At 36.6% G+C, this 72,089-nt stretch overlaps 2 protein-coding genes and 2 non-coding genes across 4 annotated transcripts; 2 read left to right on the forward strand and 2 right to left on the reverse strand.

Annotated features, from left to right (window-relative positions):
* The first annotated feature begins 4,045 nt into the window (after positions 1-4,045).
* Positions 4,046-4,717, forward strand: LOC145588772 (uncharacterized). The gene is made up of 2 exons (XM_081645378.1): positions 4,046-4,275; positions 4,390-4,717. Exons 1-2 carry the CDS (start codon positions 4,046-4,048, stop codon positions 4,715-4,717), a joined length of 558 nt encoding a protein of 185 aa, XP_081501504.1.
* A 6,952-nt stretch (positions 4,718-11,669) lies between these two features.
* On the forward strand, positions 11,670-15,355 carry LOC145587721 (zinc finger protein MAGPIE-like). Its single transcript, XM_081644415.1, has 3 exons — positions 11,670-12,022; positions 12,255-12,651; positions 14,056-15,355. Exons 1-3 carry the CDS (start codon positions 11,914-11,916, stop codon positions 15,113-15,115), a joined length of 1,566 nt encoding a protein of 521 aa, XP_081500541.1. The 5' UTR covers positions 11,670-11,913; the 3' UTR covers positions 15,116-15,355.
* An 18,385-nt stretch (positions 15,356-33,740) lies between these two features.
* LOC145590236 (small nucleolar RNA R71) lies at positions 33,741-33,846 on the reverse strand. The gene has a single exon (XR_014101875.1). It is a non-coding gene; the product is annotated as a small nucleolar RNA R71 (small nucleolar RNA).
* A 17,877-nt stretch (positions 33,847-51,723) lies between these two features.
* On the reverse strand, positions 51,724-51,829 carry LOC145590248 (small nucleolar RNA R71). The gene has a single exon (XR_014101886.1). It is a non-coding gene; the product is annotated as a small nucleolar RNA R71 (small nucleolar RNA).
* Between the last annotated feature and the right edge of the window lie 20,260 nt (positions 51,830-72,089).

The raw sequence follows: 72,089 nt of genomic DNA on the forward strand, positions 1-72,089 counted from the left end.
CTTTTTTCAATAACCCCTCCTCCACCGTCTTCCTCATCAAACTCATCATAAAACTTTTTCATTTGCTCATTATTTGGTGCTATTGAGCTTTCTTGACCATTAACATTCATACTAGAATGATTAAAATCATGAACAACATTCTTGAGAGAAGAGGCAAGAATTGCATCATAATAGTCAAACAACTTTCTAAGAATGTCATACAAATCGTCACACATAACATCCACCTTAACAAAGTCACGAGGAAAAAGCTTTTTAAAAGAGTACTTCACAAACCTAAGCTTATATCGAGGATCTAAAACAACCGCAACTAACATCATGACATTTGTCTTAGTAAGATCTCCATAATACTTATCAAACTTGTCCCTCATTAGCTTACCCATAACACGAATATCTATATTTGAAGAGTTTTCCCATTCTAACAAAGAATTCAATACACCCAAAATCTCATGAAAATGCATGTTTAAAGTGACATACAAACTTCCCGACATCTTCTTTGTAGACTCATAAAATTGCTTTAAACACAAAGCCAAAACTTTAGCATTTCCCCAATCCTCTTTTGTTGGAACTCCATCCTTAAGTTCCTTACTAAAATCCGGGTCATCTTCCTTAAATCTATTAAAAGCTTTTTCAAATTTCAAAGCGGTTTCAAGCATGAGATATGTAGAATTCCATCTAGTTGACACATCAAGACATACCGAGCTTTTACAAGAAACTTTCACAAGCATAGCAGAGTGTGCAAACAATTTTGCTCTAGAAGGAGAGCTCCTCACATATCTAACAGCACTACGAATATTAGCAATCGAGTTTTTTACCGAAGATAAACCATCTTTCACAATCAAATTCAACACATGACAAGCACATCTCATATGAAAAAATGAACCCTCCAAAACAAGTTTATCAAGAAAATTAGCTTTCAAATAACCAATTGCCACATCATTTGAACTTGCATTATCAACCGTTAAAGACAACAATCGATCCTCAATTCCCCATTTAAGAATGCATGCTTCAACAACTTTTCTAATCTCCTTACCTTTATGACTATCCATTAATTGAAAATTCAAAATCCTTTTTTGCAACTTCCAATTATCATCTATGAAGTGAACAGTCAAACAAAGATAGTTAAAATTTTGAATAGAAGTCCAGCAATCAGTTGTTAAAGAACTCTTGATTTTAAACATTTAAGTGTATTCTTCAACTTCTCACTTTCACAAACAAATAGATTTTTTACATCTCTTGCAACAGTGAACCGTGAAGGTATATGAAATTGAGGAACAACAACATGACAAAAATATCTAAATCCTTCACGCTCAACTATAGAAAATGGTTGTTCATCAACAATAACCATTTTTGCTAAAGCAAGTCTACATGCATCTTGATCAAACTCCCAATTAGACATCACAGTAGAATCAGATGGAGAAGCTTTAAACATAGAAATGAGTTTTTGCTTATTGTCAATATTTGTAGGGTACTTTGGACATGACTTAAGATGCTTCTTTAATGATGAAGTTCCATTATTAGTGTTACCTGTTAAAATTTTGTCACAATATTTGCATCTAATCTTGATTATTTTTTTGGTTTTCGAATCTCTAATGTCCCAAAAATGGCTCCAAAACTCAGACTTCCTCTTATCGCCAACTGTGGTTGGTTCGCTTGTTGCATTCCCAACACCGGCATCACTTTCATCATCCATAGGTTCATGACGTTCATGATCCATCACTAATCTGAAATAAAATTAAAATTATACATTGATATATAAATAAATAGGAGAGTAATAATGTGTACATTCTAGCAAGTAGGTTCGGCCATTACTAGTTTACTACTAGCTTCTTAAGTAGAGTATACATTATTAATCAAATTCATTTTCATAATTAAATTCTATTTTGCTCCTTACTGCAATGCACTCACCACCACCTCCGACCACTGTCCTGACTTACAGCAGACGACAGAAGGTCAGAAGCAGCAGCAACATCAGAACAACAACAATAACAAGCCATGTTTACAAGGGACTAAAGCAGCAACATAATTAAAGTAGTACCGATAGTAATTAAGGCCTTATTGCCATTTCTATGTTGTATTGGTACTTTGGTAGTATATATAGAAGTAGTTTAGCAAATGGGACTAAAGCAGCAACATAATTAAAGTAGTTTATCGTTTACAAGTTGGTAACCTAATCAAACATCAAACTTTCTGCCTTAGATCACTGTCATTTACTCATTTACACGCTTATTCGTTGCACTTACTCAAACTAGCAAGTAGAAAACTAACTACAAATTGACAAATTTACGGTATACATATTTACAAAAAAAAAAAACACAAATTTTTAATCTAAAAAAATAGTACAATTAATCAATTATCATAAACATGCGAAACTCAAATAATTTGCGAGTAAAATAACAAAAAGAGCTTGAGAGGAGAAGAACCTTTAACAATATGAGCAAAAGCTGTGAGATCTGAGAGCTTCAATCCGAGTGGTGAGAGTGTGAGACCGTGAGAGCAAGAACGGAGCCGTCGTGATGGAGGGGTGACCAGTGAAGGGGTGTTTTCTCTGTTGAGGTGAGAGAGTATGTGATTCAAAGTGGAGGCTGTGAGATTTTAGGGTTAGTGAAGTGAGAAAGAATATGAGTACATTAGTATGTTGGGCTTATTTTGATTTGGGCTCTAAAAAAAGATACAAGTATTTGAACTATTCAGCAAATTAGCTCTAAAATGTCCAGTTCCAAGACCGGGTACCCGGTTATATTGGTTCCAAGACCGGGTACCCGGTATTGGAACTGGTATAACCGGGTACCCGGTGGGTACCGGGTCCAAAATTTTAGGACCCGGAATTGGAACCGGATCTAACCGGGTCCTATATTTTGGACCCGGAATTGAAACCGGTACAACCGGGTCTGGGTCCGGACCCGCCGGGTCCTAACCGGTTCCAGTTCCAATACCGGGTACCCACAGTTTTTGCTCACCCCTAATTTATAGCGTACTGATGGCAAACTTGTACATTGAAACACAAGAAACATATTGCAAAATTATAGAAGAAACACACATTTACATTTGAATTCCCTAAAATTGGTCGAAGTAACTTTACAATACATAAGAATGAGAGAAAGGATGACCTATTCACCTTCTTCTATGAAACATAAAAGCACAAGTCCATGCAAAAATAAAGACGTTTCCTAAAAAGTTGTACAATCACCTCAATCTTTGAATTGAAGCTAAGTCAAAATTAAGTAGGAGCAAATGAGTATTTAGTTTAAATTTTTATTTTACTACTATTAGCTTATAGCACCTGCTTAAATAAAAAAGTAAGAAATGTTACATCATGTGTTTCTCTAAATTCTTTAAAGTTTACAGTTGATCTTTTTTCACTAACTACTAATGGAAAATTTTAACTATAATTATATATTTGTACGTATTATAAAATTTTAATATTACAATATGAAACAATTCTAGCAAGACTCGTTTGTATCATTATTCGAAATATCCCTACCTTTTAAAAAGTATGAGATAACTCTTATGAATAATGCTTGGACAATTATACCCTTTAAAATGTTAATTTACGTAATTATACCCACTAATGTTAATTAGCTTTGTTTTTTTTTTCTTTTAAGAATAATGTGCGGGCGCTTATACCCCTAAAAATATTTGTTTACATATTTACCATCATTAACGCTACTAACCACTAAAGTTGTGATGTAAGGCCAACCTGAAAGAGCTTCCCGGATATTGCTAGTTATGGCGCGCGCATCACGCATGTTAGCCACCCTAGTGACTATAAAAACTAATCATCCTTTTTACTTTATAAGCTAAGTGTAAGATAGAAGTAAAAATGTTAGGCCATATCATATGTATAGCTGATGGGCCGTTGTTATGTTACGACCCCTAATCTCTTAGGTTGTATATATATACTTGTGTATACGCTAATACAAAATACAACTCTCTATTCTCTCTATTTTGACATGGTATCAGAGCCACTATACGCTACTCTCTAAAACACTAACCCTAAACCCTAAAATTCTGCAATTTTTTTTTCTCTACTGCTTGATTAATCGACATGGGTGACGAAGGCAAACTCGATCCATCCTCTCCTTTCTACCTTGGTGCCGGTGACCAACCAGGGAATCTCATCACTCACGTCGTATTGAAATCAGATAACTACCTTGCTTGGTCTTGGGAGATCACTCTTTTTCTAAAATCTCGCCGCAAATTTGGCTTCATCGATGGCACAATATCTAAACCACCGGAGAAGAAGAAGCTCCTCGACTGGGAGACTGTTAATTCCATGTTAATTTCATGACTCTTGCGTGCTATTGATCCTAAACTTGCGGCCTCTGTACCCTATTTCGAGGAGGTGAAGAAACTGTGGGACTATTTGGAGACCCGTTTTTGTGAAGCTAGTGGCCTTCGCCTTCAGCAATTGCGGGCTTCCATCTCCTCTTGCAGACAATCGTCAACCATGTCGGTTGAGGACTACTACACTACTTTGATGAACTTCTTTGATGATCTTATGCATCTTAAAACCCCTCATGGCTGTGAATGTGGGAATTGCTCTTGTAATATTGCTGCCAAATACGAATTGGATAGGGAAGAGGAGAAATTACACCAATTTTTAATTGGCATTGATGATAAGAAATATGTGGTTGTTCAAACTAATCATCTATCGCAACAACCTCTGGTGACTCTTGACCGTGCATACCAGGCCTTTCTACAGGAAGAGCGTTCTTGATCAATTTCTCAAGGGCACGCTCAATCTGAAAAGGGCGAGGCTCATGTTTTCGCACTACCCCCTGATCGTAGGCCTTCCAAATCCAATTTTTGTGTGGATAAATCAAAGCTCTACTGCACCCACTATAAACGCGCGAGTCATGACAACTCGGGGTGTTTTATCCTTCATGGTTACCTCGAGTGGTGGCTCGAGAAATTTGGTAAAAAGGGGGGGAGGGGTAGGTACGGGACATCAGGGGTTCTCTGCTTCTAGCAGACCTGCTGCTGCTGCTGCCTCGCCTGATCAAGGCAAGCCCACGGCTCGAGCCCATGTCGTGGGCGCCCCTCTTGCTGCTGCTGCATCTCTTCCATCACAGGACACGCTCTCGACCTTGGCAGAACTCCAACTTGAGCATGTTCATCTTCTCTTAACTATGGCTAATAATCGTCAACAAGATAAGATGACGGCTGAGTATCCTTCATTATCTTGGATCATCGACACTGGCGCTTCTCATCATGTTACCGGTGCTGAATCATGTTTACTGGATGTGACCCTACATTCATATCTCCTTGCCCTGTCAGTCTTCCGGATGGTATTCAAGCCATGGCAACGAAGGAGGGCCGAGTTTATTTAGATGACAGAATAATTCTTGAAAACGTTTTATACGTTCCAAAATTAAATTGCAATTTAATTTCTGTCTCTAAAATGATTGATGATTCTATATGTTATGTACAATTCACTGACTCTTTATGTGCTATACAGGCCCGACTCTCGGGGAGCCTAATTGGAGGCAGTGAACGGATAGATGGACTCTTTTATTTTCGGCGACTTCCTAAAGTATGTGCGATGTCAAATTCGGCGGTTTTGACATTCGAGTTATGGCATCGACGTATGGGGCATCCGTCGGATAAGATTGTCAAGTTAGTATGTGCTGTTAGTTCTAGTTCTAGTAGCAAATCTTTGAATAAAGCATGTGAAGTTTGTCCTCAAGCTAAACAATCTAGAGATAACTTTCCTAATAGTGATAGTAGAGCTAGTCGTATTTTTGAAATGATACATTGTGATTTATGGGGGTCATATAAGACACCTTCTACTTTTGGTGCTCACTATTTTTTAACTATTGTTGATGATTTTTCGAGAGGTGTTTGGGTTTATTTATTAAATGACAAAACTGAAGTTTTATTCTTCTTTTTGTTCCTTCTTTGCTATGATTAAATGTCAATTTGATGTTACTGTTAAATGTGTATGGAGTGATAATGGAACTGAATTCAAACACAAGCTTCCGTATTTTAATGACAATGGCATTCTTTTCCAAACCTCTTGTGTTGGCACCCTCAACAAAATGAGCGGGTAGAGCGTAAACATCAACATATTTTAAATGTGAGTCGTGCATTAATGTTTCAAGGCAATTTGCCGATTGATCTTTAGGGTGAATGTGTTCTTGGACAATTTATTTAATTAATCGCACTCCCTCTAGTTTACTAGCCAATAAAACTTCATATGAAATTCTATTTGGCAAAGAACCTAATTTTGATGAATTGCGTGTGTTTGGGTGTCTTTGCTTTGCTCATAACCAAAAAGCAAAGGCTGAAAAATTTGCTCCTAGAAGTAGAAAGTGTGTGTTTGTGGGGTATCCTCATGGAAAGAAGGGTTGGAAGTTGTATGATTTAGACACCGGTGATATATTAAACTCTCGTGATGTTAAATTTTTTGAGAATGAATTCCCATTTGTGAAAGGGGTTGAGTTGGTTTCTGCTCATGTACATGCCAAGGATACATCTCATGACAATGTTGGGGTTGATCACGATTTTTTGGATGACTTGGAGTATATTTTGGAAGTGAGTGAGGGGTCTCTTGTGCCCGAAAATCCACCCCCACCCCTGCTACTGCTGCTACACTTACGGTTGCCTAAGAAGACAGCCAACATCGCAAGCCACCTGCGATTTCTACCCAGGACAGCAGCCCACACCGCAGGCCACTTGCGGCTGCTGCCTCCCCCCGCACAGCCCCCTTGCGGAGTCCTCTGCCGAGGCTGCTCTGGCTACCCCCAACTCGGACATCAGCACTTCAAGCTCTTCCATGGCTGCTCCGGGCACTTCTACCTCTACCTCTACCTCTACAGAACTAGGCCGTGGTCAACGGCCCCGACAAGCTCCAGGTTGGCATCGAGACTACGTCGCACATACTATATCTCTTCAAAGTCCATCTATCTCTCTATGTTTATCGTCTACTCCAAGCTCCTCAGGTACTCCTTATCCTTAGCACATTTTGTGAATTGTAATAACTTTTCTTTGTGACACCGTGTATTTATTGCAGCTGTGGATACAGTGGTTGAGCCGCGTAATTTTCATGAGGCAATGCAGCATGAGGGTTGGAGAGAGGCCATGCAAAAAGAGATTACTGCTCTTGAAAATAATGAAACATGGGTGATGGAAAAGTTGCCTCCAGGAAAGAAAGCCTTGGGATGCTGATGGGTGTACAAGGTCAAGCTTAATTCCGATGGCACACTTGAACGATTGAAGGCTCGTCTCGTTATATTTGGTAATCATCAGGTTGAGGGTATCGATTATAACAAGACTTTTTCTCCTGTGGAAAAAATGGTCACTAGTCGCGCTTTTCTTGCAGTGGCCTCTGCGAAAAATTGGGAATTGCACCAAATGCATGTTCATAATGCTTTTCTACATGGTGATCTTGATGAGGAGGTTTATATGAAGCCTCCACCTGGTTTTCATGGTTCTCAATCTGGGTTAGTATGTCATCTTGAAAAGTCATTGTATGGGCTACGGCAAGCACCTCGTTGTTGGTTCTCTAAGTTGGCCTCTTCTCTGAAAAGATACGATTTTTCACAATCGTAATCCGATTACTCTCTTTTTACTCTACAATCTGGGGCTATTCAACTTAGTGTTCTGGTGTATGTTGATGATTTAATAATATCTGGTAATGACTCCTTTGCAATTTCAACATTAAAATCATATTTGAGTGATTGTTTTCATATGAAAGATTTGGGTGTATTGAAATACTTTCTTGGTATTGAGGTTTCACGGAGTCCGGAGAGCATATTTTTATGTCAACGGAAATATACACTTGATATTATTGTAGAGTCTGGTTTGCTAGGGGCACGTCCTGCAGGTACTCCTATTGAGCAGAATCATACTCTGGCTAAATCAGAGTCTCCTCTTATTTCTGATCCAGAAATGTATTGTCGTCTTGTGGATCGTTTGATCTATTTATCTTTCACGAGACCTAATTTGGCTTATGCGGTTCATATCTTGTCTCAGTTTATACAACAACCGTGTCAGGATCATTGGGAGGCTGCTCTTTGTACGGTGCGTTACTTGAAAGGATGTCCGAGTCAGGGAATCCTTTTGAGCTCAGATTGTGATCTACATATTACAGGTTGGTGTGACTCGGATTGGGCTAGTTGTCCTCTCATGAGGCGATCGATTTCTGGTTGGTTGGTGTTTCTTGGTGCTTCTCTTATCTCTTGGAAAACAAAGAAGCAACATACTGTTGCTAAGTCTTCGTTGAAATGGTTGAAGGCTCTACTCCTCAGTTTAGGAGTCTCTCATCCCCGTGCGAAGAGCTTGTTTTGTGATAGTCAATCTGCGTTATATATTGTGCAGAATCCGGTCTTCCACGAACGTACTAAGCATATTGAGGTTAATTGTCATTATGTTAGGGATGCTATTCAGGAAGGGGTTATTAGTCCGTCGTATGTGAAAACAACGGATCAACTCGCGGATGTTTTCACTAAGGCATTGAAAAAACAATAATTCTTGTATTTACTTGGCAAGTTGGGCATTTGTGATTTGCATGCTCCAACTTGAGGGTGGATGTTAGGCCATATCATATGTATAGCTAATGGACCGTTGTTATGTTACGAGCCCTAATCTCTTAGGTTATATATATATACTTGTGTATACGCTAATACAAAATACAACTCTCTATTCTCTCTATTTTGACACAAGAAAAGAGAAGTCAACAGTTATATATGATCTGATCAATCCCCGATGGAGTTGACTAAGGATCTTGTACAACATTGACTACCACTAGACTACCCTCCCGATCAACATCGTATGATCTTTGATATCTTGTTCCAGTGCATCGTATGATCTTTGATATCTTGTTCCAGTGCATGTATAATGACTTAATATGAAAGTTTTGATATGAAAATTGATACTTTTAATATGAAAGTTTTAGCAGTGTAACTATGTTTCATCTTTGATGAGGTTGTCGATACGTCTTCAGTAATGACACACGTTGTTGAGTGGTCACAAACCAATTCTTCTTCTTCTTCAAAAAAAAAAAAAAAAAAAAAAGCTATACTAATTGCTCATAGTTTCCAAATATTACTCACATTCTTTTTTGGGTAACAATAGAATGATCGATCTAGTGGAATTAAAAATTAACATTTGAGTTAAAAAAATAATAAAATTAAATATTTGTGTATAAAAAGTAACAATAATTGTAAAGTAAGGACTGAATTGCAATCATCAAGCATTTGTTAAGATAGTGATGCAAAGGTATGATACTCAAAGGATAAGAAAAGACTTTGAAGTGCTATTGCACTTTTGACTAGCTAGCTAGTTAAAGACTTTGATCAAAGCTTGCTAGTTGCTAGTTTGTTGCCGCACTCAATTAGTGTTTTAAATTTTTTGCCAATTGTAATAACATGCTTCTTCCATTCTCTTATACTTGCAACACATCCTTTAGTCGTGCAGTTTTAGGAAATAATTAGTGAAAGTAAACGAAGGATTTTTTCAATATAATTTTAATACTAAGACTAAAGAAGGATTATGTACCATGTATAATTTTACATTATATAATCTAAATTTCAAAATTTGTGCCACAAGTCTTTGTTTTAAGCATATAATAAAAAGGAAGAAAGTACTTACATTTCTCTACATTATGATATTACATATAAATTTACTTCGTATATGTGTTTGACAATTTTCTTTTAAAAATAATAGCAATTATTTCTTTAAAAAAAAAAAAAAAAAAAACACAAGCTTACAATTTATAATTTATTTCTATTTGGAAACTAATGAAGCTCTCCAACCCTAGCTAGCTTCCACCTTATCATTGATTGGCATCAAGAAGTGACAAAATTTCTTTCCCAAGGCTTACACCTTATATATAGAATATTTTCTTTTATCAAATTGGTGAAAGGATATATAGCTCGACAACCATATGATACCGATCATACCATCAACCATCCGACTTAACGATCCTCTATTGATTATTGTTTAGAGAGAAGAGTTACAAAGCGTTGTATAATAGATCAGATTAATCCACATTTTGAGTAATTGATCTTCACTAGTACTACCTCGGTTTTCCTAAGTCTTAAGTACTCTGTTAGTGTAGCTACAAAAACCAAAGAAAAGTAAAGGTGGAGACCATGCATGAAAATTTTTTAGCTTAGAAGAGGGTAGAATTAGAGAATAAGGGATAAATTTAATATATTTAGATCCCACAATGCGGGGTTGAAGTTGATAACAAATTAATAAATATTGTCTTAAAAGAAATAAAGTAAAAGTGACTATTCTTTAGATCTGCTCTTCTCTACGAATAGAACTTAGAAAAATGGATGAAAATAAAAGGCGAGTAGAACTTAGGAAAATGGAGGGAGGACTTAGGCCCTATTCTTTAGATCTGTTCTTCTCTGCTCTACTCTGCTGAAATCTGCTCTACTCTGCCCTGCTCTACTCTTCCTTCACTTGTCAACAATTAAATATCTTTATTGAATTATTTAGGTAAAAAAACTCATATTACAACCTAATAGTTTACAATTGACACTAATGCAGCGAACAATCAAGAATTACCTTTAAAAAGTGGAAAATGTCATACATAACCTTAAGGCCGGATATCTATTATTAGAAGCTAAAAGAGAAAAATATTATTAAAATATATTCATTAATTACATAATTTGCACGTGACTTGTCATATATTTCTAAACTAATACGAAAAAAAATGATTAATGCTCATTTGTAACCCTAAGGGCTATATAGATTTACCCTTAAAAAATAGATGTAGTGCTTTAGGACCATAATAATAAATGGTATATTGAACGTAATTATTATATATATATATATATATATATATGTATGTATATATATATATATGTATGTATATATATATGTATGTATATATATATATATGAATCACTGAAAATGATTATATAAATTGAGTTCATTGAGTAAGATTTTACTCAACACTACTTTTGAAATGGATGATAATATCACGCATTGATCCCGACCCTATCAACTTCTTTTAATAATTATTTTACTTTAGAGTATTATATATCATTTTTTTTAATTTGGTTAAGGATGATAATTGATCGAATTTGTAGACCTCAAAATACTAAAAACTTTTAATCTTTATTTTCTCTACCCTCCAAGATAAAAACAAAAATTTAATGTATTGAGCAAAGAGTTTAGAGTTACATACAAGTATATGATACAATGATAGTAATAGACCTAAATAGTAAAACGATAAAATAAGAAGAGAAAAAAAAGGGAGTCAAATTATGGGGTAATCATTCCAAATGAAAAAGGATGAGGATTAGCTTTCTCATAGCCTCATCATATGTGTCATCATGCACACCTTTGTGCTTTCTTTGCCAATTTCTTTCTTTATCTCTCTTCCCACTTCTCATACTCCCTTCAACTTTAACTTTTCACCGCCATCCACAACACTATAATTATATTATTCTCAAATATGTCCGACCAAAAGCAAAGGGTAAAACCACCACATTGTGTGTTTTTGAAGTTTGTGTATTTTCTTAAAAAAAAAATAAAAAAAAAATTTATGCTTATAGGCAGCTAATTCTCAAAAGCCTTCGTTTTTAGTTTATTATTACACATAACTATTTAATTATTGCTATTATTATTTATAAAAAAAAAACATTTTCTTTAATTAATTAAACTATGATACCTATATCTTTCAGCATATATAACAAGGTGTAACCTCTTTCCTAGTGTTAGTTTTCACTTAATCACATCTTTAATTTTCCACTTTATGTCTATATCATAGAGAAAGAAAGAAAGAGAGAAACTCTATCAATATTTCCATCATCTTTAGAAATTCAAAATTAAATCACAAATCAAATCTTTTTCATCCTTCTTTTAATTTTTGCTCCATTGTCAAGCTTCATAATTAAGTTTTCTCTTATTTAATCTAAGCATCATAATTAGTTTTAGCGAAAACCTTCCTAAAGAATGGCTGATCAAGAAGTAATTACAAATGGATTTCTACTAACACCAGTTATTGGATCAACTAATGATCCTATTCCTCCTAAGAAGAAGAGAAACTTACCAGGAAATCCAGGCAAGTTTATTTATTTTCTTGTTTTTATTTATTATAATTGGAAAAATTCTTTCTTTTTATTATAAAAGTTGATGATAAATCAACATATTTTCTTTCTAACTTTTGTTATTCCACCTTTATGGTATAATGATGAAGGCTACCTAGGTATATTCATAAATGAAAAACTCATAATTACCAAATAATAATAATGATAATTATATTATAATAATCATCTATCTTTTGCATCTTTTAGATCCAGAAGCAGAAGTAATAGCTTTATCACCAAAAACCCTAATGGCAACCAACAGATTCTTATGTGAAATATGTGGGAAAGGGTTTCAAAGGGATCAAAATCTACAACTTCATCGTCGAGGTCATAACTTACCATGGAAGCTCAAGCAAAGGACTAGCAAAGAGCCAAGGAAACGCGTCTATGTTTGCCCCGAAAAGACTTGTGTTCACCATCATCCCTCTCGAGCACTCGGTGACCTTACCGGCATTAAGAAGCATTTTTGTAGGAAGCATGGTGAGAAAAAATGGAAGTGTGAGAAGTGTAATAAGAAGTATGCTGTTCAGTCTGATTGTAAGGCTCATTCCAAAACTTGTGGAACTAGGGAATACAAGTGTGATTGTGGGACTATTTTCTCAAGGTATGTGTTAATTATTTCTTCATTCTAAGTTAATGAATTGAATTATTTTTTACTTAATTTCTTTTGTTAGATCATAGTATATATATGATGATCACCGCAAGTTATAATATTTAAAAGGTTTCATTCATGCGGCATCTAAGTATTATGTACATAAAACACAATAATGCTCTTTTCAGAGCTACAATAGGCAATGATGTAGACGTGATTCGATCTCGATCACGTCAATATCAAGTAGAGTATACTAAGCGAACTATCATAGCTGGCAGTCACTATTATAGCTTAAATCTAATTATTTTAGAGTAAACTGAATATACATGATATCTTCATGGTAATAAAAAGATGAAGTTTATTTTATGTAGTGTAGCACTAAGCATGATCTAAAGAAGAAAGTTTTTAAGGTGGAGATGTTTTAAGAAATGGAGAAAAGTGATGCTACATGACAGTAACATCTATCTGTATGTATGGGAGTAGTGGGGTATGAAGGTGGGGGTAGATATGGCAAGATGAGGACAAATATATAGTTACATGATTTTGTAGTACCATATTTATAACATGGTTTGTTGCATGATTGTCATGGTATATATTTTCATTGCATGGAGATTTGAGTCTCCTAAAATTATTGACCCTTCCTATAATTGTCTTTATTATGTTGCAATAGTAATTGGGTTAGAAACTTAAAATTGTTTCATTCTTGATCTAAACTTCTCAATAGCATCATGGGCCAAATATGAATATTGGTAAAGGAAGTATATAGTATGGCCCCTCTATAATAATTGAGTGTTATGCAATATTTACGAAGTATTCTTTCGACTTTTAATAATATAATATAATAGATTTGTTTGATTGAATGTCATTTTCTTAATTATTTGATTTAGTATAAAAATCATATATATTTCGTTGCTCATTCAAATTATTTTTGCATACTTATGCCGCTGTTTTTACATTATTCCTATCTATTGTTGTTTGAAAATGTGTATTACAACTTATGAATTACTATCTTATAATATAAGAAGCAAAAATTAAAATTTGATCTATTATTAGGGACATACATCTTAGGTTTGAAATATTAATATTGAACTTTAGTCACGTCGCTCTAGCTATATTACCGTAATTGTAACTTTTGAAGTCCCATTATTGGCAATTGTGAAATCCAATGCAGTTTACTCAAGATTTTGACCATGCATTTTCGTTTTACCAACTCTCAAGACATACTAGCTCATAGATAAATATATATCCCTCTATTTTAAGACAATACAATATTCTAATAATCTAGGTTGGTCTAAGATCTAGTAAATTAATTAACCAAACAAAATCGTTGCAAAATATCTCTACATATTTTAGAATACTTAACTTTCATATGTAATTAACTAAAAATCACTTATTATTGTCCCTTTATTTAAGCAGGAGGGATAGCTTCATTACGCATAGGGCCTTTTGTGACGCCTTAGCAGAAGAAACAGCAAGAATGAACGCAGCAAGCACCCATTTCAACCTTAATGCCGCGGTAGCAACAAACAATAACCTCAACTACCATCATATGATGGGCTCTAATATCGGACCTGCAGTTGCCGTGGCACAACATTTTTCTTCCATTTTTAGGCCTCTTTCATCATCAACTAAAGATGCCGTCGCGCTTGATCAACATCAAAACCAAAGGGGTGGAGTATTTCCCTTGTGGTTAGGTAACCAATTGGCTCAAGCTGGTGGAGGGTATGATTCAATTCAAAACTCTACTAATAATATACCCATCCAAGCCCATAATTTACAACAACACCTTAGCTCCACTATCAACTCCTTAAATTCCCATAATACCCCTCTAGGGGTCTTGGGTTCGAATCCTCACCAGCCTGAAGATAATAATTACCATCAATTAAATTGGGTATTTGGAAGTAAAATATCTAATAACAACAATAATAATCCACAAAATAACAAAAATAATGATGAAGATTTAGGTGTATTAACCAATGAAATTACTTCAACTACAACTAATACTACGACATCACTTCCTTCATTATATAGCATTCATCATCAAACATCCCCAAACAATTCTTCCCACATTATGTCAGCCACAGCATTACTACAAAAAGCTGCTCAAATGGGCTCTACTTCTTCTACCAATACAAATGATGCATTTTTCCATGGAAACTTTGGCTTTGTGAAGGAAAATAATAATGAAAAAGATCACAACTTCAACCGGAGCGGTTCGGTTTTTGGTACTTCTAACTCAACCACCACCAATGCTGGGAGCGATGTCGAGGGTTCGGTCGATGATCTCTCTACCATGACAACCATGTACACTCCTAACCCCGCCAAGCGTCAGAAGTTGATCAATGATCATGTAGACAGTTATACTCAAAGAGGTGTTGGTGTAGGAAGTGGAGGGCAAACTAGGGATTTCTTAGGTGTCGGTTCGCAACCGGCGGCCGTATGCCAGCAGCCGCCTTCCATCAACGGCTGGATTTAAAGCTTGAGAAGACAAAGGATGATGAAGATAATGGTTGAAGGGTTAGTTGTATCCAAAAGGAGTTTCTTTAGGGTGAAGGAAAGAGGTGTTTTGTAAAGTTGTTAAAAGATTTAATTAATTTATGGGTTGCCTAAAAAGTTTGATGATAATTTGTTGGAAAATTTTAGCTTAAAGGAAGATCCATGCATATTCTCTTGAACCCTCAAAGCTGCACCTATTAAGAAAATGGATGCTTTTTTTTTTCTTTTTAATATATAATTTATTTTTATTAGGATAATAATGGTTTAGTGGTGGGGGAAAAAGCAAATTATTCTTCCTTTACATCACTATTATTATAAGAAATGTTTCAATACTCTCAACCTATTGTGGGTGGTCTTTTCAGATTAAAAAGTGCACCTCTAAGTGGACTAAAAAAGCTCTACCGTATAACTTGCATTGTTCATGCAGGTGTCCATATGCTTAATCCTCCCCTGCACTTAAAATCTACTAATCTTTGAGTTTTAGGATTAGTCCACTTAATTTTTCTTATTCGAACTTATCTTTTTGGAAATAAGCAAAAATTAGTTAAACTAAAACAAGACCTTATTGTATATGTAATATATTATAACCAAAGCAACAATAAAAAAAACAAGACAAATTATTGATCATTCTATGCAAATACAATACAAGTACTCCCTCTGCTATCTTTAAGTATCCCACTTTCCTAAAATGACCGTTTTTTAAATGTCCCACATTATATATTATATATCTCTCTTCCTTTTAACCCCACTACCATTTTATAATATTTCCTCCCTCTCACATTATTCCTAATGCTCACCATTTATATTTCTCTATCTTACTTTTCCAAATTTTTTATTCCTAACCATACCAACCTATATATTATTTTATTCTTTTGCCTAAAATTATGTGCCCAAAGTTATGGGAACTTAAAAAAACGGAGGGAGTAGGAGTATAATTAAGATAAAAAAAACAAGCTTACGATTGAATTAGATCCAAGGAGGAAGAGTTATTCCCTCCATTATTAATCACAATCGGAGATTATAGATTTGCTCCATGAGTTCATATCATTAAGAATTAAGGGAAATTAAAAAAAATAAAAAATTTAGTTGTAACTGGCTTTGTAAAATCAGTTACTACTAATAAGGGTCAACAAGGTTTGAATAATGTTACATGCAAAGTCCTTAAGTGATGATTGCATGTCCTACGATTAATTAGACCGAAAGATGTTAGTTAGTTGTAATTATTCTATATAAGATTAATATCAAAACAGATCATAAACTTACTTAGCCGTCATAGAAAGTTGATATCCAATGTAAATGTGGGACAACACTGTAAGTTTGAATTAAATAGTCTATATGATTTGTCAAGTTGTAAAGTTATGGTAGAAACGTCATATCGTTTCCACAACCTTGAAGCATGACTAACTCGAAACAAATCTATTAGTCAAATAAACATAAAACAATCGTTTAAACAGATGTAGTGCATTAATAAAGTATGATTTGGTTGCATCGAGTTTCTGGCCACACACACGTGCGAGTTTCAGTGCATCGTCTATTTCAAGGCGCGAATCTCTTTGAGATGCAAGAATTGCTCGTGCAATACCTCCTACAACATTTGTGTTCGGAGCTTGAACTATCGATCTCCATACAAACTTCATTTATAAATGTGTTGAACTGCCGGTGTCATATTGAGCTGCAAACTTGTACACATCGGCTAGACTCAATGTTAGCTTGTAAAAGGTCTACCAAGTACTAAAGAAAAATAAGATATAATTATCAAAGAAACTTAAGAAGGATAAAGTATTTTGAAATTTAAATAAAATAATCACTCAACTTATAATGTTGAAAATTATCATGCCAAGTTTCATAAGACAATAAGGTTATGTAACAATTTTCTTGATTATTAATTAGATCCCAGGATTGTTGTATTCTATCATAACATTTTTTATTCACAACCTGTATATAATGATATAAAGTAAGAAGGAACTTATTAGTCAAATATTAGAACACATAATGAAAATAATGACAAGTATTAAACAATATACTTTAAAATCGGTGCTAACCACCTCACAATAAACATTCTCCCATATTTGGTCCAAATCATTGTAAAAAACAGGGCCTTAGAGGCTAGTGCCCCGATAGCATGGTGGGAGAATTTCAGTCTAAACCATGTGACTAGGATTATAATTACAAAATAACACATGTCATAGTGGGTCCGACCCTTATAATTTTTGTAAGAGTTACTAGACACGCGTGATAAAAATATTATATCAAGTGATAGAGATTCAATAACTTTTTCAAGTGAGTTCAAATAAATAAAAATAAAAATATAATCTATCATATTTTTACTACTTAATTAACAAAATAATATTTTAAATAATATTTTTGAGACCTTATATTTTTACACTCGAATCACAACATTACAAATTCATTTCATAACTCAAAATTTATTAATTAACAACAAATACAAAATGTTACGCATTTATTATTTATATTATTTTTGTACATATATTGTACATGTATCGACGTATCGTAATATGTTGTTTGCATCTATTAGCCCATGTAATTTGTGTAATTTAAATTTTTTTTCAAACTCGCATATTGTTTCCTTATAGTGATTAACTAGATTAAAGTTGTTAAATATTTTTAAAAATAATATTACAAAATTTAAAGTATATAAAGGATATTTAGAAATATTTTATTTGGGTATATATAGAATATGATTGTAAAAGTAGAAAGAAAATATCATAAGGTATAAATAGTTTATTTAAAAATTTTGCAAAAAATAATAAACAATAAAAAAGAAGAGAAAAGGCGGGAAATTTTTTAACAAAGTAATGACAAGTGTTATGAAAAGATTTGCTTTTAGTATAGGTGATAGATTATTACTTTCATATTTTAATTGTATGCAATAAATTTTAATAAGACTTAAGCAGGGTGCATTGACTTCATTGCTTTAAACATGACTTCTGTTATATTTTAGTTTTTTGTTAATAGTTAGATGTCTAAAATTTTAATTAAAAGTTATTTAAGTTCGAAACTAATTAGCTCCCATACTTTTTAGTCTAAGATCCGCCACTTGATTAGCTAATTCATTTTTACAACTAGTTTCAAAAAACTTTAAAATAATATCCTAACAATATGTTCAGAAGTCAGTTCTTAAACTTTGTTACTTGATATTGATGGGATTTGATAATTTTGTATGTCATTATTTTTTTAAATGGAAGATAGAGCCAATAATCACATAAAACACTAAATAAAATATATCCCTGTACATGTATCAAATTTTCATGCATTTTTGTCCATAATTAGTTTTTTTTTTTTTTTTTTTTTTTTTTTTTTTTTTTTTTTTTGGGTTTTTAGTGACGGAAAATTTTATAATTCTTTAAAGTAGGTGGATAAAATATTAGTTTAAAAATGATGGTTTTTCCTGTAATAAAATGATAGATTTTGTTTTCTCCTCTAAAGATTGAAAAAATAGCGTACGTAGGTGTTTTATGGAGAGCACCTCGATTAATATCCTACATAAACAAAACAAGTATATCCCAAGAGAAGGATAATAAAATATGTGTATTTGTTTATTTGAAGCTGAACTAAATATAATAAACTTTCAAAAAGTAATTAGATGTGGGTTTTGTCCGTCAATAATGGACGTTACTCTTTCATTGACAACCATCTTCTTCTTCTTGCATCTTTATCTTTACAGACCATCTTCATCTTCTTATAGCAAATCGACAACCATCTCCATCGTTCTTCTTCTTCCTCCTTCAATCTACAACCGAAATTCAAACACCATCTTCATCTTCTTCTTGCAAACCGCCCACCATACCAACACTATTACTAATACCGACATTGATAGCGGCTTTGCCGCCAAATTACCGAAAAATCTTAAAAGAAATGGAGAAATTCATGGCATGGTGAAACCCAAAGGGTAAGTGAACAGCGCCTCCATTGTTTTCTCCATTGAAAGCTTGAAATTAAATTTTAATTTTTCTCTACCATGGGTTAACAACGGGTAAAATGAAGAACGTTAGCTAACGACTGTTTGCCAAAAAGCCAATATAATGAAGAGACGAGAAAAGACGAGCGTGCCCCCATGTTTTAGAAGGAAATGACGAAATCAGGTTGGGATAAACATCTCAAGTTTATTGTGGGTATAATATAAAATTGAATTCTCTCTGTTTTATATACGTAGTAAGCACTCTTTTCTCCTTAAAAGTAGGTGGTAAATACTAGTTTAAATTCATGGGTTTGTTCCTTCTTAAAAGGCGGGATGAAAATCATGTGGAGTTATATTGGTTTTAATAATCTCAACTTCATGCTATTTATCTTAAATAATTTCAATTTATTGTGAAATAGAGAGAATTTAAGGAGAATAGAGATATCTTTCTTTATTCCATATGATGGAATATATATGCATACAATTGCTAGGGTTTGCATTGAGATTAATAAACCTTATATCTAAAATGTTTTAGACAGTACAAAAATATAACAGACATCCACAAATATTAAACCACAGAGTGGCACGTTTGAGGTGTAGCTTGAGTTTCCTCTATTTTGTATAATTATAGAACTATTATATCAAATAAATTATAATAACTTCTATATCAGAAAATTGAAACAAAAGTGCCAAAGGTTGATTGGAGTTTTTAAAAGGTGAGATTTTTGTATTTATTTTTACCGTTTAATTGTAGGCAATAATAATTGCATTTTTTTTAATAGAGACAATTTTTTACTTTACTATTAATTTTAAGCTTAGTATATTTTTATTTGATAATCTTAAGTATATTCTTATGTAAAAGTTGTAACTTGTTATTATCTATAGTTCTCCAAAATTTATGAACGATTTCAACTCCTTTGAAACAAATTCAATTAAAAAATGGAAAAATACACTTTAATAATCCCAACTTTGGTCAGTTTACTTTAAATAATCTTAACTTTTGATTATTCCGTAATAATCCCAACTTTCACGTGTGTTTTCTTTCTTCAATCCAGATTACCGGTTACCTTAAGAAAGGGTTAACTTTTTTAAAAAACAAATTATATGACATGTGTCGCACACTAATTGGCACAAAAAATGTAAAAATAAATTAAATTAAATTAAAAAACAAAAAAAAAAAAGAAAAAAAATCCAAAGACCACCGGCCACCCAGACGGTGGCTGCAGTTTCTCAATTGGCAAGACCCTCACCCAAACCACCCTCTATGATCCCCCAACCCCACTTTTCCGACCTACTGAAAACCCTCTTTGCACCGAAAACCCTCCCATCACTCCCTTTGATTGCGTTTTCCGACAATTAGAGGAGAGATAAAGGGAGCGGGCTGTGGTTTTTAGGTGGTTTCGAGGGTTGGGGAGGTGATTTTGAGGGTTTACAGGTGGTTTTGGGGGTGGGGGGAGGGGATGGGGACGGGTTCAGGGACGTGGGCTTTGGTAAAGGGTGTGGTTTTATGGGTGGCGGGTTCGACGCAAGGGTTTTGCTATGGCTGGTTTAGAGGGTGGAAGAGGTAGGGGGCGGTTTTGCGGAGTTAGGGCGGTTTCTGAGGAGAATTTGGGGGTTAGGGCTAGGGAGGCGGTGATTCGGGGTTGGCTATTGATGGAAGTGGCCACCGCTAGTGGTTGTGGGTTGGTGGTGGCTGATTATGATTTTTTTTTTCCTTTTATTTAATTGATTTTTGCTTTAACTTTTTATTTTTATTTTTTGGACCACTTATTGCTTGACACGTGTCAAGTGACCAAGAATATTAGATCATTGACTTTTGTTGACCGGTTTGGAATTGAAAAAAGAAAATGCAGGTGAAAGTTGGGATTATTACAGAATAATCGAAAGTAGGAATTATTTAAAGTAAATTGACCAAAGTTGGGATTATTAAAGTGTATTTTTCCTTAAAAAAAATGGATTTGAAAAGTTTTTTATTTATCCATATGACTAAATTCACTTACTATGACTCATATCAAAGTAGTATTACTTATATATTCTACGTACTTCATATAGTCCTCTAAGTATGTGGTAAATTATAAAAAAGTATAACATTTTTATATTATCTCATCGTATACAGTAATCTTTGATTGTGTTTATATATTTAAATGGGGAAATTTCAGCATTAATATGAGTTAAGCTAAAAAAAGGATTTAAACTTTTGCATTTTTCATCTATAAGAACCTTAGGTATTTTTTTTTCACCTTTAAGGACGTGGGTTAAGGTTTTATGGTCACTTAACTCACCTTTAACCATAGGCTGACTTGTCAAATGTTAATATTTGTATTTTTTTTGATTTTATTGAGAAAAGGAAAAACAAAAAAACATATAACATTTAAAAGTACATGTTGCATAATAGTTATAATTTTAACCTATTATAATGTTAATATTTCAGCTATTATAGTTAAAAGAAATAAAACATAAATTATGGGCTTGTTCTCTTCAACTTATTTTAAATTCAGTCTAGTTCAATTCCTAATTTATTTCTCTTATAAAATATTCATTTCAGTTCAGTTCAATTCAGCTCCAATTAGTTTAGTTTAGTTCAGTTCAGCTCAGTTCAGTAAATCAGCACAGACCCCTACAAATGTACTTTTTTAATTACATTTTTTTTTATAAACCATTTTGTTATTCTAATAAGTAGTACCTTTGATTTTTTGCTAATTAAATACGAAGTATATTTCTTGTTAAATAATTTGACTTATTTGTTGAAATATTCATAATAAAATTTTGTAAACTTCTTTAATTATATAGCATAAAGTCTCATATATGGATGGCCACACGGTGTGGCCATTCATCATGAGGGTTACTTCGTTAGTGTATAGGTGTTACTCAAAGTTTTAGAGGGTTACTTCGTCGGTGTTATAAGGGTTACTTAAGGGTTGCTTGGTCAGTATTACAGGGATTATTATTGGGCTCATTGTTATAAGGGTTACATTGTTCTTTTATAAGTGGTCACATGGTGTGGCCAGCCACACACAAGACGCACTAATTATATAATTACATCTATTATTCATTAATTTAAACTCAGTTTTTCAATAAAGGAAGTGAGAAAGGGGGGGCTTTTTGAGATTGATAAAAATATATTTTAGCAAAGAATTTTAAAATGACTCTTATAATTTTAAAATCAACATTTGTACATATACTCAATCAACACTTATAGCACGTTATATATCTCCATGATTTTTTTTATATATATTTTTTTTGCTTTTATCCAAAGTGTATGAAGTAATAACCAAAGAACTCTTGACCGATATCAAGCATTCTCATTCATAAATTACCCCCTTATTAATCCAAGAAATCGATCTACTATGAAACTTAAAATTTCTGTGCGGATGGCTTGACTGAAATATTTTACTTGTTGGTTGATATGTTTCATGTGTTGGCTGATATGTTCCATTTGTTGGCTGATATGGTTTTGTGTTCGCTAATATATTCCCTTTGTTGGCTGATATGTTTTTTTCCCCTTTTGTTGGCTGATATTAGACATCATTTGGCTTATATGTTTCTTTAGTTGTCTTATATATTTATTTTGTTGGCTGATATGTATATTTTAATTGTTGGCTTATATGTTTCATTTTGTTAGCTGATAAGTTTATTTAGTGGCTTACCTGTTGCTTTTGTTTGCTGATTTCATCCTTTTGTTGGCTCATATGCTTCATTTATTGGCTTATAGATATGTTCCTTATGTTGACTTATTTATACCTTTTGTTAGCTGATTTCATCGTCTTGTTGGCTGATATGTATCTTTTGTTGACTGGTATGTCCCGGCTCTTGGCTGATATATTACTCTTGTTTGTTGATATGTATCTTTTGTTGGCTGATAAGTTCCTTTTGTTGGATGATACATTTTTATTAATGTTTGATATGTCAATAATATTGACCTATATCAAACATCAATTGACTGACATGTATTATTGTTAGCTAATATGATTAACTACATACAAGATAAAAAAGTTGTTTCCTTCTCTCTCTTCTTTCCTCCTCTTCCTCCTTTTCTTTCTCATTAACAATATACGAAGTACAAAATTTGTGGCTGATGTTCTCATTAACAACAACAAATTCACACTTCCGTCTCTTCTCTTTCTCCTCTTCCTCTCTTTTTTTCTTTTTCATTAAAAAGATACAATGGTTGATACGTTCTCATCATTAACAACAAATCACCAACAAAACCACCACCAAACTCTCTCTCTTTCCTGCCGCAGCCACACACCAGAGCCTAGCCACGATTCGCACCCCAACCACGCAAACCAAGCACGATTCGCACCCCAACAAATCAACCACGCAAACCAAGCAGCGAATGCCACCACTAGAGATCTGTCATCGCCGCCTCCTACTACACCACCAGGGATGGCAATTCTTTCTTCCACCGTCGCCGCCACCTCTTCCTCCGCCATGCCCCCATTTCGATTCAATAGCAAACTTCGAAACAAATACCCCTTTTGGATTAATTATGAATGTTCAATGCAATTGATGTGAATTTCTAATTTTGATTTCCATTGATCTGGAAAAAGAGGAGCAGAGGAGATAGAAAAAGAAAGGAAGAGAAAAAGGAGAGAGAAAGACAAAGGAGGAGAGTTGTGCCACACTGCCACACGAACTATTGGGTGCGGGTGGACGCACCCAATAATTTGCAAAAAAAAAAAAAAAAAAAAAAAAAAAAAAAGATTAAGTCCTTATAAGTGAAAATTATAGAAGTTTAACTATTTTTCTTTCTTATTATTATTATTATTATTATTTAATCTAAAGAACACACTAATCTAACTAGTGTAGTTAACTTTTGACCAATAAAGTCCTTAAAGTGAAAAAAAAATAAAATAAAATTATGAGGTCCTTAATGGTGAAAAAACCAAACCTTTGGGTAATTCATGTATGCTTAATTCGCATGAATATAAACTTATATAATCTACATTTAATATACAACCAATAATATTTTCTATTAAACTGTAATATAAACTTGACTTTATAAGTAGGCTAAAGTTTTTATAGCTTATAAAGATTGTTCAATAATAATATACTATATCATATGTCCTTTCCTAATCTTAAGGATTATGAAATATATACATTTATATTATCTTATTGCATATAATCCTGAGTTCGTTGATACATATAGGGGTGGAAATTAAGCGGGAAATTTTTTAATCACATAGTGACACATGTTAAGGTCTAAGTTGAGTGCCTTTTGTTTTACTATAATAATTTTAAAACTATTATTACATCAGATAAATTTTAACAAATACGTACTATATCAAAAAATTGAAAACGAAAGTGCCTAAGGATGATTAATTTTTTTCAATGATGAGATTTTTCTTTATTTAAAAATTTATATTTTGGCAATAATTGTTTATTGTTAGTTTACTAATTATCTTAAGTATATTTTTGTTAACTGATAATCTTAGGTATATTTTTATGTAAAGTTGTAACTTGTTGAAAATTATATTGTATTAAGTATTATTCTTCGAAATTTATGAACGATTTCAACTCCTTTGAACCCAATTCAATTAGTATATAAAAAGTGCTTTGAAAGGTTTGTTATATGTGACTTAATTCACTTACTATGGCTAGTATCAAAGTAGTATTACTTAAATATACTAACGTACCTCATATCACCCTCTAAAGTATTTGAAAGGAAAACTTGATTCTAATAATCCAACCTTTACGTTGTCTTATGTTATTAATCCAAACTTTTGTTAATTCCACAATAATCCAAACTTTAGGGGGTATTCTATTCTATTTAGTCAATGTGACCTGCTACCTATTTTCATGTATTGTTTTAATTATTTTCAATTTATTTAACAAAAAAAGGGAAAAAAAATATTTCCCAGCTAAGAAGCCACCCACGAGCTTTCCCCTTCCGTGGCTACCCTCCTCAACCACCCTCCATGGTCACTCAAAACCAACCGCTGGACCTGGTGCGCCTTTCCCTCCCTTTTTCGATTTCGACCACCCTCCTGTTGCCCCTCTTTCCCAGCAACCATCCCCCGAAAGCCACCTCGTAAGTTAAAAAAACCCAAAACTTTGAATAGAATCATTTAGTTCAGAATTTGAATGAAAATAATTTGAATTTGGTTTCGAGGGTGAGGTTTGGAAAGAAGTAGGGGTTTGGCTTTTTTAGATTTGGGTTTTTATGGTGGAGGAAAGACGGTGGGTGGGGTTTTCAGGTAGAGGGGTGACGGTTGGGACTGGGTTTCAAATGGTGGCGATGGGGTTTTCAAGTGGTGGCGGTGCATTTTCTAGCCTGGTGGAGGTGGTGATTGACAAGGGTGGGGTTATTGAGGTTGGATAAGAAGTGGTTAGATTTAGGGATGTCAATGGGGCGGGGCGGGCCGGATGTTGACTTTCCCATCCCCATCCCCGCCTAACATTCTCATCCCCATCCCCAAATCATCCTCGCTACAGGTCCAAAATTCATCTTCATCCCCGCCCTGGAGGATACATTCCCAAAACCATTCTGGCCCCACCACCCACTTGGATATCCACATCCACATCCACCTAAGACTTGCTTAATCCCCAGCTTCCAAATACCACTATATAACATCATAATGATTTTAAAAAAATCATTGTTAAATTGATGCACATTTTTTTTTCCTTTACAATATAAGTCTATTACAAAGTATTATACTTTAACTATATTATTTTACTTAATTTATATTTAAAATAGTAAAAAAAAAAAGTATATATATATATATATATATATATATATATATATATATATATATATAATAATAATAATAACAATAATAATAATAATAATAATTCTCTCGTTTAGGGGTGAATAGGGTTGGGGTGGTTAGGGCTTCAACGTGATTATTCCGGCAGCATCATCGGGGCGGGGTTAGGTCAAGTGAAGGGTCCGGCTACCACGTCCTTTTTCGAACGATTTTATGTCGAAGTGAAGCAATTTCAGGGCCTTTCGGGACAGTTTATGAGCGAAATTCAGATAGTTTCGCGTCGATTTTCAGGCCATTTACCGGGCACTAATAGGACCGGCGAGGGCATCCTTTTTCCGGCAGCAGTAAGGCGTTTACCGACGTCCTTTTTCTAGGCAATTTGGCGTCGTTTTTGGTCTGATTTTTGGGTTGATCAGGTGCAGTTTTAAAGCGGTTTCATAGGGTTGTTTTGCTGCAGTTTCTAGGCAGTTTATGGTGGCGGTTTTCAGGCAGTTTCTGAGCAGCTTCTCGTGGCGGTTTTCAGGCAGTTTCTGAGCAGCTTCTGGTGGCTGTTTTCAGGCAGTTTCTAGATAGTTTCTGGGCAGTTTCTGGTGGCGATTTCAGTTGCGTTTTTGTGTGTTTTTTTTCCTGCAGTTGCTAGGCGGTTTCGGATTCATTTTGGGTGAAGTTTGGTGTGTTTTTTGGGTGCATTTTGTGTGCAGTTTCGGGAGCTATTTGTGTGCAGTCTATTTGCTTTTTCTGGTTATGTCGTATTAGTTTTTAATGGTGTTTTAAGGTGGTTAATGCTGTAGTTTTTGGTGGTGGCTGTGTATAGCAATGTCGGCTGCCCGGGTGAAGTTTCAATGCCCTTTTGTGGGTCTTAGTGCCTGTCAAGATGCAAGTGGCAATGGTCTTACTAAGAGTTCCCTAATCAAGCATCTTAGTGATCGTCATTGTTGATTGGTGCGCGAAATATCACCCGACATTCACTTACTTCTAATTCGGTTGTTTATATTGAGGCAGAAGTTACTTTTACACGTATGGGGGTTTGGTTATGTGGGGTTTGCTACAAAACGCATACGCTTCGTACTAAGTGTCGTCATCGAAGGGGTGAGGATGTGTCACCACCTGATGAAGGAGATGGAATTGTTCTCGCCAAGCCGCAAGCTCCTTCGTTTCCTGCTCGGATTGGTCATGTGGATGGTTCGGTGCGAGATCATAACGGTAGCTTTGATATGACTCTCCTTGATTGTTTGTTCTCTAAGGGGCTTCGCACAGTGAAGACTATCCCTCCTAAGTGTCGGTTGGGGTTTTCTCGAGTTCTGAAAGGTGCTCTTGATAAGGTGATCTCTAAGCCTGATGACGTTTCTACTTGGGTCTCTTTGTTGGTGTTACCTCTTTGCACCCTTAAAACCTTTCTCCCGCGGAGTAGTCGTGATTCTCGGTCTTCGGTAAAACGTCAGCATCAGGAAGAGAGTATTTTCCGTGCTATTTGTTCTTGGAGTGCACCAGGTGGTAGTTTGCAGCTTGTGAGGGAAACTTTGGAAAAGGATTCTCCTACTTTGTCGATGGTTGATGATGAGGACCTTGATTTTGAAGAGCGTAATATCAATCAGTGTCGCAGGAAGATTTACGATGGCCATTACATCGCTGCAGTCCGGGTTCTTTCCTCTTCAGGAGTTGCTCCTTATAATGAGGCTACTCTTGCGAATTTACAGTCAAAGCATCCTTCTACTCCAGCTCCATCCTTGCCCAATATACCTATTGATAACCTTCATCTAGTTACGACTTCTATTGTTGTTTTGGATCAGATTAAGAGTTTTCCACGTGGAACATCATGTGGTAGAGATGGTTTACGTGCTCAGCACCTTATGGATTGCTTGAGTGGTGCTGCTGTGATAGTCTCAGATGAGTTGGTTGACTCTATTACATGGGTGGTTAATCTCTTTCTGGCTGGAAGATGTCCTATGGAATTAGGGGAGTACATTTCTAGTGCTCCATTCACACCACTTGTCAAGCCCAGTGGTGGTATTCGTCCTATAGCTATGGGTACTGTTTGGCGACGTCTAGTTTTGAAGGTTAGTGCTGTTATGGTTGGCCAGTCTTTGGGAAGTTACTTTGATGGTCTTCAATTTGGTGTTGGGGTTTCTTCAGCTGGTGAGGCAATTCTTCATGCTGTGAATTGGATGATTGAATCTCGTGGTTCTGATGTTGGCCTCTCAATGTTGTTGGTGGATTTTCAAAATGGCTTCAATCTAGTTGATCATGCGATCGTGTTGCGTGAAGTTCGTCGTCGTTGTCCGGGCATTTTGCGATGGGTTGAATTTTGCTACTCTAATCCAGCCAGATTGTATTATGGGGACCATACCTTATGATCATCTCAAGGGGTGCAGCAGGGTGATCCCCTTAGTCCTCTGCTTTTTGCTTTGGTTTTACAACCCTTGGTTTGTAAAATTATAGATTCTTTTGAGTTGTGTCTTCAGGCTTGGTATTTGGATAACAACATTGTTATTAGGGATACTTTGGTGCTGGGAATGGTTCTGCAGCTAGTTATGGAGGAGGGGCCTCATTTTGGGTTACATCTCAACGTGGAAAATATTGAAGTTTTCTGGCCTACAGAGGACCCTCGAAGCAGGCTTGTGGGTGTCTTTTCCCCAAATATTGCTCGACCTTTACATGGTGTTAAGTTGCTTGGGGTCCCGCTAGTTTCGATTCCGGTTTGGTAGTGAACTTGTGATGTAGAAGGTGACCAAGACCATTGCGCTTATGGATAAGGTTGCTAAGCTTGATGATCCTCAGTGTGAGTTGTTGCTGCTTAGGGCATGTACTGTAGTTTCTAAGCTCTACTTTGCCTTGCGTACTTGTCCTCCTAGCACATTTGAGGCGGCTCAACGCGCATTCGATGGGGCCCTTTGTTCTTCCTTGGAGCGTATTGTTACTGCTTCAAGGCATGGGTTTGGCGATTAGCAGTGGCGGCTTGCCACCTTACCATTTGCGTTTGGAGGCCTTGGTGTTTATTCCGCAGGAGATGTTCGTCATTATGCTTTTCTCGCATCTCGATTACAGTCTGCTGGGTTGCAGACTAAGCTTCTACGTCATGCTAGTATTATCGGTCTTTGGTCGAGCTTTTGAGGATGCTTTGAGTCTATTTAATCGAACGGCGGAGTCTGACATTTTGAGTCGCTGCCCCGAAACTCATGTAGAAATTGGCAGATATATATTTCACTAAGGTTCGTTACCGCTTCTGTAGATTCCACCTTTTCTTTATCTCCCCGACAATCAGCCTTGTGGAAATCGCAGCAGGGAGATCACACCTCTACTTGGCTTCGGGCGGTCCCTATTTCAGGGTTGGGTCAGACAATGAACGCAAAGACTTACCAATGTGGGTTGTGTTACCGGTTGGGTGTTCCATTGTTCTTTGTATCGACGTCGTGTTCAGCTTGTTCAAGGGTTTTCTCCGGGGATATTTTCGGTGATCACGCGGTGTCGTGTGCTCGTATGGTGGGTATTAAGCATTGGCATAATGTTGTTCAGGATACCCTTGTTGATGTTTGCTATCGTTCTGGGATTTCAGCGAGAAAGGAGGTTGACATTGTGTTGTCTGGAGGGAATGATGGGGCTCTCAGACCTGCAGATGTGTTACTTTGTTCCCGGGATCGTGGTCGCGATGTCTGTGTTGACTTGACAAGGTCTTCTCCTTTGACATAGTCTGGGCTATCTGACTTTGTTCTTGGACGGGTTATGGCTGATGCGGCACATCGGAAGCGGGTCAAGTACGAATCTAGTTGTCAGGCGATTGGATATGGTTTCATTCCCTTCTCCTTTTCTTCGCTTGATGAATTAGAGAAAGAGGCTATTGCATTGCTTAAGCGGGTTCAGAAATTCTCGACGACGCAAGACATTGGGGTGCGTGCTGCTGCACACATGGATTTGCTATAGCTAGAGGTGTGGGGGCCCACATTGTATCTCGCCTTCCCACTAATTTTTTGTAGGTTTTATGACTCCGTCTGTTTTTGAGAAATAATAATAATAATAATAATAATAATAATAATAATAACAACATATGGATATCGGTATGAGATGGGTATGAAGTTGGGTGGGGTGTTTATGAAGTGGGGATGGAGTGGGTACGAAGTGGGGAGGGGTAAGTATGAAATGGGGATGGGGTTTGTACAACCTAAAATCCAACTCGCCCCGTCACCCATGGTGGGTATGATTTTTATCCCCATCCCCGCCCTATCACCCGCCAAACAGGGACCCATTTACGCCCTACTAGGGCGGGGATAGGGCAGGTCTTCTACTTGACCCGGCCCACTGACATCCCTAGTCAGATTTTGGGGGTTACGGTTGTTGGAATTTGGAGGTAGTGGTTATGGAGCTGCAGTTTCATGGAGGTGACAGGGAAGAAGAAGAAGAAAGAGAAAAATGTTTTTTTTTTTTTTTTGAATTTAAAAGTTTTTTTTTAAAAAATTGAAAAATATTGTTTGGACAAAAGAAAATGCGACATGTGCTAGGTGACCTTATGTTTTAGGTTAAGTGACCTGCTTGGCCTAATATAAAAGAACACCCTCCCAAATCTTAGATTATTGTGGAATAATTAAATGAAAAATTAGTAATAATAATCCCAATTTTTACTAATTTAGTTCCAATAATCCCAACTTTGGATAATTCTAAAATAATTTGGGAGTTCCTCTTTTTCTTCAATCTCAAATACCGGTTATCGGTTGAATGGGTTAATTTTTTTTTTTTTTTTTTAATTTTTTATTTATTTTTTATTTTTTTTGTTAAAGTGACACGTCTCGCAAATTAATTGGTTAAAAAATTAAAAAAAAACAAAAAAAAAACCCCACTTAACCAAAGCCCCAACCACCCAGCCACTCCAGCAACCCGCCCAGCCCAACCACCCACCTACCTCGTTGGACCTTCGACCTTCCTCGACACCACTAGAGTTGTTGCTCCGGCCACTACTCTCTAAACCACCATCTCCCTTCCCCGAAACCCAACCCCGACCACCAATAAAACTCCTTCCAAATCCGGCCACTAGACAAAGCCCAAAAACCACACCACCGGCTGCTGCTATTCCCCCTTCCTTGCGCCTCTAATTGCCCTCCCTCTTTATCTCCCTTTCCTGTTTTCCTGCAGCGAAGCCCCAACCTCCATCCTTATCTCTCTTCCCCATTTTCCAACGACCACTCCATCCCTTGAAACCTCTTCCTCCACTCGAAAACCACTAATAACCACCTCCCCCAGTCTCAAAAACCACCAAAAATCCCTTCCCCACCATAAAAAACCATAGCCGCTAGGGTTTTGGGGTGGTGAGAGGAGCAATTTGGGATTTATGGTAGTGTGGAAGGGTTTCATTATTGGTTTCATTGGGGAATGGGAGGGGATTTCGGGGAGGGGGAAAACGTATGAGTGATAAGCTGATAATCTACATTTAATATATAATCAATAGTATTTTGTACTAAACTACAATATAAGTAGGATATAAGTTTTTATAAATTATAAAGATTGTCCAATAATTTGCTATATCATATATTCTTTCCTTATCTCAAGTAGTATGAAATGTATACATTTATATATTATCTCTTTGGGTGTAATCTTGATTTAGTTGATACACATAGGGGTGCAAAATTAAGCGGGAATTTTTTTAACCATAGAGTAAGATGTGCCAAGGGGTAGCTTAATTGAGCGCCCTCTGTTTTAGTATAATTATAGATTGAGGGAGAATATATACATATATATATATATATATATATATATATATATATATATATATATATATATATATATATATATATATATATATATATATATATATATATATATATATATATATATTGATGAGTGACATTTTTGGCACTCATTTGGTTCCTTTTTGGATGATTTTTATTTCTTTTTATCTTTCTTTTCTTTAGTTTCCATTAGTTTTATTCTTGTTTTCTTCATTTCGTGCTTTTTGTAGTTAGTTTCTCTATTTCGTGCTTTTTCTTGTTTACTTGCTATTTTTCCCTTTTACTTGTTTTTTATCCTTTGATTGTAGGTTGTGATTGATTGTCCAAGGATTCCCGGGCTTCCTTTCCATAGTTTTCCATTGATTTTCATGCCTAAAGCTTGTGCAAGAAGTTTCAAGTCAATGAGAGGTTCAAGGAGCATGCTTCAAAGTCTTGTTTATGCCTTCCTCATGGCTCATTTTCTTCAAGAAATTCAAGGAAGTTGCTGCCTACCTTGTCCTCCATCATCATCATCTAGGATGCGTGCACCTCGTGAGCAAGGGCAAAGAAGAAAGGAGGAAGCTGCAGTTATGTGCGGGCGCACTTGAGGAGTGTGCGGCCGCACATCTGTCGTGTGCGGCCGCACATCAGGTGTGTGCGGGCGCACCTTCCTGGGTACACTCCTTCGAGCGCCCGCACCAACGTGGGTCTATTTTTGGACGTCTTTCCCAACTTCCTCTTGGGATTGTTAGTTATTTCATTCCATTTATAGAGAGAAGTTTGGGGGATCTTCATTAAGAAGAATTAGATTAGATTAGATTAGATTTTAGAGAGAGAAAACATTAGTTCTTAGCATTTTTAGAGAGAGAAAGTGTGGGTTTGATGATTGATGATTGAAGATTGCTTCATTTGATTTAATTTCTATCAAGTTTGTAAGGATTTACTCTTTAATGCAATTCAAAGTTTGATTTCATTAGTATTGTTGTTTGATTTGATTAATTGATAGTTTGATTGATTTTGTTGTTTTCAATTTGATTTCAATTGATGAATTTGGGAATGATGATTAGTTTAGCTTTGATTTTGTTGTTCTTTATGGATTGTGAGTAGTTTATTTGCTAGGGTAGTGGTGAAGCATGAATTGATGATGAATTGAGGTTAATTTGGGGGAAATTGATTGAGTTGATGATGTGATTAAATTGGTTGATTGATTTTGTGCATGTGTGTGCTTGATTAGGCTTGATCACCCTTGTTATTCACACTAGATTACATTGTGAGTTCACATTGATACGGACCATTGATTTGTGGCTTACATTTACTCGATTGAGATATCTTGCGATTTTTCCTAGCTAGTGTTTGACGTAGTTGACGCTAATTAGACCTCTAGGAGAATAGCTTGATGTACTCTCTTGGTTGCATTTTCGGTTTTCCCTCACATTGCTTAACTTGATTGGTAAATTCCCCAAGTTGATTGAACTTCATCGTTGATGCATGTGGATCCATTCCCCTAGTGCCTTAGCATTCATTTAGTAAAAGCCTTTTGCATCGCCTAGTTTAGCTTTAGTTTCTACCTTAAACCCCTACTAGACTTCGGAATAGCTTAATTTTGGCATCGTGCATTTAACCTCCAATCCCTTGGGTTCGACCTTGACTTACTGCTACACTAAATAGGGGTTTGTTAAGTTACAAATTTTGTTTGATTGGGTGGGGTGGTAGCCCAACGACCTACCGTTCTCCTTCCCATCAAAATGGCGCCGTTGCCGGGGAATGGTGTTTTGTATGCATGTTGTTGTTGAGTCTATTCCACTCTATTTGCAAAATACAAAAAGATTTTACACTTAGGCTACACTTGTAGCCGAGCTACTAATATTGTCTTTGAGTTTTGAGTGTGTAGATCCCAAGTCATGGGAGGTAGTTCAAGAGTTACCTTGAAGGAGCTTGGAGTGCCCGGGGCTTATAGGTATGAGAGCGCCATAGCTCCACCTATATCACCGGAGAATGACTTTGAAATAAAGCCGGCAATGATCACTCTTATTGAGAGGAGACAATATGGTGGGGCGAAGAACGAGATCCCATTGAAGCATCTTAAGGAGTTTGAAAAATATTGTAACACAATCAAGATTAATGGGGTGTCTCAAGAATTCATCCGCCTTAAGTTGTTCCCTTTCTCCCTCATAGGAAGATCTTTGGAATGGCTAGATAAAGAGATGAAGCCCAATTCATTGAAAACTTGGGATGATGTCACCAAAGCTTTCTTGTTCCGTTTCTATCCTCAAAAGAAAACGGCGGAGGCAAGAGCTTTGATTCAAGGGTTCAAGCAAAAGCCTAATGAAAGCCTTTATGAAGCATGGGAAAGATTCAAGGATTATTAAAGGGAGTGTCCACACCATGGGATTCCTACCTATCAAATCATACATATCTTTTATGGTGGGTTGAGTTCTCATGGGAGAGCAAGTTTGGATGCCGGAGCCGGAGGCCCAATCATGAACAAGACGGAAGAAGAAGTGGTTGATGCTATTGATGAAGTAGCTCGTCATTATATGAATTGGCAAGAAGTGGAAAGAGAACCAACAAGCAAGGGTTACTCGATCGAACAACTTAGTGTCATTAATGATTTGACCACTTTGATTGCGGATTTAGGGAAAGAAGTTATGTCTCTCAAGGAAAAGCTTGAGAAGCCTCCTTCCCAAGCTCCAATTCTTCCCTCCCAAATTAAGGGGAGAGGTACATCTTCTCACTCTAACTCCAATCTTTCAACTTGTTGCATGATTGTGGAATGTTGGCCATGTCAATTATGTGGAATGAATGATCACAATGCTTCTATCACTAGTAGAATAAACAAAATGGGAAGCGGTTCAAACCCCCTAATGGCAAGCGGTTTTGAACCGCTCCCTATTAGGGGCTTGCCATTGTCCATTTAAATGGTAAGCGGTTCAGAACCGCTTGCCATTTGAAGAGAATGGGCAGCGGTTTTGGCGCCAAACCGCTGCCCATTAGGGGTATAAAAAATAAATTTTTTTTTTTTTTTTTTTGTTTTTTTTTTCTGAAATTGAAACACAAACAAAATATATATAAGAACAATAATATTTTTATTAATTAATTGATGTAAGTATTACATTTTCATCAAAAAAAAAAATTACAAAAATTATACAAGTAAATAATTAATACAAGTTATCTAAAAAAAATAAAAATACGCACAGCTTTTGTTACACCACCGTCCACGCGCACCTCACCACCACCGTCCACGCACACCACCGTCCACGCGCACCATACCCTTGCACCAGACCACACACCAGCAGCACCACCACCACCATCCACTAGATCCCAGCCCGTACCCAACCAGAACCACCTTCACCCATGTTCCAGACCAAACTTCCAGCCACGACCACCAACACCACCACCCAGCACCACCACCCTCCACGACCCCCACGAGCAGCCACCACCATCAGAACCCCAACTAACCCTCACCGAAAACCACCAAAACCCACCACGACCCCCCACCACCCCTCACCCACCAGAACCACCAAATAACCCCCCACCCACCAAAACCCTCACCGAAACCACAACCGCCACCCACACAACCAGACCCCACCCAAACCACGACGCACCACCCACCACGACCGTACCCCCACCAAAAATAAATCTAAAATCGAAATTTAAAAAAAAAAAAAAATTCAACCCACCTTTTTAAAAAAAAAACCATCTAGCCCACCACGACCTCCACCCACCCCCATGAAAACGCCAATTTGGACTTGAAATTAAGGATTTAAAGGTCAAATTCGACCATAAAAACTCTAGATCTAGAGTTTTCATGGTCGAATTTGACCTAAAAAACTCGAAAATCCACACGCACCACCACCGTCGCTCGTCTTGATGCTTCAAGTACTCGTCGCCGTCGTGCTTCAAGGGTACGCATGCACCACCACCGCACCTTGATCGAGTTCGTGAAGGAGGACGAAAGATAAGGAGATCAGAGATGAAAGAGAAGGAGATGAGAGAAGAAAGAGAAGGAGATGAAGAAAGGAAAGAGGACGGGAAAAATGAGGGGAAAAGGGAGGAGAGAGAACGTGAGATAGAAGGGAGGAGAGAGAACGTGAGTATTGAGGGGTAAGGGGAGGAGAGAGAATAGATGGGCCTTTTAATTATCTTTTAGGGTTTTAAACAAATGGCAAGCGGTTCACGGTTCAAACCGCTTGCCATTTACAATTTGGCAAGCGGTTCACCCAAAACCGCTTGCCATTTACAATTTGGCAAGCGGTTCACCCCAAACCGCTTGCCATTTACAATTTGGCAAGCGGAATTCCAAAACCGCTTGCCATTTGGGGCTTCCCATTTACTATTTTCTACTAGTGTATGTGCCCAAATGTTTCTTGTAGTGAATGTGATGGAAGTGAAATGGAACACATGAATTATGTCAATAATCATGCTTGTGAACCTAGAAATGATGTTCAAAGGAATATTGGAAATAGGAATTATCATATGAATCATGATGATTATAACCAAAATGGAGGTCATAGAAATCATGATTGCCAAGAGATTCATGGTAACTATAACCATCATGGTTGTAATGGTCATGGTCATGGCTATAGACATGGGGATCATAACCAAGGTTATGATAACTATGGTCAACAAAGGAGCCAAAATTAAACTAGGGGTAATTGGAATAATCAAGCTAGGGGATATTTTCAAGCAAGTTTTCAAGATGGTTCCCCAATTGATTTAGTTCCAAATGCTCAAAGTTTAAATGATAATTCCCATGACCAATCATTTTATTCTAGAGAATTTTTGGAAAGTGTCATTGAGAAACAAGCCAAGACTTTGGAAATGTGTATGGTTTTGAATGAAGAGAAGTTTAATTACATGTTGGCTTATAACAAAGATTTGAGTGAAAAACTTTGTCAATTGACTAGTATATTCAAGGAATATGCACACTCTTCTTCTTTGACTCCACCTAGCTTAGATTCTAGGAACCCTATGGATGCCATTGTTACTAGAAGTGGTAAGGTCCTTGAGGGAGGTGTGCCTAAGAAGAGTGTTGCTAATGAGAGAACTAGTAAGAATTCCATTGAAATTGAAGGTGGTGAATGCCCCTTGAGCGAAAATGTTGGTGAGGAACAAGTAGAGAAGGTGATAGAGAAAGATAGAGAGGTTTGCAAACAAAGGCTCCCCTATCCTCAAAGATATAATAGATATAAGTTGGATGAGCAATTTGGGAAATTTGTAGAGATGCTTAAGCAACTTCATTTAACTCTTCCTTTCACCGATGTTGTTGAACAAATGCCAAATTATGCTAAGTTCCTTAAGGAGATTTTGAGTGGAAAAAGGACTTGTGATGTGGCGGAGACTATTAGCCTTACCGAGCATTGTAGTGCAATCATCATGAATAAGATGCCTCCTAAGTTGAAGGACCCCGGAAATTTTTCCATCCCTTGTGCTATCAACAAGACCCAAATTGATAATGCCTTATGTGATTTAGGAGCTAGTGTTAGCCTTATGCCATATTCGGTTTATCAAAGATTAGGTCTAGGAGAACTTCTACCTTCAAAGATTACCTTGCAATTAGCCGATAGGTCAATCAAGATTCCTAAGGGAAAGGTAGAAGATGTGCCTTTAAGGGTTGGAAAATTTGTTATTCCGGTTGATTTTGTAGTGTTGGACATGGATGAAGATGCTACAATACCTATCATCTTAGGTAGACCTTTCCTTGCTACATCGGGGGCTATGATAGATGTGAAAAGTGCTAAGATATCTCTTAAGATAGGAGAGGAAGTAATTGAATTTGATTTGAATGAAGGAATGAAATATCCTTCCTCTTCTTTAGAAAATTGCATGAGAGTTGAAGTGCTTGATAATATTGTGAATTCCATGCATGAGCACTTGCTCACATCTAATGATCCTCTGGAGTGTGTCTTGTTGAACAAGGAAAAGATAGGTATCTCAACCAAGGAAGAGCAATTGTATGAAAATTTGCTTAATGAAGGCGATATAGGGAGTGGAGAAGAAACTTGCATGGGGATATCAAGTCAAGATGCTTTGCAAGTGGCCTCAACCAAAGAAGGTAAAGGTGTTCCCATGGTAGAGCTAAAACCTCTACCATCACACCTTAGGTATGAATTCTTAGGCCCTAATTCTACATATCCCGTTATTGTTAGTGCATCCTTGAGTGAGAGCCAAGCTCAAGCGTTATGTGGTGTTTTGAGAAAGCACCAAGGTGCTTTGGGGTACACAATTGATGATCTTAAAGGCATAAGCCCCGCCTTGTGTACACACCACATAACACTTGAGGAAGGCACCCTTCCTTCTATTGAACGACAAAGGAAACTACATCCCCAAATGGGAGAAGTAGTCAAGAAAGAGATCACCAAGCTTTTGGATGCGGGAATTATATTCCCCATTTCAAGCTCAAGGTGGGTCTCTCCCGTGCATGTCGTTCCTAAAAAGGGGGGTATGATCGTAGTTGAGAATGAGAAAGGTGAGCTCATTCCAACTAGAACGGTCACCGGTTGGAGGATGTGTATAGACTATAGACGTCTAAACACATCAACCAAAAAGGATCATTTCCCTCTCCCTTTTATTGACCAAATGCTTGAAAGGTTGACTAGGCACAAATTCTATTGCTTTCTTGATGGATATTCGGGGTTCTTTCAAATTCCTATTCACCCCGAGGATCAAGAAAAGACAACCTTCACATGCCCCTATGGTACCTTTGCATATAGAAGAATGCCCTTTGGATTGTGTAATGCTCCGGCGACCTTTCAAAGGTGTATGATGAGCATTTTTGGGGACATGCTTGAAGAGAAAATGGAAGTCTTCATGGATGATTTTTCCGTGGGAGGTGTTTCATTTGAGGATTGCCTCAAAAATCTTGAAAGATGCCTAGAGAGATGTGAAAAGGTCAACTTAGTGCTTAATTGGGAAAAATGCCACTTCATGGTGGAAGAAGGGATTGTTCTAGGCCATAAAATTTCCAATAAAGGCATCGAGGTTGACAAGGCTAAGATTGAGGTAATAGAGAAGTTGCCTCCCCCGGTCAATGTGAAAGGGGTAAGATCATTTTTGGGTCATGCCGGATTTTATAGAAGGTTTATCAAAGATTTTTCTCTTATTTCTAAGCCCTTAAATGATCTTCTCCAAAAAGATGTTGATTTTGTCTTTAATGATGCTTGCTTGGAAGCTTTTAATAAATTGAAGAAAGCTTTAACTTCTACTCCTATTGTCCAAGCCCCTAGATGGGATTTGCCATTTGAGCTCATGTGTGATGCAAGTGATACGGCTATAGGAGGTGTGTTGGGTCAAAGAATTGACAAGAAGCTCCATGTCATCTATTATATGTCAAAGACTCTCAATGGTGCTCAAAGAAATTACACAACATCGGAAAAGGAATTCTCGGCTATTGTTCATTCTTTTGAGAAATTCCGTTGTTACTTGTTGGGGTCTAAGACTATAGTTTTCACCGATCATGCGGCTTTGAAGTATCTCTTTGGGAAAAAAGAATCCAAACCGAGGTTAATTCGTTGGGTCCTTGAGCTTCAATCTTTTGATCTTGAGATCCGAGATAAAAAAGGTGCTGAAAATGTTGTTGCGGATCATTTGTCTAGACTTGAAGATTTTCATGTTCAAGACGATGGGTCTCCTATAGAGGACCGGATGTTGGATGATTCTTTGTATGTTATCAATATGAAGGAGCTCCCTTGGTTTGCCGATTTGGTGAATTTTCTTGCTTGTGGGGAGTTCCCTCTTTCTTTCTCCAACAATCAAAAGAGAAAGCTTAAGAGAGAAGCAAGGCACTATGTATGGGATGAACCAATCTTGTACAAAAGAGGTGTGGATGGATTGTTGCGCCGATGTGTGCCAAATGAGGAAATACCAAATGTTTTGAAGATGTGCCACTCGGATCCTAGTGGTGGTCATATGGGTGTTTCAAGAACGGCCTCTAAGGTGCTTCAATGTGGATTATGGTGGCCTAACCTCTTTAAGAATGCTTGGGAATATGTCAAAAGTTGTGATCAATGCCAAAGGACCGGGAATATTTCGAGGAGGAATGAGATGCCCCAACAACCAATACTTGAATTGGAGATATTTGATGTTTGGGGTATAGATTTTATGGGTCCTTTTCCATCTTCTTATGGGAATCAATATATCCTTGTTGCCGTTGATTATGTGTTAAAGTGGGTGGAAGCCATTGCTTCTCCCACTAATGACCATAAAGTGGTGATGAAATTGTTCAAAAAGATAATATTCCCTAGGTTTGGCATCCCCAAAGCGGTTATAAGTGACAATGGCTCGCATTTTGTGCACTATGCTTTCCGGAAGATGTTGAAGAAGCATGGAGTGAACCAACGATTTGGTCTTCCTTATCATCCTCAAACTAATGGGCAAGTTGAGGTATCTAATCGTCAAATTAAGTTAATTCTTGAGAAGACGGTTGCAAGGAGTAGGAAAGATTGGGCAACTAAGCTTGATGATGCTCTATGGGCATATAGAACGGCTTTCAAAACTCCTATTGGTACCACTCCTTATCGCTTGGTTTATGGGAAATCTTGTCACCTTCCGGTTGAGCTTGAGCACCGCACTCATTGGGCTATTAAAAAGATCAATTTTGATTTGGCTAGTGCGGGTGAGCAACGTTGGTTAGATCTTCATGAGTTAGAAGAGCTTCGGTTGGATGCTTATGATTGTGCTAGCTTGTATAAAGCTAGAACTAAGGAGGTGCATGATAAGCTCATTGAGAAGAAAGAGTTTGTTCCGGGGGATAAGGTCCTTCTTTTCAATTCCAAAATGAGGCTTTTTCCCGGAAAATTGATGTCTCGTTGGACCGGCCCTTTTGTTGTTCAAGAGGTATTTTCAAATGGTTCTATCGAAATTTCTCCCTTGGATTTTTCAAGAACTTTTAAGGTTAACGGACATAGACTAAAGAGGTATTATGATGGAGTGTTCGTGGGGGTCATTCATGACATGACTCTCTACGATCCGCCTTGAAAGAGGTGGAGGATGTCTAGCTTAAGACTCTAAATTAAGCGCTTCACGGGAGGCAACCCGTGCTTTCTAACTTTTTCTTTCTTTTTCTTTTGGTTTTTCTTTGGGTTTTGATGATGTTTTTGTGATCTAATTTTGTTGTGTTTGATGTTGTAGGATGGTTTGAGTCGAATTCCAACAATTTTGATGCCAACTTTGAGGTAAACTTGTCCCAATTCTTAAGTTGGAAAGGTGGGTAAGAATGGAGAATGGTAAATACTTGTGTTTATTTTCATGATTTCAAGTTTTTCTTTCTCCAATATGAAGTGTAGCTACTGCCTATGTGGTTCCTCATGACCATCATGGGGTGTGCGCACATGATGAGGGAGGAAGAAAATCGGGAAAAAGAGCCCAGTTTTTGTGCGTCCGCACACCAGCACTGTGCGGCCGCACACGAGCACTGTGCGGGCGCACATCTCTCTTGTACGGCCGCACATTGCTGGGTGTACGTGGGGTGGTTTTCCCTCCTCTCTTAAGCCCGATTTTTCCTTCTCTCTCTCCTATTTCATTCTACTTCCTCCTTAAGTCTATTGTGGTTGCTCATGGTTGCTCTCCATTCTCCTCATAATATTTTTCATTTTTCCTCATCAAAATTTTCCATAATTCTCATTACTTTGCTCCCCAAGTCTTCATTCTACATCCTTAAAGGTAATTTTCTCACTCCTAGTTTGAACATTTTGGGTACTTTTTAATTGAAACTTGTTGGTATGATTGTTGGAGATGTTTATGTGTAGTGGTGTTTTTCTTGCTTAATTGTTGTGATTTTCAATCAATTGAAAGTATAATTGCATGTTTTATGTGATAAAGTTTCAATTTTCATATCTCATGAGAATTTGAGCATGACTAGTACTACCCTCTTACTCTCCACCATTACTACCACTTGTTTTTATGATGATGATTATGGAATTGTTGATGATGGTTTTGTGAAATCTAATTATGATGATGATATTACTTGAGCATTTACGAATTTTGGCATGAACCTTTTTGGATTTTCATATGTTTAGTTTTAGGGTGTTTTGTTGATGTTGATGGTGATAATGGAGAAAGTGGTTGTTGGTAGTATGGTATATAGTTGCTTTTGTTAATTGTGAATTGGGGTAATACTTGTGTCAATTGTGATGCTTTGATTATGCATTATTCATCTCTATTGAACTTTTGCTTAACTCATGTCATATTGTCCTTTTATTTTTCCCCATGTACATGATTAATTTTTGGCACACCATTCCTACTATTGAAATCATTTTCTTTGTGCTTTATCTTATAGATGGGTGGTTCAAGACAAGCTAAGCGTGCAAAGGTTACAAATTCGAGGAAGACAATTGATCCACCTTCTTCCATCAAAGAAACTTATGGCATCAAGTTCACGGTTCAAGAGCATTGGGATAGATTTGAGAGTCTTTCTTCACGGAAATTGTATTCTACAAGATTCTATGATCGAGACACCACTACTCTTCTTGGGATAGACGACGATGTGCGGATGTTAGCTCGAAATTTGGGTCTTGAGCAATTCATTGACCTTAATGCTCCCACCTATGCACGGCTCACCTATGAATTCCTATCTTCGCTCGAAGTGCAAGAGGATGGTGACGATAATGAATGTCCAACACTTACCTTCCAAGTATTCAATGAAGACTATTCTATTCCCCTTTCATTCCTAAACAAGATGTTTAACTTTCCGGAGCCTATTGATGGCAAGCCTTTGATTTATCCGGCCTATGAAGCTCTCCATCGCAACCATAGGTATGATGAGAATGATTGGTGGGATGATATTTCTATTGAGGATACTTATTGTGCCCAAACTTCCAAATCGGCCTCTATAGTCCATGGAGCGATGCGCTACTTTAGCCGCATACTTACTTATGCATTTTTCTCCAAGGAATCTCTTGGAGCTATATCTCAAGAGCAATTAAGTTGGCTATGGTTGGCTCATCTATATAGGGATGATATGTTGGAGGACTTTGATGTAATTGGTTTTGCTAGGCATTTGCTCGACCGCTTCATCGATATTCGTGACGGTTTCTTTCTCTCGGGAAGCATTCAAATTGGGGGTATGATCACCCTCATCGTGCTATCGCTTAACAAAAAAATGCTTCCATGATTGGAGATCTTGTGGAGATTAAGGATCCTAGAGAGAAGTCTCCGTCTTGTTTGTTGGGCACGTTTGCCTTAATCAATCAAAAGTTCATTGAGCGCACTAGGAGCCTTTTGACAAGGCGGTGGGGCCCCGTCTTTGCTATCCCTACTGGGAGGGCCCGCATATGGCGCATAGTGCCATTCGTGGGACCTCTAAAGGGGATTACGATTGCAGGAGACCGGGAGGATGTGACTGGACTTATGATCCAGCAAACCCTGCTCCTTTCCCTTCCCCTGACACTGAGGGGAGATGGGGTCGTTCAGGGCCCCCTGTCTTGGATGACTGGTCTGACTATTTTGCTGCTGATGCCCTTAGGAGGTTAGGTAAGGCTACAGGGAAGGAAGTTGTTTCGTCAGGTGGGGGGAGTACTAGTTCTACCCCCTATTTTAGTGCCGAGTGAGCCATTTTGGCTACCCCTAGGGGTGAGCAAAAACTGTGGGTACCCGGTATTGGAACTGGAACCGGTTAGGACCCGGCGGGTCCGGACCCGGACCCGGTTGTACCGGTTTCAATTCCGGGTCCAAAATATAGGACCCGGTTAGATCCGGTTCCAATTCCGGGTCCTAAAATTTTGGACCCGGTACCCACCGGGTACCCGGTTATACCAGTTCCAATACCGGGTACCCGGTCTTGGAACCAATATAACCGGGTACCCGGTCTTGGAACTGGACATTTTAGAGCTAATTTGCTGAATAGTTCAAATACTTGTATCTTTTTTTAGAGCCCAAATCAAAATAAGCCCAACATACTAATGTACTCATATTCTTTCTCACTTCACTAACCCTAAAATCTCACAGCCTCCACTTTGAATCACATACTCTCTCACCTCAACAGAGAAAACACCCCTTCACTGGTCACCCCTCCATCACGACGGCTCCGTTCTTGCTCTCACGGTCTCACACTCTCACCACTCGGATTGAAGCTCTCAGATCTCACAGCTTTTGCTCATATTGTTAAAGGTTCTTCTCCTCTCAAGCTCTTTTTGTTATTTTACTCGCAAATTATTTGAGTTTCGCATGTTTATGATAATTGATTAATTGTACTATTTTTTTAGATTAAAAATTTGTGTTTTTTTTTTTTTTGTAAATATGTATACCGTAAATTTGTCAATTTGTAGTTAGTTTTCTACTTGCTAGTTTGAGTAAGTGCAACGAATAAGCGTGTAAATGAGTAAATGACAGTGGTCTAAGGCAGAAAGTTTGATGTTTGATTAGGTTACCAACTTGTCAACGATAAACTACTTTAATTATGTTGCTGCTTTAGTCCCATTTGCTAAACTACTTCTATATATACTACCAAAGTACCAATACAACATAGAAATGGCAATAAGGCCTTAATTACTATCGGTACTACTTTAATTATGTTGCTGCTTTAGTCCCTTGTAAACATGGCTTGTTATTGTTGTTGTTCTGATGTTGCTGCTGCTTCTAACCTTCTGTCGTCTGCTGTAAGTCAGGACAGTGGTCGGAGGTGGTGGTGATTGCATTGCAGTAAGGAGCAAAATAGAATTTAATTATGAAAATGAATTTGATTAATAATGTATACTCTACTTAAGAAGCTAGTAGTAAACTAGTAATGGCCGAACCTACTTGCTAGAATGTACACATTATTACTCTCCTATTTATTTATATATCAATGTATAATTTTAATTTTATTTCAGATTAGTGATGGATCATGAACGTCATGAACCTATGGATGATGAAAGTGATGCCGGTGTTGGGAATGCAACAAGCGAACCAACCACAGTTGGCGATAAGAGGAAGTCTGAGTTTTGGAGCCATTTTTGGGACATTAGAGATTCGAAAACCAAAAAAATAATCAAGATTAGATGCAAATATTGTGACAAAATTTTAACAGGTAACACTAATAATGGAACTTCATCATTAAAGAAGCATCTTAAGTCATGTCCAAAGTACCCTACAAATATTGACAATAAGCAAAAACTCATTTCTATGTTTAAAGCTTCTCCATCTGATTCTACTGTGATGTCTAATTGGGAGTTTGATCAAGATGCATGTAGACTTGCTTTAGCAAAAATGGTTATTGTTGATGAACAACCATTTTCTATAGTTGAGCGTGAAGGATTTAGATATTTTTGTCATGTTGCTGTTCCTCAATTTCATATACCTTCACGGTTCACTGTTGCAAGAGATGTGAAAAATCTATTTGTTTGTGAAAGTGAGAAGTTGAAGAATACACTTAAATGTTTAAAATCAAGAGTATCTTTAACAACTGATTGCTGGACTTCTATTCAAAATTTTAACTATCTTTGTTTGACTGTTCACTTCATAGATGATAATTGGAAGTTGCAAAAAAGGATTTTGAATTTTCAATTAATGGATAGTCATAAAGGTAAGGAGATTGGAAAAGTTGTTGAAGCATGCATTCTTAAATGGGGAATTGAGGATCGATTGTTGTCTTTAACGGTTGATAATGCAAGTTCAAATGATGTGGCAATTGGTTATTTGAAAGCTAATTTTCTTGATAAACTTGTTTTGGAGGGTTCATTTTTTCATATGAGATGTGCTTGTCATGTGTTGAATTTGATTGTGAAAGATGGTTTATCTTCGGTAAAAAACTCGATTGCTAATACTCGTAGTGCTGTTAGATATGTGAGGAGCTCTCCTTCTAGAGCAAAATTGTTTGCACACTCTGCTATGCTTGTGAAAGTTTCTTGTAAAAGCTCGGTATGTCTTGATGTGTCAACTAGATGGAATTCTACATATCTCATGCTTGAAACCGCTTTGAAATTTGAAAAAGCTTTTAATAGATTTAAGGAAGATGACCCGGATTTTAGTAAGGAACTTAAGGATGGAGTTCCAACAAAAGAGGATTGGGGAAATGCTAAAGTTTTGGCTTTGTGTTTAAAGCAATTTTATGAGTCTACAAAGAAGATGTCGGGAAGTTTGTATGTCACTTTAAACATGCATTTTCATGAGATTTTGGGTGTATTGAATTCTTTGTTAGAATGGGAAAACTCTTCAAATATAGATATTCGTGTTATGGGTAAGCTAATGAGGGACAAGTTTGATAAGTATTATGGAGATCTTACTAAGACAAATGTCATGATGTTAGTTGCGGTTGTTTTAGATCCTCGATATAAGCTTAGGTTTGTGAAGTACTCTTTTAAAAAGCTTTTTCCTCGTGACTTTGTTAAGGTGGATGTTATGTGTGACGATTTGTATGACATTCTTAGAAAGTTGTTTGACTATTATGATGCAATTCTTGCCTCTTCTCTCAAGAATGTTGTTCATGATTTTAATCATTCTAGTATGAATGTTAATGGTCAAGAAAACTCAATAGCACCAAATAATGAGCAAATGAAAAAGTTTTATGATGAGTTTGATGAGGAAGACGGTGGAGGAGGGGTTATTGAAAAAAGTGAGTTGGATAACTATCTTGAAGAAGTTAGGGAGAAAAGGGTTGATGGGGATATGTTTGATATTTTGCAATGGTGGAAGGAAAAAAGTGACAAATACAAGGTGTTAGCAACAATAGCTAAGGACATTTTAGCTATTCAAGTTTCTACCGTTTCTAGTGAGTCTGCATTTAGTACATCCGGCCGAGTACTCGATCAATTTCGTAGTAGTTTGGGGCCAAAGACGGTGGAAGCTTTAGTTTGTGCTCAAGATTGGCTAAGAGCTTCTAATATTTGTGTGGATATTGAGCGCTTTTTAGAGGATGTCGAGAAGTATTAAGAAGGTAGTACTACTATTTATCATCTATTATCTATTTTTATATTTTATTTCTCTTGCTAAGTTTATTACTTAAATTATCTTGTTTACGATTTTTCAGAATTGGGTGATAGTGGAATCCCACAAGTTAATGACATTGTTGGAAATAATTGATGTGGTAATATTCATTTTTATATTTTATTTCTCAAATTTTGGTTGTGATTTAATATATATACTCTAATGATTTAATATTTTAATATATGTGCTTTTTGTTTACAGGAAATTTGTGAAGTGTGTGCTTCATGTTTGGAATCAAGAGATCTCACCTTGTAATAAAGTAGGATGTTTTTATGTTGTTTGTGGACTTTATGTCAGTTTGTTGTAAACTTGAAATTTTGATGATGTTTGTATGGACTTTGTGGAACTTTATTAACAAGACATTATTATTTTATTAATTATGTTTAGGAACTTTGAAAATAAAACTTTTAATTTATACTTTGTAATTGGCTATAAAGCCTTTTTTCAATTTTTATTTTTTTCTAAGTTTGGAGATTACAGGAAGCAATGCAAGCTATAGACACTAGACAGTAGACAAGACAAGTTCAAATAGCAGGTTAAAATTTTAGTAAAATAGTAAGTAAAACAAGAAAAAAGAAATTGGGTACCCGGATTTGGAACTGGTACCCACCGGTTCTAATACCGGGTCCAAAATTTGAGGACCCGGTATAACCAGTTCCAAGACCAGTTCCAAGTATACAGGACCCGGTACAACCAGTTCCAAGACCGGGTCCGTCGAAATCAACCGGGTACCCGGTTGTGCTCACCCCTAGCTACCCCCTCCGTATGCATGCTTTATGATTGTGCTTTGTGTTTGCCCTATGGTTGGGTTTAGCTTGGGGGAGGGGTGGCTCATTTCTAGCTTGGGGGAGTTGGTTTAGGTTGGTTATGGTTTGCATGGTTCTCCTCCTTGTTAGTGGTTTACTTCGCATTTTTCCTTCTTAGCCTCTATGTCCTCTGTCTGCTCTGATGTCTCTGTGATATTTTATCTGCTGTTTCTTTGATGATGACTCGCTCTGTTCTTTATCTATCTGCTCTGCTATTACTCTGATGATTCTTGTTGCTGATGATGTTTCCTGATGTTTCACTGTCTCTGATATATATTTTTCATTTCCTGTCGTTATGCTGCCGAATTTTCGGCTGTTTTCATTTGGAAGTTACTAACAATTTTCTTTGTATATAGATTATTTTATTCTCTTTTTCTCACTTGGTCTTTGGTCAAAGCTTTTGTTTATGGAATGCAACGAGGTGGCTTCTACTTACTTCGTTTATTTTTGCTAAGCTTGGAGCCGGTGAGATCTTTCTTATTTTTCTCTTTATTTTTCTTGGTTGCATAGAATAGGTTTAGTTTAGGGGATGTTGAATGGTTCGAGGATGAATGCTTGTTAACACGTAATGTGTTTGGGATCGTTGACAATGATGTCATTCGATCACTTGTCTGTCGTTTGGGATTCTTATGTGTTTAACTTGCATTCTAGTGCTTTCATGTTATCTCTCCTATTTTCCTTTTCTATGTTCCATTACTTCGCTTTTATTTTCTTTTATTTTCTCTTTCTTTTATTTCCTTTCTTTTTCTTTGTGGTATAATTTTGAGGCTTTAATTTTCACTTTTCTTTTGAATTGGACCTTGTACATTGGACTTTGTCTTTTGCATGATTTTCTTCCTAGGTTGTAAAGGTATGCACGGTTTGAGACTATGTTTGGTTGACTCTAGGATAGTGTATGCTAGGGTAGTTGGTTTGAACTAGAGGGATCATGAAGCCGGATTCTACTTGTTTGTGGCACGTTGGTAGTTGCTTCCCATAGTTGATTTGACACCATTAGTGAGTTTTTGCCACATCCTTGTGAGGTTACTTGTTTTTCTAGCCTTCAACATTCTTTGATTGAGCGGCGTGGATCCTTGACTATGCATACCTAATATAATAAAGCTTGATGTATGATTCTCAAACACGAGACCGAACTATCTAGGAAGGACAAAGGCACATTTTTCGGGGTGGTATCTTCATTTTTGTTATACTTTGTTATTTTCTCTATTTTTGGGTTTACATTTTCCTTCTTGCACCATTTGAGCCTTATACCTTCTTTTCAAGCCATATCTTTAGTTCTTTGGCCTTTTGTTTCATTTTTCTTTCTTTTCTTGGTTTTTGGTGAAGCAATTGATCATACTTGATGGAGTTTGTGGTGGAGAAGTTGATATGTTTGGTTCTTATGAAAGCATGTTTGTGTTTTGAATTCTTTGTGAATAATGGCAAATGAGTATGAGTAAAAGCCGTCCAAGGTTACAAGAGGCGAGGACAAAGCACTATCTTTATAAAAAAAAAAAGAAAAAAAAAGTGAAAAATGAAAAATTCAAAAATATTTTGATGTGAGTTTTCTCCCTTTTTGAGCATTGAGGACAATGCTTCATTTAAGCTTGGGGGGAAGCGTTCTCACGCTTTTTGTATATATATATATATATTTTTTTTTGTGAGTATAGCTTCGAGTAAGCTTGGGGGTGTTGTTTTTGTTTGGTGACAACTTAGTCTTGGTGTAAAGATATGCGCAATCTTTGCTTCACTATTAGGAAAACCACCAAATTTTTAAATTTTAGCCTACCTTCACCCTTTATGCCTTACGTTACAACCTTGGGGAAAGACCTTTTGACCTAGATAGTTGAGTCACTATTCGAGGGAGGGCATCATGGGTCATTGCCTAAGGAAAGGGGATGCATAGTCAAGATGTCGAGTAGCCTTAAAATATTTCTTTTCCGGTTCCTTCGAGGAATCATTGGGACACTCACTAAAGGGAGATTTGAGACTAGTGGGAAGAACGCGGTAAGATTGTTTGGGATGAAAGTGAACTGTGATAACTAGTTCCTATGCCTAGCATACCCTATGTTTCAATCAACCTTGGATATCTTGAAACGTGCATACCTTAACTACTTGAGAAAGATTGTCATTCATTTGCTTTATAGTCTTTATGTTGATTCATTTCGTAAAGGTTTGTTTTTCTTTCTTTTTCTTCTATGGTTTGCCTCATTTATGTTTGGTGGAGAGTTATGGGTCAAACTCTTAGGATACCCTTACGAGACCTCACTCGTCCTCATAGGCGACTTTGGGGTTTAAAGAGCTTGTTGTAGCTAAAAACAACCGTGATTCCTACGACAATGAGTCTTTAAGTCTTTCTTTTTCGTTTTCAATAAAATTTTCATCCTCTCTTTTTCTTTCTTTGTTTTGCTCGAGGACGAGCAAAAGTTTAGCTTGGGGGAATTTGATGAGTGACATTTTTGGCACTCATTTGGTTCCTTTTTGGATGATTTTTATTTCTTTTTTATCTTTCTTTTCTTTAGTTTCCATTAGTTTTATTCTTGTTTTCTTCATTTCGTGCTTTTTGTAGTTAGTTTCTCTATTTCGTGCTTTTTCTTGTTTACTTGCTATTTTTCCCTTTTACTTGTTTTTTATCCTTTGATTGTAGGTTGTGATTGATTGTCCAAGGATTCCCGGGCTTCCTTTCCATAGTTTTCCATTGATTTTCATGCCTAAAGCTTGTGCAAGAAGTTTCAAGTCAATGAGAGGTTCAAGGAGCATGCTTCAAAGTCTTGTTTATGCCTTCCTCATGGCTCATTTTCTTCAAGAAATTCAAGGAAGTTGCTGCCTACCTTGTCCTTCATCATCATCATCTAGGATGCGTGCACCTCGTGAGCAAGGGCAAAGAAGAAAGGAGGAAGCTGCAGTTATGTGCGGGCGCACTTGAGGAGTGTGCGGCCGCACATCAGGTGTGTGCGGGCGCACCTTCCTGGGTACACTCCTTCGAGCGCCCGCACCAACGTGGGTCTATTTTTGGACGTCTTTCCCAACTTCCTCTTGGGATTGTTAGTTATTTCATTCCATTTATAGAGAGAAGTTTGGGGGATCTTCATTAAGAAGAATTAGATTAGATTAGATTAGATTTTAGAGAGAGAAAACATTAGTTCTTAGCATTTTTAGAGAGAGAAAGTGTGGGTTTGATGATTGATGATTGAAGATTGCTTCATTTGATTTGATTTCTATCAAGTTTGTAAGGATTCTTTACTCTTTAATGCAATTCAAAGTTTGATTTCATTAGTATTGTTGTTTGATTTGATTAATTGAAAGTTTGATTGATTTTGTTGTTTTCAATTTGATTTCAATTGATGAATTTGGGAATGATGATTAGTTTAGCTTTGATTTTGTTGTTCTTTATGGATTGTGAGTAGTTTATTTGCTAGGGTAGTGGTGAAGCATGAATTGATGATGAATTGAGGTTAATTTGGGGGAAATTGATTGAGTTGATGATGTGATTAAATTGGTTGATTGATTTTGTGCATGTGTGTGCTTGATTAGGCTTGATCACCCTTGTTATTCACACTAGATTGCATTGTGAGTTCACATTGATACGGACCATTGATTTGTGGCTTACATTTACTCGATTGAGATATCTTGCGATGTTTCCTAGCTAGTGTTTGACGTAGTTGACGCTAATTAGACCTCTAGGAGAATAACTTGATGTACTCTCTTGGTTGCATTTTCGGTTTTCCCTCACATTGCTTGACTTGATTGGTAAATTCCCCAAGTTGATTGAACTTCATCGTTGATGCATGTGGATCCATTCCCCTAGTGCCTTAGCATTCATTTAGTAAAAGCCTTTTGCATCGCCTAGTTTAGCTTTAGTTTCTACCTTAAACCCCTACTAGACTTCGGAATAGCTTAATTTTGGCATCGTGCATTTAACCTCCATTCCCTTGGGTTCGACCTTGACTTACCGCTACACTAAATAGGGGTTTTTTAAGTTACAAATTTTGTTTGATTGGGTGGGGTGGTAGCCCAACGACCTACCGTTCTCCTTCCCATCAAAATGGCGCCGTTGCCGGGGAATGGTGTTTTGTATGCATGTTGTTGTTGAGTCTATTCCACTCTATTTGCAAAATACAAAAAGATTTTACACTTAGGCTACACTTGTAGCCGTGCTACTAATATTGTCTTTGAGTTTTGAGTGTGTAGATCCCAAGTCATGGGAGGTAGTTCAAGAGTTACCTTGAAGGAGCTTGGAGTGCCCGGGGCTTATAGGTATGAGAGCGCCATAGCTCCACCTATATCACCGGAGAATGACTTTGAAATAAAGCCGGCAATGATCACTCTTATTGAGAGGAGACAGTATGGTGGGGCGAAGAACGAGAGCCCATTGAAGCATCTTAAGGAGTTTGAAAAATATTGTAACACAATCAAGATTAATGGGGTGTCTCAAGAATTCATCCGCCTTAAGTTGTTCCCTTTCTCCCTCATAGGAAGATCTTTGGAATGGCTAGATAAAGAGATGAAGCCCAATTCATTGAAAACTTGGGATGATGTCACCAAAGCTTTCTTGTTCCGTTTCTATCCTCAAAAGAAAACGGCGGAGGCAAGAGCTTTGATTCAAGGGTTCAAGCAAAAGCCTAATGAAAGCCTTTATGAAGCATGGGAAAGATTCAAGGATTATCAAAGGGAGTGTCCACACCATGGGATTTCTACCTATCAAATCATACATATCTTTTATGGTGGGTTGAGTTCTCATGGGAGAGCAAGTTTGGATGCCGGAGCCGGAGGCCCAATCATGAACAAGACGGAAGAAGAAGTGGTTGATGCTATTGATGAAGTAGCTCGTCATTATATGAATTGGCAAGAAGTGGAAAGAGAACCAACAAGCAAGGGTTACTCGATCGAACAACTTAGTGTCATTAATGATTTGACCACTTTGATTGCGGATTTAGGGAAAGAAGTTATGTCTCTCAAGGAAAAGCTTGAGAAGCCTCCTTCCCAAGCTCCAATTCTTCCCTCCCAAATTAAGGGGAGAGGTACATCTTCTCACTCTAACTCCAATCTTTCAACTTGTTGCATGATTGTGGAATGTTGGCCATGTCAATTATGTGGAATGAATGATCACAATGCTTCTATGTGCCCAAATGTTTCTTGTAGTGAATGTGATGGAAGTGAAATGGAACACATGAATTATGTCAATAATCATGCTTGTGAACCTAGAAATGATGTTCAAAGGAATATTGGAAATAGGAATTAACATATGAATCATGATGATTATAACCAAAATGGAGGTCATAGAAATCATGATTGCCAAGAGATTCATGGTAACTATAACCATCATGGTTGTAATGGTCATGGTCATGGCTATAGACATGGGGATCATAACCAAGGTTATGATAACTATGGTCAACAAAGGAGCCAAAATTAAACTAGGGGTAATTGGAATAATCAAGCTAGGGGATATTTTCAAGCAAGTTTTCAAGATGGTTCCCCAATTGATTTAGTTCCAAATGCTCAAAGTTTAAATGATAATTCCCATGACCAATCATTTTATTCTAGAGAATTTTTGGAAAGTGTCATTGAGAAACAAGCCAAGACTTTGGAAATGTGTATGGTTTTGAATGAAGAGAAGTTTAATTACATGTTGGCTTATAACAAAGATTTGAGTGAAAAACTTTGTCAATTGACTAGTATATTCAAGGAATATGCACACTCTTTTTTTTTTATTTTCTATGATGTGATATATATGCATTCAATCGTAGGATTTACTTTGAGAATAATAAACCCTAAATCTAGAATGTTCCAGAGAGTACAGAACTATAATTCCTATAACAAACTTTTGATTTTTCTGGAATAATCTCTACTATAAGGTTATTTTCTTCTAACAGACCTAAATTGGTCAATAAAAGTTAACAACCTAATATAACATTTTACTATAGACACCTACTTTTGGCCTCCTGTCCTGACAGGAAGTGCAATGATGTTACAAAAGCCCGTTGTTCATGCTATATCAAAGTTGAAGTGTTTATGGACTATGAAATGAATTATGAAGTAAGTTAAAATTGGTATTTGAGATTAAGTTATCTTAGAGCCTAGTCCGATTACTAATTAGGCCTAAAACGTGCTCATACACGTTTAATCTTTATTAGTAACGGACCTAAATGCGTCAAATGCAACGATTGGATCCAATGAATCATACATTGTTGAAAACCAATCCAGTAAGATAAACAAACCACTAAATATCTGTTCGAGTCCTAAACATCTAGATAGCCCTTTCAAAGAGCTTTCGAACGGTATATTATAAGCCCAATTCTAAGTTAAAATGAAGAAGTTATCATCTAAATTATAAACCGGGCTCTAAAGCCGACACCCTTGTACTCAAATGACCATATATTTTGATCCATAACATATTTTAACCTAATTCCAACAGCATTAGGAAGTACACATTTAGAGATTCCCAATGATGTCTCATTTCCTTTAGTCCGACTTTGCAATCAACAGTTATGAAAGTTTTGAAAACGCGTTTTCGTATGAGGCAAACCGCACCGAGCACAACTCTGTAAGTTGCGCGAGCCTGGTGCACACAAGTCATAGAGTTGCGCGCGGCACTCAGCGTGACTCCAAGAGTTGCGCGCGCCACCTGGTGCCACGGCTCTAAAACCCTAAACCTAGATTCCTACGCCTATAAATATGGGTCTTCGTTAAACCCTAATGACAACAGAAAAATCAGAATTTTAAATCCTAGCATTCTTAAAACCCTAATCTCTCAAGTCCTCTTAGTATCATACTAATTTTCTTCTCTCTTCCCAAATATTTACCAACCCTAATTGAATCCATGAAAGTCCTTGGAGTTACGAAGAAGAAAGAAGGTCTATAAACATCTAAACAGAGACTTAGCATAAAAGAAGGACGGTTAGTTTCTAAGCACTTAGTGTTGGGCTTCGTGATGTTAACATTATGCGAAACAAAACCCTTCCTGATATCCGCACACAAATTAAGGTAACTAACATGCGTCACATACTTGATTAATAAAGAGAGAGAGAGAGAGAGAGAGAGAGAGAGAAAACATTCATACCCTCGACGCGTGAATTCCACTAGCACGAACACGGACTCAAGAACGGCAAAAGTGCCCCCAAGAATGACCCCTCCAACAAAGTCCACCCACGCTCCCAAAACTTGGTCGAAATTACCGGCTAGGGTAATTTCAACAAGAGGATCTTCGTATAAGGTTTTCTCAAAATTAGAGATGTCGTTTTAGAGTTCTTACTCTTATAACAATTCCCAAGGGAGGCCTTGGGTATTTATAGGAGTGGCATCTCAACCCCTTCATTTTCTAATCAATGTGGGACTGTTGAGAAATAATTACATTTAATTTAATTCCAAATAAATTAAATACAAAGTCAAATAATCAATTAACAAGTGGCAATCAAACGAGAGTGGTTAGGTGAGGTCCACAAGTAAGAGCCATATGGCCTACTTTTTCCTCAAGCCACCTAACCCACCAATCACAAGAAGGCATGATCGATCAACATCCTTGGACACCAAGTAAAGACCGGTCAAGGCCTCCTTAACTCAGTTAGGCCTCATAGCGACACCGCAAGCCTACGCGGGCTGCTTGTGCGCTACTAGGCTTGGGCCTGCTAGCATGCACCGCAAGCCCATGTGGGATGCTGGGCTGCTGTGCATTGCATAGCTGCTATGTCGCAAGCCCGTGAGCCTTGCCCACAATCACCAGCAAGCTTTGCCTGCAAGCACCAGCGAGCCTCGCTTGCTAGCAGGCTGCTGCGTGCTGCTAGCAGGCTTTGCGGACATGTGCTAGTAGCTGACCTTGCTAGTGTTGCTAGCTCGCGAGCCACGACACGCTCGCCTAGATAGCACGTGTGTGCTGCTGCTGGGCTTGCATCCAAAGGCACTCATGCTAGCAATACTAGCCTAGCCCACGCATAGCTAGGCCAGTGCAAGGCTAGGGCTTCGTATGTTGACTTGATATTTGTTGATTGACTTATTTGTGAGTCTCATTAATTCCTAGAATTTAACTCGATGTCCGACGTTTGGCTTCGACACTCTAAGCTCAGAATCCAATGTCGAAATATGTTTCCTCTTATTTGACGTATTGAGATCTTTGGCTTAATTTGTGGCCTTAGTTTGGTTGCAAGCTTGGGTGTGATCCAAAGGGTTCAGTTAAGTAAAGCTGTGAGATTAATATAATTAATCTCACTGATCGGAGATGGCCTCTAGCCCGACTTTCAGATCACTTTACTTCACTGAATAATTAACTTTGTAATTGATTCCGAACCCTGTATTGGAATAATACACTTGTTCGAAGGACACCATTCCTTTCAATCTCCCACTTGTCCTTCCGGACAACTGCACTATTAATGTGTAACCTGTTTCCTATGTCACTTAATGCCTCTTGATGAACTATAAGGTAAGATTGTTCGTCATCCTTATTACGTCAAGAAGTACGGTGTTTCTTGATTTCTGAGTTTGACTGTCAATAAGCAGATGATTTCTAAAATCTATCTGAGCACGGCCATGCATTTTCATAGTGTCGCGCTTCAAGAGGGCTTGTAAACAACAAAGACATGTTCCCTATTGTTAATAAGGGGACATTTCCAGTCTTGCCTTATTAGCTTCCCTTACTAAGAGTATCTAGCTGTCCGAGTGTTACCATTATAATCCCCTTGTATGGCAGATGTTTGACAACATCAAAACAGACTAGTACTTAAACAAGAGAACTTACAATACTCATGGTTGAGGAAAGAGGTTCCGATAGCCATAATGAAAAATATACTTATAACGATTTTAAATCTCTTAAAGTATTCTCATAGGTCGATCCGGTATTGTTCCAAACCAATGCCTGTAAAAATGATTTATGACAATTATGTGCTTGTAGCACTAGAAACGGTGCTATAAATCATACTACAGACTAATCTCAAGTGGTCATTAGTCGTCCACCTTTTAATATCCTCGATTAGGGATGATTTTCGATTAAAATATTCAATGTTCACTTAATAGGTGTTTCTTTATCCAAGACATTGTCTTGATAACTTATTTTGAATATTCTCATAATCAAATTGACTCATTATTTAATTCTAAACCTCAATTAAATAGAAATGGAGTGATAATAATTTGCAGAAAATTCAATTACTCCAAAGCGAATGGTTTAACATAGTGTTTTACATCAAAATCCTCAAAATTAATTAAAAGATATATAAACTGGGAAATCAAAGCCAATATCCAACGTGCCTGATTCCCATTGCCTCAACGTGCTTGTTGTGTTTCACTTCAGGCAAAGGTTTAAAGAGTGGATCGGCTATATTGTCGTGCGTTCCAATCTTACAAATTCGGATTTCACCCTCAAACTTCCATTCCCTTATCATGTGAAATCGCCTCTTGACATGTTTGACCTTCTAATGTTCCCTTAGCTCCCTAGCTTGAGTAATAGCGTCATTACTGCCACAATAGAGATCTATTAGACCCTTGATGGAGGGTACAACACCAAGTTCACTAAAGAACATGCGAATCCAAACTGCCTCCTTAGTTGCTTTTGAAGCTGCCAAGTATTCGGCTTTAGTTGTAGAATCTGCTGCTGTGCTTTTCTTAGCAATCCTTCAACTACACGCTCCTCCATTAAGACAAAATATGTACCCTATTTGCGACTTGAAGTCGTCTTTATCTGTATGGAAGCTTGCGTCGGTGTAACCTTCAACAACCAAATCATTACTCCCACCATATACTAGAAATTTATTCCCGTTCCTTTTCAGGTACTTTAGGATATTCTTGGCCACAGTCCAATGCGCCTTTCCTGGGTCTGATTGGTATCGGCTCGTAGCACTCAAGGCATACGATACATCTGGCCTAGTACATATCATGGCATACATGATCGATCCAATAAGCAAAGCATATGGAATTCGACTCATTTTCTCTCGCTGATTAAGTTATACCATGAAACATAGGCAACTGACCTCTCTTGGCCTCCGTCACCAGTACCTTATCGATGTAAGTACTTTGGCTCAATCCAATCATCCTCTTAGATCTATAGATCTTGATGCCCAATATGTACAGTGCCTCTCCCAAGTCTTTCATTGAAAAACATTTTCCAAACCAAGTCTTTACATACTCTAACATTGGAAATCTGTTTCCAATGAGCAATGTGTCATCGACATATGAGACGAGAAATACGATGTCACTTCCACTGACCTTCTTGTAAACACAAGACTCATCTGGATTCTTGATAAAACTAAACTTACTAATGGATTCGTCAAATTGCAGATTCCAACTTCTGCTTGCCTGCTTTAACCCATAAATCGACTTCTTAAGCTTTCATTCCTTCCCAGCATTGCTTGGATCAACAAAACCTTCAGGCTGTGTCATGTACACAGTTTCTTCCAAAATTCCATTTAGGGAGGCGGTTTTAACGTCCATTTGCTATATTTCATAATCGTAATGTGCAACAATTACTAGGATAATCCGGACGGACTTTAGCATTGCAACTGGGGAAAAGGTTTCATCATAATAAACGCCGTGAATTTGCCTGTAACCTTTTGCCACCAATCTAGCTTTGTATACATATAAATTTCCATCTTTGTTGGTTTTCAACATGAAAATCCATTTTCAACCGATAGGTGAGCAACCTTAACCAAGTTACATACTTGATTTTCAAACATGGAGTCCATCTCGGATTTCATGGCTTCTTACTAGTTTGTAGAGTTGGGGATCGTAATAGCTTGCTTGTAAGTTTTTGGCTCATCTCCATCGACAACTAGGATGTCTTGATCCTCAGTTAATACAACAACGAGGTATCTCTCTGGTTGAGATCTTGACCTTTGCAACCTACGCAAGGTAACAAACTGAGCATTTGTATTGTCATTTTGACTTTACACATTGTTGGTTTGACTCTGACCAATGTCAAAAGTTGCTTTTAGAGCACTTTGATTGTCAGTTTTGTCAGTTTGACTTTGTTTCTCGTGCTCTCGAACTTCATCGAGTTCAATTTTCCTCCCACTTGTAATTTTGGAAAGGTGCTCCTTCTCCAAAAAGACACCATCACGGGCAACAAATACTTTATTATTGGATTTGTTGTACAAGTAATACCGCTTAATTTCTTTTAGATATCCCACAAAGAAACATTTGTCTGATTTTGGGTGAATTTGTTAGAAATTAATCTTTTGACATATGCTTCACAACCCCAAATTTTAAGAAAAGACAATCTTGGAGGTTTCTTCGTCCATGATTTATATGGAGTCTTTTCGACAGTTTTTGACAGAGCTCGGTTCAGTGCTAGTGTCGCGGTTAGAAGTGCGTGTCCCAAAAAAGTGATAGGAAGATCGCTAAGACCCATCATTGATTTGACCATATCTAACAAGATTCGATTTCTCCTCTCGGACACTCTGTTCCACTGTGGAGTTTCGGAAGGTGTTAACTCTGAAAGAATACCATGTTCTTTCAGATGGTCATCGAATTCATGGCTTAAGTATTCACCACCTCGATCCGATCGAAGGGCTTTGATTTTCTTGCCAAGCTGATTTTCAACTTCACTATGAAATTCTTTGAATTTCTTAAATGATTTAAATTTTTTCGACATAAGGTATACTTATCCATATCTACTATAGTCGTCCGTGAAGGTGATAAAATATCGATAAACATTCCTTGCGGTCATGCTCATTGGTCCACATACATCATTCGTAATTTTTAAACGATTGTAAGTCGAATGAGTCAAGAATATCTTCTTGTAGAAGTTTCTTGATATGCTTGATGTTAATGTTGCCAAGACGACAATGCCACAAGTATGTCTGATTTGATTTAACGGTCTTAGCTCTCTTCGCAGTATCATTAACATTATAAACTTGTTTATCTAAAGAAAGCACATTTGGATAAACGTGTCATGCCATAAAACATATACTCAAGAATAGGGAATATTTCAAGCATCCCACACTTGAGCCCCACTGTTATCATACACTTAAGCATGGTGGTGTGCAAAGGGAAGGAAGCTAGAGCAAAAGAGTCCTTTACAAGTTTTAGCAACTTGTAAACCGTTCACAGGGTGAAGGTTACACCCTTCACGATCCATGAGATCGCTAACTCCATAGTGGTCTTGAACCATGACTGGATATTCGGGGATGAAGGTACAAATCCAACCTAAAAGAGATTAAACCTGCTCTAAATAGGCCTCTACTTTATTCTTCTCATATTCATGTGCGCTTTCTGACTAACATACAATCAATATATTAATCCTAAACCTGTTTAATCTATGTTAGTTGATTATTAATGCACAAACAAATCTATTATTGGCGATCACTTGAAGTAAAATCATATTAGCCTAAATAAAATTCTTAATTATCTTATTAAGCGTGATTTCAAGTACAAATTCCCTTTAAACCTGCAAGAGAGGGCATGATCAAGCAATAACAATAAATAACAGAACAATATTGAATACAACAAATCATCATCATCATAATAATATTCAATCTCATCAAAGCATAATAATATTAGCAAAATTTTAGGTGTGATACAAACATGATTAATAACAAATCCTAGCATGTCACTAAGCAATAAAGATCAAAGAATTAATCCTAACATGATACTAGCATGATAGAAGAAATAGGAAGCAACCTAAACATGATATTAGGAAGCAATAAATAACATCCTAACATGATACTAGTGACGAGCGTCATTTATGGCGCTTAAAAGAATAAGATTTAGGTTCTTTTTCTATATTTTCTTTCATTATTTTCATATAATTTTCTTATTTTTCTTTGATTTTAAATTTTAAGAACTCATTTTGGTTCTCGATTAGTTTTTATGAGTTTTTCATATTTTTAGTTCCTAATTCGTAGTTTTAGTTTAGTTTTATTTTTTTTTCTCCTCTTAATTGGCGTCTTTTGTAGGTGTTTGTTCGGGGTCGAGATGTGTGTTTCAAGTCCATTTGCAAGTTCAAGTTGCTGCGCTCTCATTAATTTTGTTAATGAACAAGCAAAATTTGAGCATTTGGGGCTGCCTTGCTCGTGGGCATCACATGAGGTTGACGGTTGAGAGCGTAGACAAGCCCACCACACCTTCTCACGCACAACCTCACCTCTCAAGCACTTCCCCTGCTCCCCTGTTCCACCAACAACCTCAACCTCTACCTTCCCACCAGCACCAATCAGCCACCGTTCCCACAAACCAACCAACACCATTTCCTCCGCAACACAACCACCAACTGTACCTCCAGCCTACTGCCCCTTGTACCACCGCCACTTTCCCTTACTCCAACCACCTATTAACTAATTGCACCACCGACCAACCACAACCACCATTTCCTCCGCAATAAAACCAGCCACCAATTTCCTCCAACAACAACCGCACCTACCAGCCCTGCTTCTCCGGCTCGCCACAACAACCTGCAGCCGGCACTCTCCTCCACCTCACGCACGCCGGCAACCTATTCGACCCCTATGTGCGCACGCGAAGACCCATTGATGCGTGCACACAAGGTGGGTTTGATTTTGGCCCGATTGATCTTGATTAATTTGATGATCGAACAGTTGTGATGTGAATGATTAGTGATGTGAGAAGTAGGGATTAATTCCCAAATGAAGAGCCGCGAAAATCTAAAGCCACTGATTTTCTGATTTCGATTCTTTTTATTTTCCTTTTATTTTCTATTTTCTTTTTACTTTCTCTTTGTTTTCTTATTTAATTTATTTTCATTTCATTTTCTTTTCTTTTATTTTTCCTTTTCTCTTTTATTTCCCTTTTAACCTTGTAAATATAAATACCCATTTTGGGGGTAAAATTTGAGAAAAACTTTTAATCCAATTTTAGATCTCAAATTTTACCTTAGGTTGAGAGATTTTCTCTCTAGATCTAGGGTTAGTTTTAGGAGTAGGATTAGAGAGAGAAAGTGAGGAATTTCATTGGGGATTTGAAAGATCTAAGATTCAAGGTGACAATTCTATTGAAGATCTCCATAATCAATCAATGAGGATTTCTAACTCTATCTTATTTTATTGCTTTGTTTAATTTCATGTTTGTTTGATTTGATTTTGATGTTTAATCTTCATTAGTGTAATTGTTCTTTATATTTTATTGATTCTTGATTTCTTGGTTGTTTGTTGATTAGATGATGATTCTTGAGTAGTTGTTTGGCTAGGGATTGGGTGAAACTTGTATGATTGATTGATTGTGATTAGTTTGGGAATTGTGTTGATTAATTGTTGAGATTAAAGTGATTAATGAAAGTTTGCATTTGTGTAGTTTGATTAGGCCTTGAGAATTATGCTAGATTGCATTGCGATTGCTAATGACACGACCCATTGATTTAGGAATTGCAATTATCGATTGGTTTGGATTGTGATTTTCCTTGTTAGTCATTCATAGTGAACCCTAGCTTGACTTATAGGAGATAGCTCTTTGATTCCAATTGATAGCTCTTATCATTAGTCTTCACAACCATTAATTGGCATTTTCTTCCCTAGTTGTTGCAATTGTCATGATTACTTGTTGATTCCCATTCCCTAGTGTTTCATTTGTTTGTTTACTTGTTTAGTAGTTGTTTAGTTTTACCTCTTTACCCTTGACTTTGACCTAGCTTAGGCATAGATTGGAAATACTTGAACATAACCGTTCCTAGTGGTTCGACCCTTGAGTTACCTCTATACTCGTATTTAGGTTTGTTAAGTGATTATAAATTTTTTTGGCACTAGGGAAGATTAGATCACGACCTAATTTTCCCTACGTCAACTAGGAATTAATATAATCTAAGCATGCTTTCTAAAGACATATAACAATAAAATTACTCACTTTGTTGCCTTGTATCTCTTTCTATCAAAAATATACACACATTAGTAACTTCAATGAAAATATTAAATCAAACAATTAATTTAAATAATTGAAATAGGGATTTGGGACCAAACCCTCAGAAATTATCAACCTTTCACGCCTAGGGCGAAGGCAACTTCGAGCTTGTCTAGGTGTGTCTAAGTCTCGTGATGGAAGAATGATGTTTTTTAAAAGGGCAAGGCTTATAAAGAGGGAGAAAGAATAAGCTTTAGCTTAAAGAGATAATAGAAAGATGATTGTTGATGATTAAAAACGGGGAAGTACGACCCTATTTATAGAGAAAAACATTCGAAAACGATTAGATAAAATCGAATTCCAATCGAAGTAAAAGTACTCCCATCGCGGCGTGATAGGGCTATCGCGATGCGATGGTTCTGTTGCGACGCGATAGTGCTGCAGGATAATATTTTGTCGTACGGAGTCCTTTTTCAAATATAATTGAATAATTAGAATCCGTACTTTATTATTAAAAATCAGATTAAAACACTTGTTTTATTTCAACTAACATTTTTTATCTTTTCTAAAATATATAAAAATATAATTATTAATCCTAATCTCTTTAGAACTTAAAATAACCTTCTAGATTATTCTTAAAAATTAAAGTAATTCCTAATGACTTTAGGAATGATAATTAATTAACCCTCCACTTGATCATTGGGTCGCCCATAAAACTCATTTAATATCCAATTTAATATTTGGGCCATAACTTCCTCAATATTCATCGGAATTAGGCTTATAATATATCGTTGGAAAAATCTTTTCGAGCCCCATACAACTACACAATTATTTAACCCATATCATGGACCAAACTAAATTGGATTGGATATTTTCCTTAAATAAGGTACGAAAAGAAAGATTTTTGAAAACAGATTGAAATATTTTTATTAGAAACAAGGGAATTACGAGACTCTTTCACAATTCACTTCATTCAATAATCAAATGACATGAAAAATACTCATCACTGGGTTTGGTTTTGAAGAGACACAATTTGGTGTCTACAAAGACTTTCAAAACAATCACTTGTTATAGTCTTGTGATCAAACTACTCGCCGTCCAACACCAAAAGATCAAAATATGTTCGATAATAAAACTAGAGTAAGTTTTATTTTAAGACAAACTATATGAATACAAGCTTGTTTGGAAAGATTATATTCTTCTTCCGCTTGCACATGCATATCCACTTGTGAAGCTCTTCTCACTTGGTTCTTGAAATAGGATCATATAGTGAGTCATTTTATGGTATCTAATACCTTATGAATTGCTTATATTCAAGTGTTAGTTTATAAAGAAGATACCTGAGGTGGAAGCTGCTATTTGTTTTGCCTCATCTTCTCGATATACATTATATTCCATTTGTAGTGGCCTTGACCATTACAATAGAAGCATCGCATCTTTGCCTTGTCTTTGAACTCCCTTTTCTTAACCCTCAAAGAAAACTTGGTACCCTTGCAAGAATCGGCTCTAGAAGCTCTTAAACAACCTCCATCAAAGAGAGTTTATCTTGATTGGCTGTCAAATGCATTTTCAATGCAATGTAGCTTGAGTGGAGTGGGCTTAGTAGAATATATGTCGCTTGTTCATCTTCCAATGTCTTACCAATGAGCTCCATGTGCTTGAAGAGCCTTGTCATTCGAAGCACATGAGGTTGAAGAGGCATTCCAGGTCTAAGTCTAGCATTATAGACCTTAGTCCACACTTGGTACCTTTCCTTTGTTAGTCAAACTTCCTCCGGGACCTTGATCTTCATGTCCATAGATGACTTAGTCAAGTTATGAAAATTCAAGTCCCTAATCTCTTAAGACATTGTGACAAGCTCCTTAAGACTATTAAGAAGCATGTTTGGAAGGTATGAAGTGAATCTCCTCTTCTAATCCTCCGGAAGGGAATTGCTCATCAACTGTGTGACGTTGTCACAATCGAAGGACCAAGTCTCATGAGTTTTATCACTCATGATCCCCTTCGAGAAGAAACTTGGAATGAGAGTGTCAAGAATGTACTCCATGGAACAATTCCGAAGACTTTTCCGGAGTTCTTCCCATTCCTTGAAATTAGTCAAATTAAGATAAAATGCCAATTTCTTTGGGAGTTCCGAGCACATGTAGTTGTTGTCGGTATTAGTTGCAAACATGTTTCTACAATTGAAAGAATTTGAAATGAAAAACCATTCATAAAACAATAAGTTTGAATTTTTAAGCATTTATGCAAATTTCAAGCTTATTAAGCGTTTTATCCACACATTGTTGAAGTCAACACAAATCATAACATTCCATTAATGATTGTTCGTGAATTTTTTACATTCTTTATCAATAAACTTGCTTAAAGTGAATTTGTATTAAAAGGATTAAAAAAAACAATCATTTTGACTTTGATTCATGCTTGGCAAAAAAGGTTTAAGTGAACGCGCTCAATTTTTCGTGATACACATTACTAGATCGTATTCCACATTCGCATACTATTCTAATCATGGGTGACAAAGCAGCATTGGAGAAACTTAGAGACGAAGTCCAAAACCTAAAGGCCCTACGAGAAGAAGAAGCCCAAATGAAGGCTCATAAAAAAGCAGAATAGGCTAAAATAAGAGCGGAAAGAAAAAGAAAACGTTCGGTAAGAAAAAGTAAGAGCGGAAAGAGTAGAGGCCTTGGAGAAACTTGTCCTTCGAGCTAGCTCAGGGACTAAGTACTTCAATTCTGAGCTTGCACCACAACCTAGTGGCAAGACTCTCCCAGAAAATTTCTTGACTACAGATTTACCAAACTTTAAGGTTACAGACAATCCTAGGACTCACTTAATGAGCTTTATTATAATTATGGCATTGAAAGGGGTTGAGCATAGCTTATATGCATGTACTTTTCCTCTTTCATTGGACCCAGCTGCTAGATTATGGTTTTATAACTTCGATGCAAAACAAACTTTTACTTGGAGTAACGTTGTAAAAGCGTTTTTAGCCCAATATAGAGACAACATCGAGCTCACATCTACCTTGCGCGATCTTGAATTGCTTAAGCAAGGGGAAGAAGAAGGCTTTATTGACTTCTTTTCTAGGTGGCGATTAAAGATTGCTCTTCTTTCACAAAGACCTTCGGATCATGATCTTGTTCCAAAGTTCATAGACAATATGTATCCACCATAAAAGTGCCATTTATAATACCTTGGTTTAGACACATTTCAAAAAGTCTATATCGTGGGAACATTAATTGAAAGGGACTTGATAAATGAAATCATGAATCATATATATGGGCTAGTTTTTTAGAGAATATTTCACTTGCGTTGGAAACGGACAAAGCTCGAAAATGCAATCTCAATAAGTTGTCAATAATTCAAGATGTAGCACCCTAGGTCTTGTTTTATTTCGTTTTCTTTTGTTTTCTTTATGATGGATTAAGAGATTCATGCTGTCGAATCTACTTATTATGTACTCTCATTAATTAATGAATAAAAATTATATTTTCAAGTATGTCTATCTTGTTCTGTTTTCGACCCTCTTTGTTGTTATTAGCTCAAATTAAATGAAATATATACATGCAAACAACTAATATAAAAAAAGGCATACATACTCAACACTTTAAAAATCTTGATGAGCTTTGGCTTACAAGATGTATTGAATGAAAAGAGGCCCATATTTTGGCCCACTAAAAAGAGATATGATGATTACACCAACTTGAAACTCAATGACGATGATCTCATGTTTTTAACCTTAGAACAAATCCATCTTTTTGGCACCCCTTTTGAGCTTCGTCAATTAAGCCTTACATATTCAACCTACATTCTTCCAAACCTTGGGATGGGAATGGTTTAAAGAGATACGAATGAAAACTTGGTGAACGAAACATAAGAGGGGGACAGAAAGTTAGTCTAAACCCAAAAAGGAAAGATCAAATGCAAAATCGTTCTAAACCCAAAACCAAACTTGTCAAAAAAAAAGAAGAAGAAGAAAAAAAAAGAGAGGAAAAAAGAGAAGAAAAGAGAGAGAGAGAGAGAGAGAGAGAGAGAGAGAGAGAGGACAAGGAAAAAGCCACCTAATGTAGGAGTTGTCACACAAAGTAAAAGGATTTAATTTGAGAAGCACCAAAAGTAAAGGATTAAGGGAGTATACTTGAGCCTGTCCATTTTTGATAACCTTGAGTCTAGTCACATTACAACCCTGGAAAGGCCTTCCTTGAGGTAGACCATAATCATGTACCACAAAAATCATCATTCTACGAAATATGGCACACCTTAGGCCTTTGCACATATGGACCTACTATTGAGTAGTTATGCCCATACATAAAATGCATGAAGTTTTGAGCAATGATGAAAAAATTAAAAAAAAAAGAGAGAATTGGATGATATGATAGCCATTAGCTTGATTACATCATTTTAATAAAGCAATCGAATCAAATTAAATTCGATGTTTTCCATATCTTTTTCCATGAAAAATAAGATGACTATCACTTTAAAAAACAATCATCTTATTTTCTTTAATAATAATAGGGCTATTTATTACCAACGCGATTCAAGTTCTATATTCATTGGCTAGAAAGAAAACGAGTTAATACAGTAAATTGATTTGATATATTGACAGCCTTGACTTCAACCTTAGATGTCTTTTACAACTCTTGAGCATTAGCCAATTCATCATGAGCAGTTAATCTGGCCACTACGTGGGACATCTTCATCCTCTCTAAGCGAGGAACATTGCTTGAACATTGTCGCTACATGATAAAATGATCGTCATCGCTATTACACGTATACCTTACTGCCAAGTCATCACGATGATTCAACTATTAAGTAAATAATCCTTGTTTTTGAAAAAATGTCTAATTCTCTTTCTTTATTCTTCTATGGGAAAGTTGGATTCCCCTTCCTTTTTCATGCAAATTTGTTTTTTTGTTCATTTCTTTTTTTGGGGGAAAGTCGGGATGATATCTCACATTGGCAATTAAAAACTCTAAAAATGGTAAAAAAAATAAAAATTTCTCTTTGCCTTAAACTAGGGGCTAGAGAAGCCATGACATCCCCACTTCTCTATATTTACAGATTTGAACACGCTAATTACGTTACAAAAACAATGTCATGCAAAGCTTATTACAAATCAACTTAATAACTTTAAATGACAAAGGGAAGAACACTCCTTCTTACTTGATTAACACAGTTCATGATAAACATATGCAATATTCCACAAATTGAAAATCCAAATCTTGGGGCTTCAAATAAACATGAGAAACATCCCCTAGCATGTGTATACACGAATTCCGAAAGTCACGTAAGTCTACACTTGGGGGCTACAAAAATATAGGTCACACCTTAACTTTTGTTTTGAAATGAGACCATATTTTGGAAAGTGATTTGAAAGATTTATAAGTTATTTTAACACTCCATCAAACCTAAGTTTGATAAATATTCATTTTCAAACCATGGTGTCTGTTTAATTAGAAGAACTTCACTTTCAATTAATGAAATATGACAATGATGAGAAACACTAAAAAAGGGAGAGATAACAAGATTAGATATACAAAAGTTTACTCACATTTTCATATCTTTGTTGAAATAAGTTGCAAATTACAACTTACCTTCATCAATTTTAGACTGAAAAATCACACTAAATTACGAGCTAGGCCTTTTCTTTCTACTTTGGGTCCAATTTTGAAATAACATGATTAGATACTTGCATACTAGAAATAGTTGCTTCACTTTATTTTCAAAACAAAATTTCATTAAATTTGTTGGACCCTCTCCAAATTTTTAATTATAGATCGAAATAACATATTTCCTACTCTCTAAAAAATAGTCTTCAAAATTCCCTTTCTGAAATTTTGTTTCATTTCTCAAAATAATTAAAATTTTAGATTATTCATAATATATGCATATACATAAATATTTTTTTGAAAAATGAACTAAGATTCGACTTCTTCTTAACTCGAACTTATTCTCATTGGCTTAAGGATGGTAAACGAACCACCTACAAGACCAAAATCAAAGATTGATAAGAACAATGAGAATATTTGATGTCCTAAATCAACTTTGAAGAATAATATTACCACAATGATCTCTAAGAACGTTTTGACATTAGGTAAAGATTACTAAACTTTAACCAAAATTGTTTTTGGTTTGTAAACAAGCAAAGAACTAACTTGCTCTCGTAGACATGACTTTTGCTAAAAACGCGTAAGCCATTTCATTATCCTAAATGTCTGAAAACACAAAACATGGGATATAAACATAGGCCCATTTCAACATCATGATTATATGAATGACCTAAACAATATCAAGTCATTAGAACTACCCCAAATTGGGGGCTCCAAGACTTGAGAAATAGCAAGAATGCGCATAACGTGATACATGGGGGCTCCAATATCCACAACAAAAAAATGAAATATCCATGTCGTTCAAAATACTTCCGAGAATCACTTGAACTATAAATGGTTTACGTAGATCTCGAGCCTTACAATTTTCAAATGCATCACAATGATTTAACAATCATTTTGTTCCTTTGCAAACTATGTTTGCAACTGAACTTGGACATAGAAAAAGCCCCACATATTCGAGCCATTTTCATGTTCAACTTCAAAAACTAATTTTAGTGCATAATTGTTGTTTCAATACTTCAATTTACTCTAAATATTAGAGAGTATGACTAGTATAGAGCAAAAGAAACAAAACCATAAAATTCAATCGCATACAACATGCCTGCTTATACGAAAGCTAATACTCAATCATTCATCATGAAAATTGTATCAAGACACTTTATTAACATAAGACAAACAATTTTATGAGTTAGAATGTAAATAAACGACTCTAAGGTTCAAAATTAAGGGGTCTTAATTTTAAATTCTCTATCGTTGCACGAATGAAAAAAAAATTGAAAACATTGGAATTTTGCGAAGAGGATAATATATACTTTCTCGAGCTTCAATCAGTAAGAAAAATTGAACTCAAGAGAAAGAATTCAAAAGTAGTGAGAATAGAGGAAAAAGTTGAGCAACATTTCATTTTCCCTCTTCCTTGTTCCAACAAACGACCAATATTACTAGACTTAGAAAATTTCATTTGTTAAAACTATGAATGGTCGAAAATGATTTAAACACACTCATTTAAACGTTTCAAAGATCCTAGTTGTTGTAACAATAAGACAAAACACGGGATTTCTAGACCCATTTCGAGCAACATGAAATGTTCTAATTCTTAAAAAAAAAAAAACAAGTCATCGAAGTCACCCAATATTAGGGGCTACAACACTCGAAAATATAAATGGGGGCTCAAAACCCCGAAATATAGCCAAACTACACTAGTTCGATGATGTCTTTAAGAATTTCCTAAACTAACTAGTTTTATGCAAATCTTGAAATCATAGTTTTATAAGTGAATAATAATAACTATCGGTTATTGTTATCATTGTTAAAACCAATTTTGTAAATCAAGCATTACAAAAATAAACATGAGTCGTAAGAACAATTTCATGCTATTATCAAAGTTCAAAATTTCGCTCATAATTTTAATGCATAATTGTTGTTCTAACACTTCAAGTTACATTAAAATTTACAAGTATAGTCCATGTGACCGAAAAAAAAAGTTCAAGCACAAATTCGAAAATTAAATACGTTTATGCTTATATATGCTCATACAGGATCAATACTTTACCATTTCACATGAAATTTGTTGCAATATATTCCTTAAACATGTCCCAATAACATAGAACAAAAGAAATTCATGAGAACAAGTCCAATCGAAAACACCCAACTTCTAAAATTTAGGGTTATTCATTTGGTTTTCTCCATTGTATTGACCAAGTTCAAAGTTTGGTACAATAAAGGAGCAAGATTTACTTTCCTCAGCTTCAAACGACAACAAAAATGGAAAGAGATCGAAAATGGCAAAAGAGGAGAAGAAGAGAGTGAGTTCCAGATCGCGCTTCTCCACCTCTTTTACTAATTCAAATGTCACGCGCAACTCATCAAGTTGCGCATGGCATCCCAGCGCAACCCAGTTTCTTGCACGCACCTAGCCAACACGACCCACTGAGTTGTGCGCGGATAATGGTCACTTAAATGACCGGTACACAAATTTTGATCCGTTTTTGAATTTTATCTAATGGTTTTGTGCGTTGTTAGACGTAGTGACGCGTGAATTATCAAAATCTTTTTAATTGCTTTGCATTTTGTAGTTTATTTTCTTCTTGATAGTTTTTTGCATTATCCTGCATGCACACCGTGCTTTGTGCCTGCCCTGAGCATACATTTTGAATGTTTTTGGTGAGAGTGTCTTAAAATATTCCGTAGTGGTGCTTTACGCTAAAGCTCCCATAGATAGGTTTGGCATTTTACTGTACTGACCTTTATAAATGTCACGTTTTTGTATTTTTTTGGCGTGCAGAACAAATAAATACGGCGTCATCATACAACGTCAAATTATGTGGCGCTATCATACAGCATAAAATTGTATGGCGTATGTGCTGTGTAAAATTGCATTTAGCAACGTGGTCAAACTAAGTTTAGGCGTTAGCTTAACGAGTCTTGTAACGAAAATGGTAGAATTTCTTTTACAAAGTTTAGGCGTTAGCTTAACGAGTCAACAGGCGCGTCAAACTATCGGAAACAGACACTTCCCGATTGGAAGCAAATACGGTTAGCTATTAAGCATTCTATCTTTACCGAACAGTTAGGGTGTCATTCACCACTTGTATAAAGAGCGGCACAACAAAAGCCGCACCTATTTAGACACGTGCCCCTAGTCTTGAGACATGTGTTTTCATCTTGTGGACAAAACTGCTGAGAGAGTTGCCGATTTTCTTCTCTCTCACTAGATTTCGATATATGTCTTCAGTCCTAAGACATGTATTTCTATCTTGTGGACATCGCGTATCTATTTTGGTAGCGCATGTCAACCTTTTATTCAAGTGCTAGGCTACGAATGCCGAAACACACCCCTTTTATCATCTTTTTACTTTGTTAAAATCATTGACTAAAGTTTCAATGACGTATCGAGGTTTTTAAGACCGCTGATGACATATTAAGAGGGTATGATCCTCTTTACTCTTTTTAAAACTGATATCTTCTCATAACATGACATCACCCAGGATAGCCTTTACTTATAAAAGTGTTTTATACTTGCAAAAGGTCAATCTAGATTCTTTTTTTTTTTTTTTTTGAAAACTCAATCTAGATTCTTTAGCACACTAAATCTAGAAAATACTTTTTCTAGTCTTAACAGCTACTTGTCTCGAACATTTAGCGAATGGAGGATAGTTTCGAAATTCTCAACACTACTAAAAGATTCCTTGTCTTTAAGGAACTTCGCATAATGAGTCTCAGATTTATTTCCTTGGCTACTTTGATCATCTTCTTTTCTAGACTTGATTAATGTGGGGGCTAACTGTAGACACCTAATTTCAGCCTCCTGTCCTGACAAGAAGTGCGATGATGTTACAAAAACCCGTTATTCATGCAACATCAAAGTTGAAGTGTTTATGGACTACGAAATGCATTCTAAAGTATGTTAAAACCCATATTTGAGACCAAGTTATCTTAGAGCCTAGTCAGATTACTTATATTAGGCCTAAAACGTGCTCATACATGTTTAATCTTAATTAATAACGGACCCAAATGCGTCAAATGCAATGATTGGATCCAATAGATCTTACATTTTTGAAAACCGAGCTAATCAGATAAACTAACCACTAAATATCCGTTCAATACCTAAACAGTTGAATAGTTATTTAAAAGAGCTTTCTAACGGTATATTATAAGCCCAATTCCGAGTTAAAACGAAGAAGTTAACATCTAAATACTAAATTGGGCCCTAAAACAACCACCCTTGTACTCAAACAACCATATCATTTGATCCATACATATTTTTACCTAATTTCAATGACATTGGAAAGTAGACATTCAAAGATTTCCAAGGATGTCTTATTTGACTTAATCCGACTTTGCAATCAATAGTTATAGAAGTTTTAAAACATGTTTCGTATAAGGTAAATCGCACCGAGCGCAAATCTATAAGTTGCGAGGCTAACGCGCACAAGTCAAAGAGTTGCGTGCGGCACTCAGCGCCCGCACGCAACTCCAAGAGTTGCGCACGCCACCTCACGCTGCTGCACTAAAACCCTAAACCTAGATTCTGAAAGGAATGGTGTCCTTCGAACAAGTGTATTATTCCAATATAA

Source organism: Chenopodium album, chromosome 17, assembly GCF_948465745.1.
Source record: "Chenopodium album chromosome 17, dcCheAlbu1.1, whole genome shotgun sequence".
NCBI lineage: Eukaryota > Viridiplantae > Streptophyta > Magnoliopsida > Caryophyllales > Amaranthaceae > Chenopodium > Chenopodium album.

Excerpts from the sequence above, each read along its gene's own strand:
- LOC145588772 (XM_081645378.1), top strand. The coding sequence starts at position 4,046 with ATGGGTGACGAAGGCAAACTCGATCCATCCTCTCCTTTCTACCTTGGT. Across the intron at positions 4,276-4,389 it reads TGGGAGACTGTTAATTCCAT|TGGCCTTCGCCTTCAGCAAT; the intron begins GTTAATTTCATG and ends TTGTGAAGCTAG.
- LOC145587721 (XM_081644415.1), top strand. The coding sequence starts at position 11,914 with ATGGCTGATCAAGAAGTAATTACAAATGGATTTCTACTAACACCAGTT. Across the intron at positions 12,023-12,254 it reads AAACTTACCAGGAAATCCAG|ATCCAGAAGCAGAAGTAATA; the intron begins GCAAGTTTATTT and ends TGCATCTTTTAG. Across the intron at positions 12,652-14,055 it reads TGTGGGACTATTTTCTCAAG|GAGGGATAGCTTCATTACGC; the intron begins GTATGTGTTAAT and ends TTATTTAAGCAG.